Source organism: Dendropsophus ebraccatus, chromosome 7, assembly GCF_027789765.1.
Source record: "Dendropsophus ebraccatus isolate aDenEbr1 chromosome 7, aDenEbr1.pat, whole genome shotgun sequence".
In the NCBI taxonomy this organism is placed as follows: Eukaryota; Metazoa; Chordata; class Amphibia; order Anura; family Hylidae; genus Dendropsophus; species Dendropsophus ebraccatus.
The window spans coordinates 17,543,340-17,615,428 of NC_091460.1; the positions used below are offsets into that span (position 1 = coordinate 17,543,340).

The 72,089-nt window shown below is 45.3% G+C and overlaps 1 protein-coding gene across 1 annotated transcript; it reads right to left on the bottom strand.

Moving 5' to 3' along the window:
• Window positions 1–5,707: 5,707 nt before the first annotated feature.
• On the bottom strand, window positions 5,708–33,253 carry LOC138796469 (vomeronasal type-2 receptor 26-like). Its single transcript, XM_069976074.1, has 10 exons — window positions 33,169–33,253; window positions 31,848–31,989; window positions 30,419–30,719; window positions 26,445–26,723; window positions 25,134–25,204; window positions 24,511–24,523; window positions 24,214–24,441; window positions 22,102–22,225; window positions 18,450–19,259; window positions 5,708–5,844 (listed from the first exon to the last, which is right to left on the bottom strand). Exons 1-10 carry the CDS (start codon window positions 33,251–33,253, stop codon window positions 5,708–5,710), a joined length of 2,190 nt encoding a protein of 729 aa, XP_069832175.1.
• Window positions 33,254–72,089: the final 38,836 nt, after the last annotated feature.

Genomic DNA, 72,089 nt, shown 5'->3' on the forward strand with positions numbered 1-72,089 from the left:
TCTGGTGCTGGCTTCTTCCACAATAAACAAAAAAGTCAAGATGTAAAAACCGACCTTCTTTTCTAGTGGCATCATTGGTTGATGACGAATTAGAAGACAAAATACACCTTACATGGTTTTTTGTACTCATACCCAACAAAAGGTTAGCATTGAGTGTATGGGCACTTTAACAATTGCGGCACTAAACAATCATTCACTAAATAACACACATTACAAAGTTATACAACTCGACATGCATCAGGTGAGTGTAGAGCACTACACTTCCGGGGGTGGGGTGGGTGGGGGGAACACGGGGAAGGGGGCCATTCACTAACATAACATACATTACAAAGTTGTATAACTTTGTAATGTGTGTTATTTAGTGAATAATTGTTTAGTGCCGCACTACCCCTTTAAATTACAACATTGAGTTACAACATTAAGTTACAACATTACTTAATTGTGCAGTGTCCCGGAGCCCATGTACCACTGCTACATGTGCTCCGGGATTTAAATTCCCTCTAAAAGTTTTTTTTTATCTTCAAGGGGTTCCCCCAGGATCACCACCAAAGGACTTTTTTCCACCTGTTCACCAATCCCTTGTTCGATCCTGGCGAACACCCTATCCCAGTAATTCTATAGCTCTCCATCTCCCACACCACACCTTGGACATACCTCAGTTCTCCTTTTTATTTTATAAAGGACCCTAGGGGGATGGTATAACCTATGTTAAATGTTAAACAATGTTAAATTGAATCATTTGGTGGTTACCTGCCACTAATGCCCTTCTTATATGTTGGAAAATTTTTCCCTAATCCATCACACCTCCTAGTTCTTCCTCTCACTTCACTTGACACTTAAATACAACAGTGTCGATGGACTGTAAATATAAAAAGGAAATATTAAGAACCCATAACAATTTTTTGACCTGGTATGGGAACCCTGGAAAAAAATTCAAGAAACCTATACCCCCCCCCCCCATGACATAATCCACTCCCTAAAGCTTTCTGAACCCCCCTCCCCTTTACAACTTCTCTCTCTATTTTACCCCCAACTGCTCGAGAAGTGTTAATATGAGGTTTTATGACCTTAAGGTCATGATGAATCGGTTGATATGGGGTTGGAAAAAAGTCAGGATTAAGTATGAGGTGCTGTCGCAGGAGGTTGGTAAAGGGGGTCTCACCTTGCCTGACTTTCGGCATTATTCTATTTCTGGTGGAGCCCAGGGTCTGGTGAAGTGGAAGACCTCCTTGATAGTGTACAAGGAGTACATCTTAGCTAAAACAGGGAATTCTGGTAAAAGCTTTTATGAAGTACTTGAAGCTGGACATTGTGTGAGAGGTCCCCTAGACAAGTTTTCGTTTAGTACACTTTATGATAGAGTGTGGATGGTTGTGAAAAAATTATGTGGAATTAAGGGTTCTTTGGAGTGTACACCATTATGGGAGAACTGGAATTTAAAGGAATTTTTGAGCCAGGATCTGGCAGGATTTTGGAAGAGCAGGGGGGTGAAATTCGTGTTTAATTTATTTGAAAATGGAGAGTTGATCACATTTGTAATGGCACAAAGTAGATATAGGTTGTTAGATACCCACAGATTTCAGTATGCCCAAGCATGCAGTATGTTGCTCACAAGGGTTAGCTTGGAGACACGTGGAATCACATGAATTAATTGATTTATTATGTAACTGGGAAGGGGTGGGTAAGTGCTTACCGAAAATATATAGAATGTTAGAGAAAAAAGAGTGCCACACTAGAGAAGATAAGGTCTAAATGGGAAGGGGCGTTTGGTGTGATACATAACACAGTGTGGGACATAATAGTTAAGAATCTAGGAGTAGCATCATGCAGTCCGGCACATAGGTTAATACACTTTAAAATTCTGTTTTGGCTCTATAGAACCCCTGAGTCACTATCTCGCTTTAGTAGACAAATTGTGAGCTGTAATAAATGTCACACTGAGAGAGCCGACATGATACATATGATATGGGCCTGTCCAACGATTTGTACCTATTGGGAGGATATAAGGAACCATATTGAGAGAGAAATGGGACTGTCTCTGCAATTGTCATATTCTATACCAGAGCTGTTATTGGGTGGTTTGGTGGAAGACGGGGAAAATAATTCACTACTGAACAGGATAATGGGATGTGCAAAGGTTCTGATAGCGAGAAGATGGATGAACTGTTCACCCCCTGGGTTGGAAGAATGGAAGGGGTTGGTTAGTAAGGTGAAGAAATATGAGGAGATAATGGCAAGGAGTTCTATTAAAGCAACCTTAAGGTTTCAGAAGCTCTGGAAACGTTGGAAAGATTGATTTGTTTATTTAATATATTGTGAATTGTGATACTTTGTTTTTACTATGGAAACAATAAAAAAAACATTTGAAAAAAAAAAAAAGGTTTTATACCATCTTAATATCTACCTGGATTGTATATAGTTCCTTTTCCTTCAAGAACCTTTTAGGTGTTTGTTGTACATGTGTCAATTACTGTATATGTGGACATTATATATGATAGACATTGCAGAAAATTAATCCATGAATCAAATTATTGTAGGGCCTGCGTGCCTAACCAATCATTGATACTGTTCCTATCCTCCTATACTGATACTGTTCCTATCCTCCTATACTGATACTGTTCCTATCCTCCTATACTTATACTGTTCCTATCCTCCTATACTGATACTGTTCCTATCCTCCTATACTGATACTGTTCCTATCCTCCTATACTGATACTGTTCCTATCCTCCTATACTGATACTGTTCCTATCCTCCTATACTGATACTCTTCCTATCCTCCTATACTGATACTGTTCCTATCCTCATATCGTTAAAATGGTTAAAAAAAAATATATAAAATTAATAATAATTTAATACCTTTAAGGCTGGATTCACACAGAACGAGACACCAGCCATTCTGTGACCTGGCAGTGTCACAGAACGGCCAGTGTCAGTAAAGATCATCCTGGCTGGTACTGCAATAATGGCCAGATGAACTTAATTTCTGTTAAATTGGCATGTGGGAGCATTTGGGTGCGCCCGCATCCCAATTCACCTAAGCACACAATGCAAAGTGTGGCCAGAGCCATTGTGTGAGGTTACAGTTCTGTGCGGCAGCTATTCAATGAATAGCAGCCGCACAAAACTGACATGTCAGTTTCTCGTGTGGCCGCTAGGAATCCCGGCCGGAGCGTATATCATGTGCATACACCCCAGCCGGGATTCTTCTGACTTCAATGCAATGTATCCTTTCTATTAATCACAGCCGTTGTTGCAATTTTCAACAACGGCCGTGATTAATAGAAAAGATATGTTGTGTGAACATAGCTTCCCCTGCCCTCACTCCTCACCTGGATACATTATTACACAGGACGGAAAATGAATGAAAGTGATAGTAACAATTATCCAGATGACAGTGGTGTAGAATTCCCCTCCATCCTTCTTATACAGAATCATAATTACAGGGGAGGATCCCTATTGTTGCCATAATAATGCGTCTGAAGAACAGGGAACAAATTCTTATCATTTACAACGGAGAAACCTTCTGCTCCTTGGAAATCGTACGCTGAATTTCCTCTAAACATCTGTTACGTGAAACTACTGAATGCCGACTTGTAGTAAACTAAAGAATAAGAGGTGACAATACTAATAATTGGGGAAATATACACGTAACCCATTGATGTCCACAAGTTTAATCGCTGTTAATTTAATTTACATTTTCTAAGGTCAAATATTTCTCCAATAAATTATCGGCCACACTCAGTTCCAGAACAGAATAAGTATATATGTGTCTTATAATCTAAACCAGGGATGGGGAACCTTCGGCCCTCCAGCTGTTGCAAAACTACAATTCCCATCATGGCTGTCCAGGCATGATGGGAATTGTAGTTTTGCAACAACTGGAGGGCCGACGGTTCCCTATCCCTGATCTAAATCATTTGAAATGCATAAAAATGATTTAATTCTGTATTCGGGAGTGTTCTACTATACCTCTGCCATACATAAAATAATTCCGTCTCCCTGACAGGAACTTTACGTTACCAATATAACAATCCCAAATGTATTATCACTTGTCCAGTCTTTTCTCCACATGTATTACCAGCACTGGCTCGGTTTTTAGTCATGAAGGCATCCTGCTGCCCATTTGCCCACAGTAGTTGCTGATTGCCCTGAAGATTCTGCACTTTTATAGAATGCTAAAGATGGCGTCCCGGTTTAGTGATTGGACAGACAGGGAAGTGCTGCAATCTGGCCGAGACATCCCTTAGGAACTTATGCTGTGTATGTGACCTCCTGAAGGAAGACATAAGAAACACTACATGTGGCCACTGGATGTAGCGCTGAGCCCTTAGGGGGAAATTTATCAAACATGGTGTAAAGTGAAACTGGCTCAGTTGCCCCTAGCAACCAATCAGATTCCACCTTTAATTCCTTAGACTCTATCGAAAAATGAAAGGTGGAATCTGATTGGTTGCTAGGGGCAACTGAGCCAGTTTCACTTCACACCATGTTTGATAAATCCCCCCTTAGTGTTCCTTGTATCACTACTGGGGTGATCGACCGTCATATACAATGGCTCTCTACATCATCCCACCACCAGGTGGGGTAGAATATTACTTCACAGATAAGACAGGATTGAGATTTTTACCACAAAGCCTTCTTACCCAAACTAGACCATCAATGTATTCAGAGATTACGTTTTTATTGATGATCGAACAGTAAAATGTTCGAGTCGAACCTCGAACAGTAGTGAAGTTCGGTTCGAAGTTCAACTAGAACCCCATTAAAGTCAATGAGAGATATTTGGGTTAATTTTGACAACTATATGTAGTAGGAGAAACTGTTATTATCATCCAGAAGAGTAAACTGGAAACATGCAACAACTTATAGCCTGAAATTTGGCTTTAAGAATGAGAGATGGGCAAATAGTGAAATATTCGATAAATCGAACAGAATAGCTCCCGATGTTCGTATAAATATCGAATCCCATTATATTCTATGGGAGAAAAATACTTTGGAACTCCTCTGTACGAAACATCGATACATCTAACAGATGAAGAGATTATTTTTTTTTTAAAATTGTTCTGCAATGCAGGCTGTCAAATATGGGCTCTGTACCCACTCAGGACAAATTTGACCACCAACTCCTCTGTATCAAAGATTCATTCATCTAACAGATGTTGAGATTGATTTTTCAAATAATTATTCAGCAATATAAACTGACCAAAATGGTCTTTTTAGCCACTCATGAAAATCTTGACCAACTCCTCTGTATCAAAGACTGATTAATCTAACAGATGTTCAGATTAATTAAAAAATATATATATATATATATATATTTTGCAACACAGAATGAGAAAATGGGCTTTTTGCCCACTCAGAAAAAATTTAACCACCAACTCTGTACCAAAGATTGATTAATCTAACAGATGTTCAGATTAATTTTAAAAAAAGATTCTTTTACAATGCAGACTGAGACTGAGTATTTCACATTTCCAAGAAGACATGCTACAGTTTACTAGCCAGTGACATCGGCAACTGGGGCAACAAAATAGTTAGAAATCCACGCTTTATTCATTTTTATAAATGTCAAACGATCCACATTGTCAGTGGAGAGACGGATAGCTTTCTCAGTTATCACCTCGCCAGCTTGCTGAATGTGCGTTCCGAGGTAACACTGGCTGCTGGGCAAGATAACACTTCTATGGCGTGTCAAGCAAGCTCAGGCTATTCATCCAGCTTGGACACCCAGAAGTTGAATGGGTCAAGACCAAGTCCAAAAACATCAATGTTAAGGCGCAGATAGTCATGGACCATGGTCTTAAGGCGGCCTAAGTGTGTCATAATGGTGCCCTGCCTTGACGCTGTTGAGGTGAGGTGGTAAAAAGTGATTGCCAAACATCACCCAGTAAGGTTCTGCCACACTGCCTGCTGCTCCTGCGGCAGCTACTTGTGATTCTACTGCTGTCACGTTGCTGGTGCTGTTCTGCCGTGACATCAGAATGTGAAGACCCAAAAGATGTCTCAAGTTGGTCAATGAGTACTGTCAATGAGCACTGTTGCCACCAGTAATCGCTGTTCATTTTTATTGCCTTAAAGCGTGGATCATGTTGGAAGTAATGTAGCATCCAAGCACTCATGTGTGAGATGCTACTGGGATCTCCCAAGCCTCAGGGGCACTATCATCTTCCTCCTCCTCCTCCTCCTCCCCCTGTAATCTGTGCCAACCTCGTACCAGTGAAGGGGAATCAGTGCCGGTGGTGTCCACCCCTGCCTCCTCATCCTCCTCCACTCATTCCTCCTGACCGTCACCAGAGGCCTGGCTAGCCTCATGCGCTCTACCGTGGGAGCTTAACTGCCGGCCTGCACCCACCCTCGACCTAGACCCAGTGCCTTAAGGAGACCTATAAAACTGTGTAGCATACTTCTTTAATACTCACTGTAATTTGGATGACCTTTGTAAAGTCATTTAAGAAACCAATTAATGTTTTGTAAAACTTTTCAAAACCTAAAAATAAAGAATTGATAAAAAAAATATATATATATTAAATAGCATTAGCAACATGTCTACTTTATGTTGGCGGCATTTATTAAACTATATTTCATTTTTTTTAGACAATAGAAAGCGGAAAACATTAGCAGCAAATTTCCAAATTTTCAGTAAAATTTCAAAATCAGATATTTTTAGGGACCTGTTCAGGTTTATGAAAGTGTATTTGAGGGGAATGTATGTTAGAAAGCCCCACAAAGCACCCCATTTCAGAAACTGCACCCCCAAACTCTGCAAAAGCACATCCAGAAAGTTTTTTAACCCTTTAGGGGAGTCACAGAAATAAAGGCTAAGTGTGTAAGAAATTTGAAAATTTTAATTTTCTGTGCAGAGATTTTATTGTAATCCAATATTTTTCATAATTATAAACATATTACCAGAGAAATGAACCACAATATTTATTGCCCCGTTTCTGCAGTTTATAGAAATACCCCATATGTGGCCCTATTGCGCTATTTGACGCAACCACAAGCCTCAGATACAAAGGAGTGCCTAGTGAATTTCAATGCCTCCGTTATATTTGGTCATTTCTGACTGTACCACTTCAGGTTGGCAGAGGCTCTGGGGTGCCAAAACCTAAAAAACACCCCAAAAGGGACACCATTTAGAAAACTACACCCCTCAAGGAATGTAACAAGGGGTGCGGTGAGCATCTGGACCCCACAGGTGCTTCACAGATTTTCCGAACAATATGGCGTGAAAAAAGACAGAAGTATTTTTTTACACTAAAACGTTCTAGCGTTCAATTTTTCATTTTCACAAAGGGATAAAAGGAAAAAAAAAACACAGAACATGTAGCGCAGTTTCTCCCGAGTACAGAAATACCCCACATGTGGACATAAAGTGCCAAGCGGGCGCAGGACGAGCCTCCGAAGGGAAGGAGCGCCAATTGGCTTTTGGAAGCTGGATTTCACTGTAATGGATTTCAAGGGCCACGTCGCATTTACAGAGCCCTCGTGCTGCCAAAACACTGGAAACCCCCCACAAGTGACCCCATTCTTGAAACTACACCCCTTATGGAATCTAACAAGGGGTGCAGTAAGCATATGGACCCCACTGGTGATGGGCACAAATGTGAAACAATGTGATGTGAAAGTGAAAATTTTCATTTTTTTCACTTTCACGGCACAAATGTGCCTGTCATCAAGGGGTCCATATCCTCATTGCACCCCTTGTTAGATTCCTTGAGGGGTGTAGTTTCCAGAATGGGGTCACTTGTGGGGGGTTTCAACTGTCTTGGCCGCACGAGGGCTCTGTAAATGCGACATGGCGTTCATCATCCATTCTAGCCAAATCCAACCTCCAAAATCCAAATGGCGCTCCTTACCTTAGGAGGCTTGCCCTGCGCCCACATGGCGCTTTATGTCCACATGTGGGGTATTTACAGACTCGGGGGAAATTGCTCTACACATTTTGTGTTTTTTTTTTCTCTTTTAACCCCTTTTGAAAATGATAAATTCAAGGCTAGACCAACATTATAGTGTAAAAAATGTAATATTTCATTTTCACGCCACATTGTTCCACATTTGTGCCTGTCACCAGTGGGGTCCATATGCTCACTACACCCCTTGTTACATTCCTTGAGGGGTGTAGTTTCCATAATGGGGTCACTTGTGGGGGGTTTCAACTGTCTTTGCAACACAGGGGCCTTTTAAATGCAACATGGCCCCTCGAAATCCATTCCAGCCAAATCCAGCTTCAAAAAGCCAAATGGCGCTCCTTCCCTTTGGAGGCTTACCCTGCACCGGCATGGCGCTTTATGTCCACATGTGGGGTATTTCCGTACTCAGGGGAAGTTGCTCTACAAATTTTGTGTTTTTTTTTTTTTATCTTTTAGCCCCTTGTGAAAATGAAAAAATCATGACAAGATCAATGATTTAGAGTAAAAATTTTTAAAAAATTACACTAAATGTTGGTCTAGCCTTGATTTTTTTCCATTTCCACAAGGGGTTAAAAAAAGAAAATAAACGCCAAACGTGTAGGGTAATTTCCCCTGAGTACAAAAATACCCCACATGTGGACATAATGTGCCATATGGGCACAGGGCAAGTCACCAAAAGGACAGAGCGCCATTTAGAGGCTGGAATGTGGGATGGAGGCCATGTCTCGATTACAAAGCTCCTGTGCTGCCAGAACAGTAGAAACCCCCAACAAGTGACCCAATTCTGGAAACTACACCCCATAATGAATCTAACAAGGGGTGCAGTGAGCATATGGACCCCACTAGTGATGGGCACATGAGTAGAACATGTGCCGTGAAAATAAAAAATACCATTTTTTTCATTTTCACGTCCCAAATGTGGCCGTCACCAGGGGGCCATATACCCGCTGCCCCACTTGTTAGATTCCTTATGGGGTGTAGTTTCCAGAATGGGGTCACTTGTGGGGGGTTTCTACTGTCCTGGCCGCACAGAGGCTTTGTAATTGCATCATGGCATCCTCTAATGGGAATGGCGGCCATACCTACTTAGCTGGGGAAAAGGGACAATTCTAATTTATTTGGGGGTATTAGGCCAATTATTAGTTTATAAGGTTGAAAATGACAGGTGTCCATCAAACTCAACCTGTGTTGATCTAGAGGAAGGCAAAAACCCCTCGTGAGGCAGACGACAGTAGCCTCATCACTGGGGAAAAATTCCTTCCCGACTCCATATTGGCGATCAGAATAATCCCTGGATCAACATGACCCCTGAAATAGGAATAAGGGACAGAATTTAGATAATGTAGAACCCCAATGACGTGTGGTGCACCTTGGAGCGATCCAGTATGCAGAGGCCGGGGTGATCAGGACAGACGTCACACTGGAAAATGGCGTCCTTCCTGATCCCCCTGTTACGCCACACTCTGCACTTCTTCTGGGGTCTTCTGTTCTCCAGTGTGGGGGACGTCACCTGGAAAATGTTGTCCTGGTGCGATCCGGGGTCCTTCATATCCAGAAGCGCTGGGTCCGCTCCATGGCTGCTAAATATTAGGGCTCTATTACTACTTCTGATATGTTCGGATCGTGCCGCAAGCTACAGTAGCTCGGGCAGCGAGGGACCGGAAGAGGGGGTGCTGGTATAAAAGTTATCCCCGTACAGGTGGTAACCTTTATCCAGCAGTGGGAAGATCAGTTCCCCAACGATCTCCCCACTAACTCCGAGGATGGGGGGAGGCATCTGGGGGCTGGATTCGGGTGTCCCTTCTTTCATACACTCTAAGGGTACGTGCACACTGCGGAATCGCGAAGGATAACCCTTTGTGCATTCCGCAGCTGGCACCCGCCGGCGGACTGATGCAGGTGCACGTCTCCGTCCGTGTCGTAGACTCCATTCTATGCACGGGCGGATTCCGCTCTGCGTCCAACGTGTTGATGGAATGACGGATGATGGAATCCGCCCATGCATAGGATAGAGTCTATGACACGGGCGGAGACGCGCCCCTGCATCAGTCCGCCGGCGGGTGCCAGCTGCGGAATGCACGAAGGGTTATCCTTCGCCATTCCGCAGTGTGCACGTACCCTAAATCTGTAAGTGTACCCTGAGGTACTCTCACAGAGTTTGTAGAATTTCACGCCATACTGTCATCTCTTATTGGGACGGTACTGGCAGAAAAGACGTGTCTGGGGGGCAGCGTACGCTACGCTACTCCCAGACACGTCACTGGATGATGAGGAGGATGAGGATGAATGGAGGAACAAAGGACCCTTCATTCATCCTCACTGGCTGTTACGGTGTCGGAGGCAATAATAATGTATGCGTCCGATACCGAAAACACCCTGGGGGCCATCTTTATATGGGGATTGGTATATGGGGTATGTAGTGGTGTAGTGTAAAACTTTATTCAATGTAGTGTGGTGTAATGTAGTGTTTTTTACGTGTTTTTTACAGTAAGTATACAAAAAAAACCTACGCCAAAAATGGTGTTGCTGATAAATGCCGCACTTATGTTCGGCACTTATCAGCAGACCGTGGCAGTAGGATATAAAAAAAAACACCCTACGCCAAAAAGGAGGAGTTGCTGATTAGCAGCGCACTTTTGTGCGATGCTGATCAACACTCAGCGGCGATAGGGTGCGGAAAATAGAAAAAAAAAAAATTGGGAAAAAAAAATTTTTTTTTACTACATTCTGAACATCCCTGTAGTGGCTGATACGTGTATTACACTTATCAGCCGCTAGGGGGCAGCAGAGCGCAAGATCCGAAAATAGACGACGCTGGAGCCGGAAAAATACGAAAAAAGACGACGCTGGAGCCGGAAAAAGCCGATCGGGACTCACGGAAGAAGCCGAAGATGAAGAGGACGCCGGGAACCCGGAAGACGCCGATCAGGACCCCGGGACAGGTGAGTAATGTACAAATACCTGCTCCGGACCCCTCAGCTACCTAGCTGAGGGGTCCGGAGCAGGTATTTATTACTTGTGGGGACTTTGATCGCCGTGAACGGCCGGCCGGCTGGCCGGCCGTTCACGGCGATCGGGACGGTGGTACCGTGACCACCATTACTTTTTACAGTAATGGCGGTCGGTGCCGTCCTCGGACAGCACCGACCGCCATTTTTTTTCCGGGTCATCGGGCCACTGATGGCCCGGAAAGGTTCCGATCGCCGCTATGGGCTTATCAGCCAATAGCGGCGATCGTCGGCATGGGGGGGGGTTAACAACCCTCCATGCCGACAGGGAGAGATGGCCTGCTATGTATTATAGCAGGCTATCTCCCCCGATCGGGACCCGGCCGGCCGCAGCGCCCGTTTAAAGGGATGACGTAGCGGTACGTCATGGGTCCTTAAGTGACAGTGATCCATGACGTGTCGGTACGTCATGGGTCCTTAAGAGGTTAAAGGAGAAGTTTGGCGATTTTTTTTTTATTAAAGTATTGTTTTGCCCCCCAAAAGTTATACAAATCACCAATATACACTTATTACGGGAAATGCTTATAAAGTGCTTTTTTCCCTGCACTCTCTACTGCATCAAGGCTTCACTTCCTGGATAAAATGGTGATGTCACGACCCGACTCCCAGAGCTGTGTGGGCTGTGGCTGTTGGAGAGGATGATGGCAGAGGGACACTGAGGGACACAGGGCACTGAAGGGAGTGAGCATCCCCCTGTCATCATCCTCTCCAGCAGCCACAGCCCACACAGCTCTGGGAGTCGGGTTGTGACATCACCATGTTATCCAGGAAGTGAAGCCTTGATGCAGTAGTAAGTGCAGGGGAAAAAAGTACTTTATAAGCATTTCCTGTAATAAGTGTATATTGGTGATTTGTGTAACTTTTGGGGGGCAATACAATAATTCAATAACATTTTTTGCTCTCACTTCTCCTTTAACCCATAGGCGTCCTTAGACGCACCTGCACGTCCAGGGCCGCCTACGTGTTTTCAGAGCAGGGCCATGCGACGGTCACGCTCTGAACGGCCTCAATCTTAGGTGCCGCATGTAGCCCGGGACCGCGGCTATTACCAGGGACGGTCCGATCGCCCGCAAATAAAGTAATTGGATGCAGCTGTCAAAGTTGACAGCTGCATCCGATTACTTGAATGCAGCCATCCCTGGTGTCTAGTGCGGTGGATTGCTCCTCCGGGACAACGTTCCAGAGGAGCAATCCACACATCCTCCTTCATCCGGGCTCAGCGCCGTAACGGCACTGATCCCGGCTTGGCACACGATTGCTTCCGGCTGCAGCAGCCGGAAGCAATCAAAGTGCCTATCTCATCGATCTATCCTGTATTAGTATACAGGATAGATCTCAACGAGAGATCAGAGTGCTTATACTAGAAGTCCCCAGGGGGGCTTCTAGTATAAGTGTAAAAGTTAAAAAAAAAAGTGTTATTAATAAAAAGTCCCCTCCCATAATAAAAGTTTGAATCACCCCTCTTTTCTCATGTTATAAATAATAATAAATAAATAAACATGTTTGTTATCGCCGCATGCGTAATCACCCGAACTATTAATTTATCACATTCCTGATTTCGCACAGTAAATGGCGTAAGCGTAAAAAAATCCCAAAGTGCAAAATTGCGCAGTTTTGGTCGCATCAAATCCAGAAAAATTGTAATAAAAAGCGATCAAAAAGTCACATATGCGCATTCAAGGTATTGATAGAAAGAACACATCATGAAGCAAAAAATGCCACCTGACACAGCCCCATAGACCAAAGGATAAAAGCGCTATAAGCCTGGGAATGGAGCGGTTTTAAGGAACATATATTTGGTAACAATGGTTTGAATTTTTTACAGGCCATCAGGTACAACAAAAGTTATACATGTTACATATCGATGTAATCGTAACGACTTGACGAACATATATAACAAGTCAGTTTTTCCCCCGGGCGAGCGGCGTAAAAAAAAATAAAAAAAAATAAAAGAAATGCGTTTTGTTTTTGTTTTTTTGTTTTTTCAATTTCACCACACATTGAATTTTTTTCTGGTTTTGCACTGTCCATTATGAAAAAATTCAGCCTGTCATTGCAAAGTACAATTGTTGGCGCAAAAAAAGGGCTCATGTGGGTTTCTAAGTGAAAAATGCAAGTGCTATGGCCTTTTAAGCACAAGGAGGTTCACAAAGAGGACATTTCCCTTCTTGTTAACCATAGCCATGGGGTTCCATCCCTAGCACTTGTGCCAAGGATTATTACAATTTGTGTCCCATTTTCCTGGACACGCACGGTGACTGGCCAATAATTGTTCTTGGGGTTTTTACTATATCCCGAGGGTACTTAGAGCTCGCAAAATAGTTTCTGATAAGGTAATTGTTGTGTGATGTTTTAGTGGCTTTTGTATGATGAGTATGATGTCCTCCAACTGTGATATAAGATGCTTCTAAAGCTACTACCAGCAGCAATATTGCTGAATGGCTAGTTAACTTGCCTTATTTATTGTGTATTTGTCCACGAATATACAGCTTTTTCATTTATGCTGCCTAAAACCCACAGTGGATATGCAGTTTTTTTTCACCATCCATCAGAACTATGGGGTAAGCGGATAATGCAAAGTTCAGTGTAGAACTATAGATGGGTTGCACCTTGCACTTTGTTAGCACATTAGACTGGGGTTCATATGTATGCACGTCTTGAAAAAAGCCAAAGGCTCAAATTTTAAATATTTTTTAAAGAAGTTCCAGTACAGTCCAATAAGTTGTTGTAAAATTTGCCACTCTTTTATTTAATACAATCAGTATAAAGCCTTCTTAAATCTAAGCTTTTTCTATTTCATTCTATATCACAGCTGCTGCTGCTGCTGCCACCTTCAGGTCAATGTGCTGGGCCCCTCAGGGTCAAAAAGAGTCTGAGTGCTGCCACTGTCAAATCCAGTTCTATGTGCTAGGCCCCTTGGAGTCAAAGACAGTTCCACTTCTGCCGTTGTCACCTTTAGGTCTGTGTACTAGGCCCGTCATGGTCATAGAGAGTCAGAGTGCTACTGTACCCGCGCCACCTCCAGGTCTATGTGCTAGGCTCCTCGGGGTCGAAGAGAGTCAGAGTGCTGCTGCTGCCACCTCCAGGGCTATGTGCTGGGCTCTTCAGGGTCAAAGAGAGTCTGATCCATACTGCTGTAACCACCAGGTTAATGTGCTGGGTCCCATAGGGTTGAAGAGAGTCTGAGTCCTGCCACTGCCACCTCCAGGTCTATGTGCTAGACTCATCAGAGTCGAAGAGAATACGAGTGCTGCTGCTGCAGCCTCCTCCAGGTGTATGTTCTAGGTCTATAAAAGTGACACCAGTGCCACTGCCGGTGCTGCCACTTCCAGGTTTCTGTTGTAGGGCCTTCTAGGTCCAAGAGTTTGCCCCTAGTGGTGCTGTAACTTTAGAAAGCATAATTTTATGCTGCTCATCCCCCAACGTCCACTGCTGTCCAAGGAGAATAGGCAAGTACACACCTCTGATCCACCAACGTACACTGCTGTCCTGGGAAAAAAATGGTTTTATGCTGTTGATCCACCAACATCCATTGCTGTCCAATTTTTGTCACTGCCACAGCAACTTTTATTGTACAAAACATTACTCGGTAATAGTCCCACTATTGGAGCTACAATGGTTTGGCTATACTTTTGCAATTTTATAGTATTCGATTCACACAAAAAAATTTTTGACTGATTCACTCATCTCCAATCCTTACCTTTCCACACTCCCCTGGTGTCCTTTTGCAGTCTTCCGCACTCCCTCTGTGTTCTCCTCTGGTGTTGCTGGTGTCTCCCACTGACTGCAGAGCCTCCATTTCTGAGACAAACTTGTCCCTCGTGAGTGACAGCCGCTTAGCCAATCCCTGACTGAGGTGGGAAAGCCCCACGACCAGTGATTGTCTGAGTTTGTCTCAGAAATGGAAGCTCTGCAGTCAGTGGGAGGTAAGCATAACATGCTTATTGTTTCATATGCACCAGCAGCAATATATGTATTTAAAAAAAAACTTAAAAAAAAAATATGAATTTCAGGAACAAGATTCTTATTTGTTGCAGTCTGAACCCCTTGGTAATCAATCCACCACAATTGTTGCCCGATTCATAGAAATGTCTACAGCATTAAGAGATACTTCTTTCTTTCTTTCTTTATAAGCAGAGGACAAGGCTTATCACAATCTCACGTGTATTTTACTCCCAGAAAATATCCTCCAGGTCGTAGTTGCTGAAATATTTGGTCTTAACTGGTTATCGTTTCAAACACTTTTGTGATGTCTACCATCTCTTTATTTACCAAAATGACCCCTAATGACAGGAAAAAGTCCTAAATTGTTGGTTACTAGGTGTTTTCTCTGCAATATTCTGTTAATTGTCAGTTCTTAGGGTAATTCTATCTCTAGAGAGAGAGATCAAAAGGGAATGCAGGAACGGGGGCAGGACGCAGTCCGGGAGACAGCCTGAATGGTATGCATGCATCCTAAGCTGATTCCTCCTGAGGATTCTCTCTTATCTCTTTTCACCCTCAAAATTAAAGGCATCTGTCCCTTTTGTAAAAAAAAAAAAAAAAGCATTTATAGACAGTAGTGCCCTCTTAAAGTAATGCACTTGTATGTCTTTAAACAAAAACATGGCCACTTTCCCCCTACTGTTGTCTCCAGTTTGGGTGGGGTTTTGAAACCCAGTTTCATTGAAGTAAATGGAGCTTAATTGCAAACTGCACCTGAACTGGAGACAACAGTAGGGGGAAAAGTGGCCATGTTTTTGTAGCGCTGGATAATCCCCTTTAAAGGCTACCTGTCATGATGTTTTTTCCCCTGATCATGCAGTCGCTTCTGCTACCGGAGATTCTGGTAACTATGGATTCTGTTGTGCACAGGACCAACTTGGCATGGTCATATGCATGTTAACAGTATGATTATTGGAGGAGAAAAATCATGACAGGTACCCTCTAAAGCATTGGGGATTGGGTTAAAGTCCAATTTGTACTAACATAAGGAGACCTATGGTTGTATCCATGTTTTTGAGGTAGCAGAATACAATGGAAAAGTTATCAGGTTCTGGTTTGGCCAAACTGTGTATATCATACACTTCCAACATAAAGCCACAATGTTATTTCAACCTAACCTAACCTAACTGAAGCCTGACTCCAATCTAGGAGTATTCAGGTATCTGCAGCCACCCTTATATTCTTTGGTTTGACAGAACTTTTTTTATTATAAATTGCACGTAGACATGAGAAATCCAGAAATCTTAGTATTGCACGTTGAAACCTATGATACTCTACAATTAAGATATTTTCTTACAGGAACTATTTACAGCGAGATGTAGAATCAGTCAGTAAGAGTTTACATTATGCTGGGAAATTCCGTATCAGGTTTCTACAAAATGATGAACACAGAACAATTAACCAGTCAATGAGTCTAAGCAGAAAAACCTCCGGTTGGCTGCAGCGAGCAGGAATAGACAGGGTTATGGGATTGTGACACTGACAGCTCCGCACCTCCTCAGCCTCTATGGAATACACAAATAACAACTAAACTACATTTATATTCTCTGATTCAGATCTACAGCTGAAGACAATGCTAAGACACGTGGCTACAAATGCAGAACACATACAGTAGGTGTAACCAGAACATGTAGGGGTAGAATATTGGCTAAAGTACAGTGCCTTCAACAAGCCTTCATATACCATGAACTTTTCCACATTCTTTCATGTTAAACTCACAAATATATGGATTTTATGTGATAGACTAATGCTGCTTTTACACGGAGCGATAATTCGTCCGATTGTACAAGTAACGATTCCGTAGTAACGATTTTTTTTCTAACAATCAGCGTTTAGACGGAACGATATAGCGTACGGAAAAATCGTTTTGCGATCGTTTTGCGATTGCTTGAGCCTATCTCGCACATAGGTTAAATCGGTGAACGACTGTTTACACGGAACGATCTGCGAATTTTTTGCGAACGACCAGCGACGATTTGAGAACATGTTCAAAGAGCAAAATGAACGATTTCTCGCTCATCGCTTGATCGTTTGCTGCGTTTACAAATACGATTATCGTTCGCATTCGATCGTTATCATGCAAATTCGCACGATAATCGTTCCGTGTAAACGCAGCATGACAAAAAGTACAGATAAAAAGAACAAGATACATGATTTTCAAAATCTGGTGGAATGTATTTGTATTCTGCCCCCACTTATAGTACAACAGCACAGAGATAGTATCATCAGGTAATAGGTGGGTGCATGTCTCACCAAACCAGCCCAAAGTTGATAGACAATCCAATGGAAATGAAGAGACAGCACATACAAAGTGATTTACTATCACACCAAGCCTTTCTCACTGTTTGAGAAAGACTTGTTAATGACGAAATGTCGCAAACTGGTGTGATATTAAAACGTCACTTCACTTTGGATGCGCTGTCTCTTCATTTCTATTGTATTCTGTCCCCCTGTGCCTTGATCCCCCTAAATAAAATCCAGTGTGACCAATCACCTTCAGTGGTCACCACATTAGTAACTAGAGCCACCTGTGTGTCCCATCTTCTCAGTATACCTGCAGATGTTCTGTAAGGCATCAGAGGTTTGTTAGAGAACATTAGTGATCAAACAAAAAAACACACTGAACAGGTCAGGAACAAACCAGTAACGTCAGGAACACACCAGACAGGTCAAGAACAAATAAATATCCCAAGATCTGAACACCTCACGTAGCACTGTTCAATCCATCATGTGAAAATAGGCGAAGCATGGCACAACTGTAAACCTATGAAACATGGTGGGGGCAGCAGCATGCTTTTCTTCAGCAGGGACAGGGAAGCTGGTCAGAGTTGATGGGAAGATGGATAGAGCTAAATATAGGGCAATCCTGGAGGAAAACTTGTTAGAGGCAGCAAAAGACTTAAAGGGGTTATCCAGTGCTACAAAAACATGGCCACTTTCCCCCTACTGTTGTCTCCAGTTTGGGTGGAGTTTTGAAACTCAGTTCCATTGAAGTAAATGGAGCTTAATTGCAAACTGCACCTGGACTGGAGACAACAGTAGGGGGAAAAGTGGCCATGTTTTTGTAGCGCTGGATAACCCCTTTAAGATGGGGCAGAGGCTGATCTTCCAGCAGGAGAATGACCCTAAACATTCAGCCAGAGCTACAATGGAATGGTTTATACCACATCATCTTCATGTGTTAGAATGACCCAGTCACAGTCCAGACCAAAATGCTGTTGAGACTCTGCGGCAAGACTTGACCATCAAATGTATACAAAAAATGTAATAATCCTCCGCACTGTCCACATCAAAAAGTCAAACACTTTGGGGAGTAAAAAATAAGGAAAAGTTCAAGTAGTATAAAGACTTTTATAAGGCACTTTGGATTACTTTAACAACCATCATTTTGTTACACTTTCATCTAAATAAACCGTTTAGTTATAGAATTAGATAATCATAAAATGTGTCACATCTTGTTTTTATCAAGAATTATTCTTCTTGCTCTCAATTCAGGTTTTAAAAGCAGAATATATAGTTTAGGGAAATATATACAACCAAGAATACCGGCACATGAGGTCAGTATGGCGAATATCTCCACAGCCACCATGTATTTCCCTCTGGTGCTCAGATAGGCCGGGATCATGGCGATCCAGACACTGCAGAACACCAGCATGCTGAAGGTGATGTACTTGGCCTCATTATAACTGTCCGGTAATGTCCTCACCATGAAAGCCAGAACAAAGCTCACCGCTGCCAGGAACCCCATATAACCCAACATGGAGTAGAACCAGATATCTGACCCTTCATTACACTGAATGAGGATCTTCCCAGGATATGTGTCATGATCAAACTCTACATAAGGAGGAGAAACCAAGCACCATGTAAGACAGATTAGAACTTGTACAAAAGAACAAATGAAGACACCATAATATGACACATTAAATGCGAGCCACTTCCTCCAGATACTTCCCGGTTTGGAGGCCTTGAAGGCAACGCAGACTAGGAGAGTTTTCGCTAGAAGAGAGGAAACCGCAATGGAAAAAAAGATTCCAAATGATATTTGTCTCAGTAAGCAGGTTATATCCACTGGACGACCAAGGAAGAAGAAGACACTGAGGAAGCCAAGCAAGATGGAGACCAGGAGGATGAAGCTCACAGTCCGGTTATTGGCTTTCACAATTGGAGTGTCCCAGTGATAGATGAAGATTCCCAATATAAACAATGTCACAGCGGAAAGAAATAAAACCATTGCTACAAAAACTGAAACTAAAATGTCCTTCTCATAAGATAGAAACTGGTAGGACTTGGGGACACAGGTCACTTTCTTCTCGTCAGGCCATTCTTCTTCAGGACATTTATAGCAGATGTCACTGTCTACATTAAGAAACCATAAAAAGCTTATTAGACCTACAGGTATTCTTGTGTATGAGCATTGGCGCAGCTAATGTCTCATGGGTGCTGGTGCAAGAGGTCAACTTGCCCCCCCCCCCACACACACACACACACACTCCAACCATGCAACGCTACTCTATAACTGATCAGCTGTTCTGCAGGGCTGCACTGTGACCAGGACCAGAAGCAAATGGCTTCCTTCACTATGTAGATGCTATGCAGAGTTTCTGCAGCTCAATTTCTGATACAATGTAACTCAGCATAACCCCTACATAGTGAAGGAAGCCATTTGCTTCTTACCCTATTTACAGTACAGATTTATCTCCGGCAGCCCTGCAGAACAGTTGATCGGTTTGGCATCCTGATCACACATTGATATATATATATATCAATATCAATATGTGGAATAGGAACTATTATAGGGAATGGGGGCATTTTAATAAGTTATTTATGTATATGTAACAGTATATAGTATATGAATTATTTCCATTTTTAATACTTACTGTGGCACTGCTCTGTTGCCCTCTGTTCTCTGCTCTATGTTCTGTTGCCCTCTGCTCTGTTGCTCATGCTCATGTTGCCCTCTTCTGTGCTGCCCTATGCTCTGTTGCTCATGCTTATGTTGCCCTCTGCTGTGCTGCCCTATGCTCTGTTGCTCATGCTCATGTTGCCCTCTGCTGTGCTGCCCTATGCTCTGTTGCTCATGCTCATGTTGCCCTCTGCTGTGCTGCCCTATGCTCTGTTGCTCATGCTCATGTTGCCCTCTGCTGTGCTGCCCTATGCTCTGTTGCTCATGCTCATGTTGCCCTCTGCTGTGCTGCCCTATGCTCTGTTGCTCATGCTCATGTTGCAGCTGCTCAGGTACCTGCCACTCAGGCGTCTCTCTGGTGTTGGAGACTTGCTCTGGTCCTCTTTACACACTGTCTTCTGTATGCTGTCCGCAAGGATCTGATGACATCATCAGGAAGGTTATTTCAGGTCCTTGCAGATAACGAGAGGTTACAGCCCTCTATGGACTCTGAGCAGCTTCATTAGTCCTGGCATATAACTCACATTACTGCAATCTGCTGAATTTGTGCAAATAGCTGCAGAATTCAATAACATGAGTGATGCATTATGTGCCAGGGCTATTCTGTGAGTTCCCACCCCATCAGGGACCAGAAAATCCTCATGGCAGAAGCAACATTGCTAGCAGCTCCACAGGATTGAGGGGATCACTCAGAGAGAGGGGAGGCCATATTGGATAAATAGATAAATGTCCGGTCACAGGGGTAATGGCCTCTTCCTTGCGGAGGTAAATACTGCCACAGAGGTTACAGAGAGGAACTGCACCCGGGTGTTTGGTGATGATGGTACTTGTAATTGAGTTTATTAGGCAAATATGCCATTATCTGCATTTAAAAACCCTTTTCCCAGCCCCCCCCCCCCCTGCTTTCTGTCATCCACTGCTCAGACTCAGGAAATCTCAATCAGACATATCCTGTCTGTGCTATGGAGAGGGGAGGGGGGAGGAGAGACAGAGGAGAAATGTCAGCAGCAGAGAACAGACAACATAGGATTACTCAGCGGGGGAGCTATACAGAGTGTTATTCAGAGGTCAGATAGCTCAGTGGTAACATCAGAGGAGAGAGGACAGAGGGTAATGTAGCTTTTAATTAACTCTTTGCTGCACTGTTTTGGTGTCTCATTTCCCTCTCTCCATAGGAGAACAATGAAGACAAGGGGAGAGCTTCAAACAGCTTTTTTATGATAAAAATTCATTTTTCAGCTAGTAAAGCCCAATTACAAAGTTTCTTAAAATCTACTATTGATTTCTGCAACAAAAATTTTACGACAATGACTCTTTAAGGATAAGGTTAAAACAAGAACAGTTCTCTGTACTACAACTCCTCTTCTATAATGGCCGTCGGAAAGAGATGGGTCACTGTTGTCTTAGTGAAGTGTTAGTGGTCTACCTTTATTGGTAGAGTAGTCAGTGAATCGCATCCCAGTACCATGGAGGGTTTTTAGGGGTATCTGGGTCGGGCCTTAAGCCACAACTTTCGGTTCCCAGAAATCACTAAGGGCACTTTAAGCAAATATCCCGAGAAGGGAATCCATTTTGATCCTTCCTTGGTCTGACATAAATAAATAATTAAGCTCCATGGCTTTTATCCCTTCATGGGTTAGCACTGTACTACTCTTGGTGTAGGCCGCCCTCATAAGCTGGGTTCCCCTTAGATGATGTTACTTCTTTCTCAGTCGTGCTCAACTAACCAACCAATTCCTATGCACACTGCCTCTTGAGGGGAGCTCATAATAATAGCTCTGCACCCTTCTGGACCTATCCTTTAACTAGTGTAATAGACTAAGGAGCTATCTTCAGCAGACCTGCCGTCTCTGACATCATAAAAATAAACAATTTATTAAACAATTCTTATAACTTTAGGATAGGGTCCATTCTCTGCCCAACCTTAGGGAGACCTCCAACTCCAGTATACTGCACTAGTCCTATTGCGTAACTGTACAGCGTTCTCATCTGGCCTGGAGGAGGTGTCTCAGCCCTAAATACCAGGTTTCTGTAAAGAAGCTGAATATTTTGTCAGGAAACAGATAAGTAAAGAAATCACAAGCAGAGTGGTCAGGTGACTGAACCTGAGAACAGAAGAGGAGCTAGAAATAAATAATGAAAGTGTATATAGAACATATAACACCCATATAAGTCAATGCAATGCCAGTTTATTGGAAAGTCCTAGACAACCTCTTTAATGCTGCATAGGTAAAAATAAAAGAAAGGAATTTTTCTTCATCACACTGGTTCATTTAAGATCTTCCATACTTTTACCTGTCATGTTGGACATTTCACCCGCAGAACATGGGACACAGTTATAGCAGCAGACGTGATATCCTCCATTAGGAGCTTTTCTGTATCCTGGAGAACATCGATCATTACACCGAGACTGCGGCATCTGGAATGTGCAAAGAAATGTAACTATATAAAATATTTGAGATGATCTATAATATTCAGTAATATATATATATATATATATATATATATATATATATATATATATTGCAGCTACTAGAGTTGGACTATTGGGGCTCTTTCTTCAGCAAAAAACACATTTATTTTTGCAGCAAGAAAAATTAGCTTTTTAATGTCACAATGCTTTCTATAGGTGGAGCAGCTGTTTCAAGTATTTCTGTTTGCCCTTTTGCAGCTTAACCCTTCCCAGAAAGCCACATCTAAATCCCTGTGTTTCCGACCCTGCATGAAAGTGGAATCACATTAGAGAAAAGTACTGTATGGCGGAAGGTTGGTAGCGTGGTAAAAGTGGTTGTGAACAAGGTGCTTACACGGAGTCCGGTCATCCACGAGTGCTAATGGGGTGGCTTGAGGAGGATGAGGAGCCAAAGCATCCACAAGTGCTTATTGGGTGTCCTAAGGAGGAGGAAGATATGATGTCATGGCAAGCTGCTCCTTTGTCACCATCGCCCAGCTTCTCGGGGGCTATTGAGTCCAGCTGAGATGAGGAGCCAGTTCCACGCAGTCCACCACCATCATACTGAAAAGATGTATTGGGCCTGAGTGATCAAAAAAAATAACTGGAGTGTAGAGGTCCCAGTAAGGCCATCAAGCCATATTGAGCATACAGCTGTCCCAGAGAGGCTGTCAAACATGCCTGAGCATGCAGCAGTCCGTAAAGCCATACTAAGGCTATGTTCACACTACGTAAAAGTACAGCCGTTGTTGCCATCGTACTTTTCACGTTGTGGAACACTGCCTCTGCTTCTATGGGATCCCGGCCGGAGCGTATACACATCATATACGCTCCGTCCGGGATCCCGTGTGGCGCCGCAAATATCCGACATGTCAGTTTTCTGCGGCCGTAGGAAACCCTGTCAGTTCACACAATGAAGCGAGTGGCCGGGATGATCTGGGCAGAAAGCGCACGTTCCGTGACCCGGCCGGGGTCACGGAACGGCCGGTCTCTCACAGCGTGTGAACATAGCCTAAGTGGGCAAAAGTCCCAAGCTTGCCTCAGCTCCCTTCAAGTGGCAGAAGTTCATTTCAGGTCCAATTGCTGAACCAGACAAGAAGTTCTCAATGGAGGGATTCTTAGGGCCAGAACATTGTCATATTGGACACCCACTCCTGTGCCTGAACCTACTTGATCCGGTCCACCTCAGAAGTATAGAAGCTGGTCCAGGTAAAATAAAGAGAAGAAGCAGGTAGTGCAAAGATATCTGGAACGACCGAACCCAGGAGAACAGTATCCTGAACAGGGAAAAGCAATGGTCCTATGTCTTTGTTAAGGGGCATTCACCACTCTGTCAAGAGGGACTACCTCTCGGACTGCATGCACAACCTTAAACTCGATAAGGAGATGGAGTACACCCCTATGCAGGGGCCACACTGATGGTGCTGCCATCATTCAGACGGTTGTGTTGCCATGGGAACCTCTCTAGTGTCCATAATTTGACTATTAAAGTTAACTGGCCATCGTATTAGGCATAAAAAGTAACCTCTAAATATCCCTGATAACTAATCAGCCTTCTATAAACCTCTCTAACCCTGTTAAGAGAGTTGATATACAGTGTATGTCTGCCCTTTTGGATAGGGTTTGTACAAACTCAAAGTCAATTTTTTGCAGAGTTTGGAACGAATCTTGGTTCGGTTCATCACTATATGACTATAATTGAGGTCTAGATGAATGATTTTTATATATTACATCATGGTGGGAGTATACAGCAAAGGTTCGTCACATGACTTTACTTGCTCAGTTATTTAGCCCACCGAGGTGCCGCTGAGGAGTTATCAGAGTCTACTCTACTCCTTATTCTTTACTACAATAGTCCATAAATTTCCCCTGTTACATAATTAAGAATATTTCTGTCTAAATTCAGTAAATGGAGACTCACAGTATTCTAAGTTACATGCTTTATTTCTTCTTACTCTGTTGTTTTTCCATTTGATCTTTTCTGGATGTATATTTTCCACCAAGTTCTCTTGTGTTCCATTAAAGATGGCTATCATCTGTTCAGCTAAGTTAGTTTTGTTCTCGGAACCATATTCAACCCAGTTTACCAATGTCCATGGGAAAGGCACTTCACCCCTGTCATTAAAGAAAATATCCATCCCATTGGGGTCCGTGTAATGAACGTTTCCTACGTACCTATGTAACTGGTAAGAACCAGTAAAATTAAGCAGCGTTCAGTTATATTCTTATACTGGACGTTACCAATATTTCACCATTATCTGCAGCCTAATACATAAGGAGAACACATCACAAGCAGCATTTAAGTAGGAAATAGAAACTAGTACCTACTACTTATACTACTTATAACTAGCAAGATGGCCTGGTGTCATGTAGCGTTAAAAGAAAATGGTATTATTATGGAAAAGTTGTTACCAGTCAATGCTAAGTCACTTGTCCAATAATATTAAAATACAACCTGAAAGATACTATGTTAATTCAGTGTTCAAGGAGTAAAACAAAGGTATCCTATACATAAGGTAAACTACTAATGTTTGGGGTCTAGCACTTCAGTTCTCAGCTAAGTGACAAGGTTAAGGGGTCACAACCCTTTATAGTTTGCACAATATGGATCCTAGAAACCATTGGAAAAAATCAATTGAACAGACAAACTGACACCTTATACCTGGGCAGAGTCACTTATATTTTTCACTGTTTATAACTAGTGAGGAGCGATCATCCCGATACAAAAAAATAAAAATAAAAAATTATTGTGGTCGGTTCGTGTTTGCTAAACATTTACAAACAAATAACGAATATACAGTAAAAGTGTGCGTTTCGGTCTACTCACATGTGTACAGATTAACAGATGCAATGCATAAATTACGCAGATACGTACATTCGCAAGTTCGAATATGTTAAAAAATGATGTTCATAGCCATTCTGATCATCAAACAAATTGTTCATGATCTGGAAACACAAACAATTAGCGTCATGTTCGTATGAACATACACGAACATGTTCGCTCATCAGTATTTATAACCCTGACAAAATCAACTAAGACCAAATGTACATAGTAGAGCTTTTAATGTAGTACACAGTGGCCATAAGGCTCCCTAGTACAAGGCTGAGTTACTTTCTACTATACAATATGGTTCTTTTGAAATTATACAGAAAAAAGTACCGTATTTTCCGGCGTATAAGGCGACTTTTTAACCCCGAAAAATCTTCTTAGAAGTAGTAGCTTCTATATATAGTGCGCCCCTGCTGGACACTCCATTGTAATTACACCCCCGGTTCGTGACGTCATGGTTTTTTAGAGAATCTGAAGTCTCCCTGATCTACTAAATTAAGGAATATAGCCCTATATGTGCATTTCCCATAATTAATGTACATTAGAAATTTGTCTAACTTTCCATTAGTAATAACATATTAAAAAATAGTTTTGGCCGGAGTTGTCCTTTAAGGTTCGGCAAACCTGCCAAACCAAACTTTTGAACATTTCCCTCATCTCTACTTATAAACCCTGAAACTTTGCACAAAAAATTATTTGAATTATTATTGATTGAGAAATTAAATAAACAGTGTATAACTGCCGGGGTATATAGAGCTATTAGCGATTTCTCAGGGCAAGGATTCGACTCCTGAGCACCCTTTGAACAACCCAGTAAACAAAACATTATACTGGTGCAGCGTGGGTAATTCTTCTAGTTGTACATAGATAGGTTACCTTTTTCTGCAGTCCTGGTGTATTTTTAAAAACATTCATGTTATGTAAGGCATAAGCCAGAATATAGACTGATACATATGTAAAATATAAGGCTGAATCCTTCCATTTATACAAGGATTTTGGAATATAATAGGTCTTGGTGCAGTTGACTCCACATAAATGATAAAAAGACTGCAAATAATCATTCATTTCTTTATTATTAGTCAAACATAGAAAGATATGAAACCAGATTTCTTGCAGCAGGCGGTCATCTGGGCGGGTTGAGGGGTTAACATTGCGAATAATTTTTTGGACTTTAGGTAATCTTGGACTGTACATTTTGAAGGTTAAACTGTGATTGATAAATTCTGGAAAAAAATGGATAGCATCAACCCAGGACTCATGAAGGATGAGCGTCATATTGTTCAATAGAACATCAGAATTTTGTAATGTATACATATATAGAAATGAGACAACCCCACAGACCATTACAACTCTTACACCTGATTTTTGCACCTCAGTTATCTCTCTACGAATGTCTTTCTCTGTAACGCGACCTATAAAGGCAATGCAGATCTCGTTCTCGGCCATCACCTTATAAAGTTCTTTTATGTCTGCTTCATCCTGCTGCTCATTTCTAATAATTCCAATCCAATTCCATCCAAAGTATTTCAGACACTTAACCATAGATTCATACAGAGTTCGATCAATAGGAGCAAACTTATACAAGGATTGGTAGAAGACTCTACTTAGGTGAGGGTCCGCAGCTTCATAAATGATCTGTAGGAGGAAGACATTGAGACTTTAAAGACTTAAAAAAAAAAAAAAAAACTTTTGACATGTCGTGAGTATATCTAGGGCTGTCCTACCTGGTGGGAAGGGATTTAAAGAAGAAGATGGCCCATTTTCAAAAAATGGCAGCCGGCAGGGGCGGAAGACTGTAATAAGGAGTCTTAACTTACCTCTTCCCGTGCCTGTGTTGAGTGGTGAGACCCCTGCCGGAGTTGTGATGACGTTATGACTCTGGGGAAAATGCCAGCTGTTGGAGAGCCTGCTCAGCCAATCAGTGACTGGAGTGTCGTCCCACCCCAGCCACTGACTGGCTGAGGGGGCTGTCCATCAGCCAAGTCTTGACAGGTGCAGTGCCGGAAATTCTAGAGCTCGGCAGGGGTCCTGAAGCAGCAATCCGAAGCTGAAGAGGCATGGGGACAGGTAAGTTAATACTATTCGTTATTTTCCCCAGTGCCCCTGGCACCTTCCCAACCCCCCCCCCCCCCCCCCCCCCGTAGGTGACAGCTGCAACAAGCAGTGTATGGCCTTCATGTCTCTGATGTAAATATACAGATAAGTGATTCGAAGGGTTGAAAGAGAACTCTGGCCAGGCGCCATTTTTTCAGAATGCCCAGGGAGGGAGTGGGTGAAAAAAATAACTTCCCCTTACCTCCCCAGCTCCATCGTTGTCGCCCACATTTAATCACTGCTATGGGATATGGCAGGCCCGCTAAGCGATTTAGTGGCTGTAACAGTGTCCTGCCTGTGCCTTCTTCTACCAGGGTTGGTCGTAGACACAGTGCTCTCAGAATTAGAAGAGCATCAGATCAGATTGTATATAGGGAGTGCATTCACATACTGTGTAGGGAGTGCACCACTAATCCTTTTTATTGCCCACATAAAGCTCTTTAAGGAGACACTCCATGTCTCCCCACACAATATAATGCCCACTTTAGTGCTCCACACATAGAATCATGCCCTCAAAGTTCCCCCACACAGTATCAAGGTCCTCAATACACACATAGTTATCTTATAACATTGTTGCCAAAAAATATTACCACTATTAGGTACTGTAATTACATATTGCCTCCATACTGCTACTGAAAAACCCCCCAGAAAAGATAGTATCAATGATAACACTACATAATACCTTAATAGTACTGCAAGACCATGACCACTATCTTTACCACTGCAGACCCTACAAGAGAGTTACATCCAGTGACTCCCAGGGGGTGTCTTCTCTGATAGAGTCATTCACTTTTCCTTATTCTTTACATACAGCCTGGGCCATCTTGAAGTCTTCTCCTGGCCATGAATCCTCTCTTCAGAATCTGCCAGAGAAACATTTTAGGTTGCTTTCTCATTAGTTATGTCTCCTGTGCACTACGTATAAAGCGCCAGGCCCCTCTGTGCAGTCCCCATATAGTCTCAGTCCTCTCAGTGCACCCGTCTATAGTATGAGACCCCTCTGTGCAGCTCTCAAATAGTATATACCCCTTTCCCCCCTCGGCAGCCTTCATATAGTATCAGGCTCCCCCCGTGCGTCCCTTATATGCTATTAGCCCCCATATAGTTTTTAGGCCCTCGTTGTGCAAAGAAAAACCGAAACTCTTACTCATCTAACATTTGCTGGCTCCAGGCTCCCCTGATATCCTGTCTTCTCAGCTCTGTGCCTCCTTCCTTTGCACAATGACGTCAGTCACAGTGGGCTGGATAATAGAGGTATAGGGGGTCCTCTTGTGACCACAAGCGAAATTGACAGGGCAAGGAGCCAGTGGCTTCTTGTTCTGTGAATCAGGATATCCTATTCAACTATAAGCATGACATGAGACAGTGGCCCTCGGAGTTGCCACCCCCTTTTGATTGATGAGGTGATGTGTGCCCCTATGATGTGATGTGCCCTACGCACTTAGGATATGCTGTGTCAGTTTGTCACAAAAAAATCTGTCATCATGTAACACATTTTCCTGCTGAGCAATGGAGCATTTTGTCACAGATTACAACATTTCATCTGCCAACCAACCACAAACAAATGGCCAGTGGGAATATCACAATCCAACACTTAAAGAACCTTTAAGTAAGCTTGTCAATGACCAAGGAAACAACTGGAATGAGTTCATCCTTGGTGTTCTGCTTGGCAGTCATACATCTGTGTCTGCCTCAATCAATCGATAGAAGGCCAATCTTCTTATAGACCTCAATCCCTTTAGAAAATGACACTGTAGATCCCATGCCTATTTCAGATTAGGCTAACCCTGATGTGTTAAATACACTGTCAATCATTCTAAAAGGGGGACTATAAGCAGTTTAGATTAATCTAAACCGCTGATAGCTTTCCAGTGTCCACAGGGTGCTAAGGATGAAGGGACGTCTCTTACCTTCTTCCTTGGAACCATTCCCATGCTGTTAGTTGAGAAATCCTCTGCCCGGTAAGGCTGTTAGGAGCACCCCTAATGTGCCAATCCACCCGCAGTGCTCTCAATGGCCTGTGCCCCAACACCAAAAGTGTGCCTTTCATCATGGACACAGCAACAAAAAAAATCACTGCTGATACCATAATTTATATATTAAGAATCAAAGCCATATTCATCGTATCGAGTCCAAAGATGGAACTCCGCAGGATTAGACTCTTAGTTGTATAATCTGGTATCGGGATCTATACAACATTCTATTACAGTACATCACTGGTATCAGCTGTCAATGGCAAGGAAGAGGGCAACGAGGCAGAGATTGCGTCAGGGCACTCTGCCAGCCCTCCCCTCACTTCTTGTAAGGGAGCCAAGACATTTCTCCCCTCTCTCCTTGTGGCCTCCGTAAGCAGCCAGGACACCCTTTCTCTCTCTCCCCGCCCTTCCCTCTCTCCCTGTCAGCCTTGCCTCTCTCCATGTCGGTCACCTCTCTCTCTGTCCTCCTCTCTCTCCCTGTTGTCCTCCGTAGGCAGCCAGGACACCAGAGACCTGAGGCCTCCAGGGTCCATGGCTACCATCGGGACTCTGGTATCACATTGCAGAGCCCTGTTGGTGAATAGAGGGAGAATTTTCCCTTTGTACATGGAAAATTCTCTCTCTGTGGTCCTACAGAGGCTGCAGTCGTGTTGACCACAGCATTTATCGAATTAACTGTCAGTACCGGAGCGTAATGACAGTTGTGGTGGGCCCTGGCTATCACTGATAGCTGAGACACACCACGGATGATTCAGGCACAGCTTCCCTGTGCCCCTGTCATCCAGAGGACACTAAATGCCAGGGAAGGAGAGGGGTCAGTCTAGGGGTTCCAGGTGGCTGCTGGAGCTGCTCCCCACACCGTTCCACAAGGCCCCGGGGGTGCTGTTCCTGGACCCTATAACACTCCCTCCTTCTCCTCCCAGTTCAGCCATACCTTCTCTTTCCGCCCTCCTTCCTCTCCTGTCCTGCTTGTGTGCTCCCTCTTCTTTCATCATGGCCCTCTCAGCGCTGTCGGATAGCAATTTTAACATATAAGTCCTGCTTCTGGTCTTTTTATGGGGGTCTTCAGCTACAAAATCTGCACAAAAAAGTGATTTTGGATCAAGGGGTGGTCTTTTAAAAGAGATGCATTGTCCATAGGAAATAATGGTTAAAATCGGTAGCAAAAAAAAAAAATCAGTCTGGAAGGGAAATGGTCTTCTCAAAGAAGTGGTCTGCTCGGGTTTTACTGTATATACATATGCTGAATACTTTACTTACTTGGGTGTACTTATACAGACTAAGTAATTCAGCTACTCCCTGCCCAAAACCAGAGGTAGAATCATCCAGAAAACCAGCAACTTCCCCATGAGCCATACAGGAATAATTTGGAACCGCATTGTTCTCCTTGTCTCTTCCTGATAGGATTTGGAATACGGCTTGGATAGATCTTATTGGATCTCCACATGTATCAACAATATGATATCCCAGAGTAATATTGGGCAGAAGATCGGGATTGTTATTAATCTCATCAACAGCCAAGATGAACGATAAGATGCTTCTATACCTGTCCACTTGAGTTCTGAAATATATTTTCAGTAAAATAAATTTAATAAACCAGTGACCCAGTATACATCTATTGAAACAAGAGCCACTGTCTTACATGTTCACCCGGATGAACATCATTTGATTTTAATTGGAATGTGGGCACATTCAGGTGTGCCCGCCATCCAATTGCCTATCAACCGCAGCGTAAAGTACATCTGGAAGCTGCACTTTACACTGTGAGCTCAGACTATTTTCTATGGCCTCTGTTCACTGAACTACGGCCGTAGAAAATAGACATGTCAATATCTATGTCATGCGAATGAATTAAGCAGTGTTAGTAAACAACGGCCTTTGGTACAACCTCCAACAACTGCTGTTGTTTTACTTAAAAATATGGGGGGACATTTATGAAGTCCAGCGTTACAAATGTCCCCGCAGCTCAGGGGATTTATGTAGAGGCGCATTGCCTCTACATAATGTGCGCGACCACATCTGGAATACTTCCAGCAGATGCAGTTGGTAAATTTACAGTAAATGAACGTAAACCTGTCTGGGTATATATTACATAGTTACATAGTTTATATGGTTAAAAAAAATTCAATCAAGGAGAAGATGGATGCAGGGAAGGGGGATATACAAGGAGATATAGAAGGAGATATACAAGGAGAAACATCCATCCTAAGACAATAATAAAGTACTAGATGGACCAGGGGATCTTTTTCTGCCGACAAGCTTCTATTTTTCTATTAGTACCATAGATATGTCATACCATAAGAACAATACAAGGGCTGAACGGCACTGTGTTGACTTCAAGTCAGAATAGCTTCCAACTGGTGGGTGCACGTCCAGATGGTAGTCGACCCCAGACTCCACTAGGTACCAAAATATGGACAGGAAGATGGCACTCCAATAGTGTTAAATAAGTGATGATTTATTCACCCATACACATACAGCTGTACATTTATGGGTGAATAAATCATCACTTATTCAACACTATTGGATTTCCGTCTTCCTGTCCATATTTATGTCATACCATAGATATTATGATCTAATTTTTCTTTTTCTTTATTGAACAAAATTGCACCCAAAACATACATAAGTACTATAACCTGCAATATGTATTAACACACAGAAAATGACATGATAGGAAATGCAAACTTACTCCACGCAGTGAAATGGTTGAGAGAAGGCATATTGTATAGTCTTCCCATGAGCAGAAATCAGTCCTGCCATAATGAAATCTCCCTCCTTATAAAAATTATATTCCACTAGAGTCCTCTTGGCTTCCAGATTGCGCTGAGCTCCTGCACTCACATAACATATAACAGGCAGCAATATAATAAGCAAATGTAACATAGTAAAAAGGAGATAAGATCTTGTTATTCTGTGCTCATAGCAGCTCCTCAGCACATGGGGGGGAGAGCACGGCCGGCAGCTGCTTATATACATTATATGAGGATGAAGATACCTTTAATAATAACCTCAGATGTCTCTTCTATCTGTTCTTTATTCTCATCTTTGAAGATAATAATTATTAAAAGAAAAACAAAAGTAGGGAAAATAGAAAAAGTAGAGAAAAAAAATATATACTTAAGTCTACTTTATTCATTCGAGAGATATAAAGAATTCAGAAATCTAAAGAAATGATGAATAGATTGAAAAAACATTCGAAGAAACAAACTTCAAGCTGGGAAAACCACTCCTCAGAGTTCATTGGCTGTTGCTTCGGCCAACAAGGGAAATACACGAAACAAAGCTGGGACAATACAAAACAATGAAACTGAATGGTCAACAGAGAAGAAATCATATAGACGTTGGTACAATAACATCAAATTGAGAAAATGAAGTGATTGGCCGGCTGCATCAGGTGACCTGGGTGTATATAGACCCAAGTCACCTGGTGCATGATTCACTTGTTTCCTGTTAGCTGACAGGGTGAGCAGCTGGGGCAGGGACAGAACAGGTGTAGGGGTTAGATTGGCTTGTAAAATAGGTGATTAGCTTCTAAACAGTAATTTTATAGACTAGTAGTCATAAGTAGTAAGCGTGACTTAAGGAGCTAATTACATACAATATAGCAGTATTGTTCTAAATACTATGCTGATATATAGCTAATGATAGTTATAACATTAACTATCCCAAGGTCCTTTTTAGGACTAGGTAGTCTAAAGAAAAGTCTCTCCTGATAAGTTTTTTGCCTGGCACCCTCCACCATTTCGGTAGCCAGTCTTTGGATCTGTTACATTTTAGGTAACATTCTAGGTCTCTAAAACTGGACATTGAGAAACACTTGGTGTCTCTGTAGTGTTTTGGTTGATCTCCCTGAGGTCAAACAGCATTCTTTTGCATGCACTAGACTTTGCTCCCACTGTCCAGAATCCTACTCCACACTGATGAAGGGCAAATACCCCAAAACAGCTGTCTGTGGATGGATACCTTGCTTGGGTGGTTTCCTTGACTGGGGACCCTCCTGACTAGCTCACTTGAGATGGTGTCTTTACAGTGTTTTGGCATATTTGATTTTCCAGGGGGCAACTTTCCTAGATTCACTGATGTTGAGAAACACATGATGGTCTCTCTGCGGTGTTTTGGTTTATCTCCCTGAGATCAACCAGCATCCTTTTGTTGTATAACCACAGGCTTTTTATTGATACTTAAACTCCTAAGGACCCATGCTCTACTGGTACGGCATGGATCCTTTAAACAATTGCGGGAGGATGGCTACTGTTTTCTGCAGCAGGCCATCATCCCCTTACACGGAGGGGACCTATCCCCTCTCCTTTTACCCTCTCCTGCCGCCATCTCCCCTCCGTCCTGCGCTCCTTCCCTTTGGAGGTTTTCCGTGCGCCGGCTTTGAACTTTGTGTCCACATGTGGGGTACTCCTGTAATTGGGGGAAATTGCTTGACATTATTAGTGGTTCATTTTTTTGTTTAACCCCTTGTGATTTAAAAAAATTCAAAGTTACACCAACGTTTTAGTACAAAAAATTAAATTTTTCATTTCCACAGCATATTGTACCTGTCACCAGTGGGGCCCATATGCTCACTGTACCCCTTGTTACATTCCTTGAGGGGTGTAGTTTCCATAATGGGGTCACTTGTGTGGGGGGGGATTACAATGTTTTGGCAACAAGGGGGCTCTGTGAACCAGACCTGGCCTTCGTCCTCCATTCTGGCCAAATCCAGCTTCCAAAATCCAAATTGCGCTCCTTCCCTTTAGAGGCTTTCCGTGGGCCGGCTTTGCACTTTGTGTCCACATGTGGGGTATTCCTGTAATTGGGGGAAATTGCACTACATGATTAGTGTCTAATTTTTTCTTTCATCCCCTTATGAATATGAGTTACACCAACGTTTTAGTGTAAAAAATTAAATTTTTCATTTTCACTGCACATTGTTCCACATTTGTGTATGTCACCAGTGGAGTCCATATGCTCACTATACTCCTTGTTACTTTCTTTGAGGGGTGTAGTTTCCATAATGGGGTCACTTGTGGGGGGTTTACATTGTTTTGGCAGCACGGAGGCTTTGTAAACCCGCAATGGCCTCTGTCCTCCTTTCTGGCCAAATCCAGCTTCAAAAAGCCAAAAGGTGCTCCTATAATATCTCTACAAGTTTTATTTTTTATTTTTATTTTAACTCCTTGTCAACCTGAAAAATTTAAGGCTAGTCCAAGTTTTAGTCTAAAAAAATTAAATTTTTCAATTTCACGGCACATTGTGTCTGTCACCAGTGGGGTCTATGTGCTCACTATACCCCTTGTTACATTCCTTGAGGGGTGTTGTTTCCTAAATGGTGTCCCTTTAGGGGTGTTTTTTAGGTTTTGGCACCCCAGAGCCTCTGCGAACCAGAAGTGGTACTTTGAAAATTGGCCATTTTTATGGAGGCTTCAAAATTCACTAGGCGCTCCATTGTATCTGAGGCTTGTGGTTGCGTTAAATAGTGCAATAGGGCCACATATCATATAATTCTATAAACTGAAGTAATAGGGCAATAAAATTTTTGGTGCATTTCTCTGGAAATAGGTTTTCTATTATGAGAGATATTTGATCACAATATAATTTGTGCAAAGAAAATTGAAATTTTCAATTTTCTCACACACTTAGCTTTTATTTTTGTGACTCACCTAAAGAGTTAAAAAAAAACTTTCTGGAATTGATTTTGAACAGTTTCGGGGGTGCAGTTTCTTAAATGGGGTGCTTTGTTTGGCTTCATAAAATACAGCCCCCTCAAATACACTTCAAACGTGAACTGGTCCCTTGAAAAATCAGATTTTGAAATTCTTGTGAAAATTTGGAAAAATGCTGCTAAACTTTGAAGATTTCTATTGTCTTAAACAATTGAACGCAAGTTTAATAAATGCCGCGAACATAAAGTAGACATATTGCTAATGCTATTTAATATCTAATTTATTTGGCATAACCATTTCACAAAATTTAAAAGTTAGAAAAATGCAATTTTCCACGTTATTTTGGGGTTATAGGTCATAAGTATCGACTGAATTTTTCCAGAAATATAAAGTATAACATTAACAGTCTCAGAATCAGCAGGATAGGTAAAAGCATCCCGAAGTTATTAATGGATAAAGTGCCATATGTCATATTTCTGAAATTTGGTCCGGTCCTTAAGGCTATTTTGGGCTCCGTCCTTAAGAGGTTAAAGGGGTACTTCACTTAAGAAAGATTTAACCCTGTTCAATCCCCACCCATATTCGAAGTGTGTTTGGTATAGTTTTCTAATATATTAATTTGTCAATTTGTCTGCAGCACATCCTGACTTACACCCTGAAGCTTGCAAAAAATCCTCACTGCCTGCTCCATTATGTCTTCACTCCTCTGTCCTCCTGCTCCCTTCAGAGACCAAAGTCACATGATCTCTGTCTCTTCTGTTGCCAGACAAGCTGTAACACCTCATTTGTAACTCCGCCCACCACTGATATCACACCAATCAGTAAACACCTGACCAAGGGGCTGGAAAACAACAAAACAGTGACAGCCTCTTGAGCAGTATAGAGGAAAGTAAACACAGTTGTTTCATCTCTCTCTCTCTCTCTCTCTCTCTCTCTCTCTCGCTAATCTAGATAGACAGATAGATAGATAGATAGATAGATAGATAGATAGATAGATAGTTCAAAAAATGACTGCAGCACTCCAGGATTCAAGTGAAGAAAATGGTGAACAATTTATTCCATAAAGAGGCACACAAGGAAAAATAGCGATGTTTCGCTCCCCGTATAGGAGCTTTTTCAAGCCAGTGAGTACACACATAAACACAAGTGTTATATATCATTCATAATTAATTAATTAGTGATGTGCAAACGTGTAGGTGTGGCAAACATACGTGTATCTGAGAAACATATCCCAGAATCATATGATTAAAGGAATAAGGAAATACTATTCCAAAGATGTGAATTGCAATAAGATTCCATAGTGTAATAAAAAATAGTTATAATACATATTGGGGCAGATGCGGTACATCCACAGACAGTAACAAATTCGGCATCATCCTCCATTGTGGCACAATTGGATCGCACGCTTGCTTGGAACGCAATGTTCTAATTAACTAATGTAACTAATTTCTCATTGTTGATAATGTTGAAACTTCTTTTTGTGAACCTTTTTAAATTTTGTGATACTGGATTTTTATTGCTTTTGCTGTGTTTTATTATTATTGGCTTCCTTGTTTTATAAGCCTTAGCTTTGTGATACATTTTTAGACTGGCCGTTCCGTTACCCGGCTGGGTCAGAGAACGGCTGGTCTCTAAAAAGATCATTCCGGCCGATACTGCAGTACCAGCCGGATGATCTTTCGGGCCGCAGAATTCTTATGCAGGCGCATCCATGCGTGCCCGCATCAGAACTCCCCACAGCACACTCGCTTGCTCCTCAGTGTGCACTGACAGGGTTTTCTATGGTCGCTATTCAATGAATAGCGGACACAGAAAACTGACATGTCAGTTGTTTGCGGCACCACTAGGGATCCCGGCCGGAGCATATAGTCTGTGTATACGCTCTGGCCAGGATCCCATAGGCAGCAATGGCACGTATATTTTCATATAAATCACGGCCATTGTATAACGGCCGCGGTTTTACGAAAATATAAGTCGTGTAAACATAGCCTTACAGTGTATCATTTGGCTCTAATTCTTTAGTGTCAACTATCCTGTACTTAAAGTGATACAAACCGTAAGCAAACAATCTACAATATAAATTTTTCATTAGTGTTATAAATGATAAAAGAAATGCATATCTTCAGAATATTAGATGTGATTTATATGGTATGTTCACCGATAGATTCTCACATTCATTCACATAACACGCTTCTCTAACAAGTGTCTTTTTCTGTTAAGGTCAGACTTTATCAGTATATTATAACATTTAGGTAAAAACATACAGCCCAATATTCCTCCCCCTGAGGCCAATATGGCAAATATCTCTACAGTGACCATGTGTTTCCCTGTACTGCTCAGATAGGCCGGGATGGCACAGATCCAGACACTGCAGAACACCAGCATGCTGAAGGTGATGTACTTGGCTTCATTGTAGATATCAGGTAATGTCCTCACCAGGAAAGCCAGAACAAAGCTCACCGCTGCCAGAAACCCCATATAACCCAACATGAGGTAAAAGGCCAAGACTGACCCTTCATTACACTGAATGATGATCTTCCCAGGATAATCCAGGTTATACTCCTGATATGGAGGAGACAGTGACAACCAGATAACTGCATTCACGATCTGAATAGATGAACAGACCAACACTACAGTATAAGGAAGCTTAACCCCCACACACTTTCTCCAGGGACTGTCAGGTCTGGTGGCCTTGAATGCTATGCAGACTATGATGGTCTTGGCCAGGACAGAAGACACGGCTACTGTGAAGAAGACCCCATAGAAGACTTGTCTCAGCATGCAGGTTATATCCACTGGGCGACCGATGAAGAGAAACACACAGAGTAAGCTGAACATGAGAGAGATCAGGAGAATGAAGCTGAGGTTCCGGTTATTGGCTCTGACAATGGGAATGTTCCGGAATAAAGTGAATATTCCAATTATACATAAAGTTATAAGAGAGAGTAATATGGAGATGATGGAAAAGACTAAAGCAACAACATCAGTCTCATAGGACAAAAACTCAGAATCCCTTAGAGCACATTGGTTTTTAGCCTCATTGGGCCATTCATGGTCAGGACATCTTTCACAATTCTTACTATCTGTAAAAGTGGAAAAGGTAATTAACAATTTATTTTTATGCATTTAAACAACCTATGTACTATATAATACATAGCATAACTTATTTTCCTTATTTATGTGCAATAATTTGAGCTTTTGTGTTTTGTCAAATCCAGAGATCCATACTTATTTACATTTAATGGAGTCTGTGTGGAGGGGTGGGTGGGGGAGGGGGTTGGTTTCTTCTCTTTGTATAATTAGAATATTAAGTATTAGGGATGAGTGAGTATCAAAATACTTAAAGGGAACCTGTCACCCCCCATTCCAGAGTGACAGGCTCCCGACCCCCCGCTGGAGCACCCTATACTCACCTGATCCTGCCGGGTCCCGCTTCTGGAGGTGGTCGGGTGACTGAGATATGAGCGCCCGAAGCCCGGCGCGTGCTCCTTAGATGAGTCCGACGCTCATAGAGAATGACGGAGCGTCGGACTCGCCTGTCATTCTCTATGAGTGTTGGACTCATCTGAGGAGCGCGCGCGCCGGGCTTCGGGCGCTCATATCTTAGTCACCCGACCACCTCCAGAAGCGGGATCAGGTGAGTATAGGGTGCTCCAGTGGGGGGTGGGGAGCCCGTCACCCCGGCACAAGGGGTGACAGGTCTTCTTTAAATATTTTTCAATATTTATGTGCTCATTTCAAATTATAAGCCCCTTTGAAATAAATGGGAGACTTGAGAATTTAACCAGATGCCACTCGCTCAGAAAAGCAGTGGGGTAACTGGTTAATCTGAAAGTGGTGGTGACACATCATACGACAGATTATACTTGCAATCATGGGTTCAACTCGCGTCTTCTCTCTTCAGCATACGGTTCAGTAGCATCCACTCAGCCAATCAGTGGCTGCAGAGGTGTCCTGCCAATACTGGAGATGACACTGAAGAGAGAAGATGTAAGCCAGACCCATGAACGTAAGTATATTCCCACCAACCTTAACAGAGAACAGTCTAGCCACCAGTAGTAAACCCCCTTGTGATGGGACTGTGTCCAAATTGCTGTGATGAGTGCACTGTTCCCACCCCAGCAAGGAAGCATATAGCATATCCACTTAACTTCCTGGGGGTCAGATTGTAAGATGCTATCTGTACAGATGCTGCATACTGCAAGGAGCAGAACACCTGTCTAAATAATGGGTACTCTGCTCCTGCCTTTTTTGTGTGTTTATCTCTCTCCTTTTTGTGGTCATTTTTTATTTCTATATTTACAAGCTTGGTAGTAAAAGCCGTCTTATAGATGGCATCCATTACTAAGCCAGGGCTTAGTGTTAACTGGTAAAATAGCTAACAATTGCCTTTCCCATTATTACCTCAGTACCCATCCAAGCTCTTCCCACCCAAACAGGGGTACTGGGAAGGGCTAGGTGCAAGTGAACTAGACGTTGAAAGGCTGGTGTTATTAGGCTTGGGTGGCCAAAATAAATGGACCTTCCGACCCTGGTAGTACTAGGCTGCTGCTGTTTGTTTTTTGACCTGCCTATGGGAAAAAGGAGAAACCCTACAACTTTTTTTTATTTTTTAAAAGCGAGCCTGGTAAAACCCCCAAATAGTAGCAGCCTAGCAATACCACTGGGTGACATGACATGCAAAAAGTAAACTTATAATACCCAGACAAAATTTTACATTTTAAAAATCTCTGCAGCCACACAACAAATTTGCACTTTTGTAGCTGGGATATGGGTACCAGAACATTTTATATTTGCTATATGGTCCAGTAGTTGTCATGAGCGTTGCATAAAATCTTTACCTGTAATATTGGTAAATTCTCCCTCCGGGCACTGGATGCAGTTATAGCAGCAGATGTGATATCCCTCCCTGATAACCTTTCTGTTTCCTGTCTGACAGGGTTCATTACATCGACCTTTCGGCATCTGGAGGTATAAATGATTAATGGTATAATTCTTGCTTAAAAGGTACCAAAATAATGTAAAATTAATCATATAAGTCATTATCGGATACAGTGCCAGGCTAACTATTTAAATGCTGCTGTCAGTTTTGAAACACTGTAAGTTTTATAGTATGCAGAAGTTTATTTAGCACATAATTATTATTACTACTGCTACCCAAATGCATAATCTTACAGTTATACACAATAACCTTAATTTGCCATATCTCTGCCCAAGCCTCCAGCTTCTCCAAATCCTTCTGTAATATTATATTATCCTCCTATGTGGTGATTACTTCACCCAGTTTAGTATCTTATGCAAAAATGGAGATTCTACTCTGTAGCCCTTTTACAACACACATGTCAAAATCAGGCCCTCTAGCTGTTACCAAACTACAATTCCCATCATGTCTGGACAGCCAAAGCTAAAGCTTTGGCTGCCCAGGCATGATGGTAATTGTAGTTTTGCAACAGCTGGAGGGCCTGAGTTTGACACCCCTACTCTACAAGGTCATTTATAAAAAAAATATTAAAATGAAGTGGACTCAATACTGACCCCTGCAGTACCCAACTAGTTACTGTGGGCCTATCTGAGTACGTTCCATCAATGACCTACGTCTGTTTCCTATCACTCAACCAGTTATTTACCTGTTTACATATGTTCTCTCCTAGTCCCAGAATCCTCATTTTATAGACCAACCTTTCATGCTGCACAGCATCAAATGCCTTTGAAAAGTCCAGATACACACCATCCACAACCTTCCCCCAGGTCTAGTCTATAACTGACCTCCGCATAGAAGCCGATCAGACTAGTCTGGCAGGACCAATCCCTCATAAACCCATACTGGGGTTGTGTTATTAGATTATTTTTATTAAGATACTCCAGTATAGCATCTCTTACAAAACCCTCAAATACTTTATCCACTATAGATGTTAGACTTACGGGCCTATAGTTTCCAGGATCCCTTTTTAACCCCTTCTTTAACATTGGTACCACATTAGCTATGAGCCATTCCTACAACAATCCTTGTCATTATAGAATTGTTAAAAATTAGGAATAAGGGTCTGTCTAAAGGCCTTATTACATACACAGATTTATCTGACAGATCATTGAAGCCAAAACTAGGAATGGATTTAAAAGGATAGATCTCAGTCTTTCCTTTATGACCTGTTCACTGTCAATAGTCTGTTTCTGGCTTTAGCTTTATGGATCTGTCAGATATCGATCTGTTCATAGTCTGTTCCTGGCTTTAGCTTTATGGATCTGTCAGATATCTCTCTGTTCATAGTCTGTTTCTGGCTTTAGCTTTATTGATCTGTCAGATATCTGTTCACAGTCTGTTTCTGGCTTTAGCTTCAATGATTTGTCAGATATGCGGCAGATAATCTGTGTGTATAATAGGGCCTTAACACAGTACTTAAAGTGGTTTCCCAGGAAAAATATCTTTCCCCATATAAAGTACACAGGATAGGGGACCGAGATCACCCCCCCCCCCCCCCGCCGCCTGTCTCCATATCGCCCCCCTTCCCTGCCCCATGACCCGCAGCTTTATTCATTCCTATATGCCCGCTATACAGTGTATATAAGCAAATATAAAATTTAATTTATATTTATTAATTTGATCATTAAAGATTTTAATAGGTCTTTCTAGCAAAAACAAGTTATCACCTAAGTAATGGATAGGTGATGACTGCTGGGTTATGGGGTCCCAATACTGGGAATTCCACTTATCACTTGAAGTGACTCTGTAGCCACAATTTGACCCCCCAAACCATTTGTACCTTCGGATAGCTGCTTTTAATCCAAGATCTGTCTTGGGGTCCGTTCGGCAGGTCATGCAGTTAATGTCATAAAAAAACAACTTTTAAACTGGCAGCCCCTTGCCCTTTGTCCGTGGCTTAGATTGTGTATGCATTAGGCTGGCACAACCTCTCTGTCCCTCCTCCCCACCCCCTTCATCATTAGGAATGCTCCAGGCAAATTTCTTCCTATTAGTCATCTGTGTCAGCCTGGCACATGGGCTCGATCGTAAAGGCACCTGTGTAGTTTTGACTGCAGAGGAATAGGAAAAATGGTGAAGAGGAGGGATGGAGAGGTTGTGCTAGCCTAATGCATACACAAACTAAGCCACGGCCAAAGGGCATGGGGCTACCAGTTTAAAAGTTGTTTTTTAGGACAATAACTGCATCACGTGCCGAATGGACCCCAGGACAGATCTTGGATTAAAAGCAGCTGTCTGAAGGTACAAGGGGTTTGGGTGGTCAGATTGTGGGTACAGAGTCACTTCAAAGTGTCATTTTAACAAACATTTCACATGTTATAGTTTCATTTCAGAAGTTTGTATAGATACAGAATTATATTGAGGCCTATGAGATTTCCGGCAATCGTGTCTACTGGAACTTCCATAGACTTCATGATAATTTCTTTAACTGCGACTGTAGCATTGAAAGTGGAGATGTAGGGGCAGAGCACACGCTGCTAAGCACCTTCATTCTAGCAATCACCAAGGGTCACAGCACCTGGACCCCATACCGATACAAAACTTCTGACATGTGGCTATAACATGTCAGAAGTTTGTTGAAATGCGTTGTTGCGCTGTTCAAACAATTGTGATTTCAACCTGGACAACCCTTACAATCTATGTAACATACCCTGTCCTGTTTCCATCTTGCATCTGTTAATGTAAGGTTGAACTCATCTGGATGTAATGGATCAAATTCTCCAAGAGTTGTGACGATAGAAATTGTACTTGATGTGGATTTATTGGCCACCCAATTTATAATAGACAGCGGCTCTAACACTTCTCCTTCTTCATTGATACACCAACCCAGAGCCCTTTGGTAAAAGGCAAGTCTTATGTACTCTGTTAGCTTCCGAGGGAAATAAAAAGATCATTGTAAGATACAAATTACATTTAGGGTACCTTCCCTTGTAACGCATTCACAGCGGATTTCACGATGCAAGTTTGCAGCGAAATTCACTGCGAATCCTGGTGGTGTGAAGTTCTATTGGCTTACATATCTGCAGCGGAATTTTTATTCTGCTGCGGATATGTAACCCGGCCCCTTTAACCCCCGCAGCCCCGGCCTGGAGCCTACCTTACCTGCTTGGCGCTTCGGCTGTGTGTGAGGCTCCCGGCTCTCCTCGATCCAATTCAGCCAATCAGTGCACGGCAGGACTGATTGGCTGATGGGGACCAACGGGAGTTGGAAGCCTCACACACAGCCGCAGGTAGTCCCAGAGCAGGTAATGTAGGCTCCGGGACAGGGGCTGCGGGGGGTTAAAGGGGCCGGGTTACATATCCGCAGCAGAATGAAAATTCCGCTGCAGATATGTAATCCAATAGAATGTCACACTACCAGTATTAACAGTGTATTTCGCTGTGAAATCCGCTGCGACTCGGTATGTGTGACACAGGGGGTAACAAAACATATCAGATAAAATCTTTTCTCAATTGTAACAGCTTCAATGTAGTATATGTTATTCAATGCACAAGTTGTAACATCTCATATGTAGGTTGCACAACTCGTAAGCTAAAAACTCGTGCTTGCGAACACCAACATGATATCGAACACCCAGGCAACAGAACCCTATCAGGCGCTTCCAGACACTTTTTGGACACACATAATGGATCCACGAAATTTTTCTGTATCTTTGCTATTGAAAAAGTGCACACTACCATTAGGGGAGGTGACATCCAAAAATTATTAAAGGACAAGGAAGCTTTCTGGATGTTCTGTCTAAATACATGCTATCCTCATGGCATGAATTTAAAGAGAGAACTCCTTATATACTACTAATAAATACTAATATCATAAACATTCTATGTGATGAGCTTATATATCTATGACCAGCTCACTTTGCTAGTATGGGAATTATATTCCCTTTGCTGATCCCTGATAACTCCAATGTGAACTCATCCCTAATCCTTAGCACTGCAACATAAGTGATTTTTCTCCTTTTGGTTAATCCATGATAGCTTCGAGTGTGAACCCCCACCCGATGTCTAGTGCTATGATGGCTATTCTTCATATTATAAATAAATATTGTATTTAGGGGTGAGATTTATACATAGATATGTAAACCAATGTGCAATGTGTTTTATAATGTATTCTGTTATTATGACTTTTATGACTTCACGGGTTGATTACATCTATTAGCTTGCAGCTGTGCGGCGGCGCAGACGCAGTGAGAGTGGTGGGTGGACTGTTGTGACGCCATACCGCCAGCTAGCAGCTATTTAGTGTGGCTTGGCCTGGTGAAGGATAGCCATGATTAAGGCTGTGGTCTAGCAGCTGAAACGTGTAGGCTTTCTGTTGGGGGCATGCCGCATGTGTGTACGGTGACGGAGACACAATAAACAACGCACTTGATCCCACCTTGCCGGGAGCTGGACTCGTTCATTTGTTGCATCTACTGAGGACACCTGTTGGAGTGTGAGCCCGTGCTGTGAAGCTCGGTGGAGGGGGTAAGCTGGCTTCTGTTTTCATATGAATGTGTGAAGGTACCCTTAAGGGAAAACTAACAACAGACTCATCCATATGAACCTACTGGAGTGTACTTGGAAGTGTTTTTATGCTGTTTCCAAATCATCAAATTATATCAATATTGTATAATTAAAAGAAATAAAAAAATGTAAATTCGGTCTTTTGGTGCCCTAGTGGCATTTACTTGACTGTCATCCTCTTCTGCGCTGCCTTCTAATATACTATATATAGGGATGAGCGAACCGAACCGTTACGAACCAGATTCGTTTTGAACTTTGCAAAAAGTTCGGTTCGGTACCGAACCGAACTTTCAAGAAGTTTGTGACGAAGTTCGTTAAAATCGCAACGGCGTCGCAAAACTGTACTTTAATCAGAGAACAGGCTACAAGGGATTATTACTCCTATAATCCTTTGTATCCCGTTATTATGTGAATATCAAGGTGTGTGACGTCACTCCAGGAACAGGAAGTGCCTGAGCGTCCATGCTCTTTCTCATTGTGTGTCTAGACTGCAGAGAGAGAGGAGGTGTACGTTAGGCAGAGAGGGAAAACACATAGATAACATATCCAAACAACTGGATAAGTACAGGGAGAGATAGAGAAGGAGTATATATTGTTTGTGAGAGAAGCTGGAGAGAGTAAGATAAAAAAAAAAAAATCGCAAGATACAGGAAAAGCTTGATAAGCTCATACATAGTGAAAGAGGCTGAGAAATCAAGAGTTAGAGAGAGGGAGAGATAGCCATCTAACTCAAAAATCGTGATATCTAGGGAGAGATAGGGAGATAAAAAAAAGAAATAGGGAGAGAAAAGTGAGAAGAGTCACTCAGGAGTCAGGACACGTAGCATTGAACCAGCTACTGTTCCGTGACAGAGAGGAGACGCTAGACGTTTGTGATCAGCTGTTGTAGGTGACGCTAAGTCAGCGCCTCACAAAAGCTGTCTGTTTGTGCTCTGCTGGTTGCCGTTAACCCCGGCTAGCTGCCCGCAACCAAAAAAGTTTAAAAAAAATAAATAATTGGTTTGTTTGTTAGCTGTTCTAGGTGACGCTAAGTCAGCGCCTCACAAAAGCTGTCCGTTTGTGCTCTGCTGGTTGCCGTCAAACCCCTCTAGCCACCCGCAACCAAAAAAGTAAAAAAAAAAACTTAAAAAAAAAAAAAAAAAAGTTGGTTTGTTTGTTTGTTTGTTTGTGATCAGCTGTTCTATTTGAGGCGAAGTCAGCGCCCGACAAAAGCTGTCCTTTTGTGCTCTGATGGTTGCTGTCAAACCCCTCTTGCCACCCGCAACCAAAAAAGTAAAAAAAAAAAAACCTTAAAAAAAAATACAAAAAAGTTGGTTTGTTTGTTTGTGATCAGCTGTTCTATTTGAGGCGAAGTCAGCGCCCCACAAAAGCTGTCCGTTTGTGCTCTGCTGGTTGCCGTTAAACCCCTCTAGCCACCCGCAACCAAAAAAGTAAAAAAAAAAACCTTAAAAAAAAAAATAAAAAAAAGTTGGTTTGTTTGTTTGTGATCAGCTGTTCTATTTGAGGCGAAGTCAACGCCCTACAAAAGCTCTCCGTTTGTGCTCTGCTGGTTGCGGTCAAACCCCTCTAGCCACCCGCAACCAAAAAAGTAAAAAAAATAAATTAAAAAAAAATGTTTTTTTGGGATAACCTGTAAATTTCTGCTTTGCTGGGTGCCTCCAACCCACAAAGCAATAGTCACTGAAAATTTGTGCCTTCTGCCCAATAGATTATTTCTTTTTCAAAATTTACACCAACCAAAGAACTATGTCCAAGCGTCCTACTTCCAGCACTTCCCAGGCAAGGACTGCAACGGCAGGCGGTGACGGTAGGAGAAGTGGCAGCACCAGGCCCGGCGGCAGTCGGGGCAACAGGCGTGGCAGCAGGGTGCAGCTACCCCAGACACCCAGTGGTTCTGTAAGAACCACACAGCCAGCGGTTCTAAATTGGCTTACCCAATCCTCCACTTCCACCGCCCAAAGCTCCCAAACGAGGTCGGCTGGATCATCCGACACCACCCTTACATGGGAGAGTCAGCGACAGTCCTCTGCCCCGTCCCCTGTTATTATTTTGCCACCCACCTCTGGGGCACCTTCTGCCAGGGAACTGTTGGCAAATCTTGATCTGCCTTTGGATTCTCTACCACTTTTTAGTGATGATGAGGAGGAGGATGAGGTAGTCCACCAAAGGCAGCAGGTGGAACGTGCAGAGACTGCAGAGGAGGTGGTGGCTGTAAGCCAGGGAGGGGCATCCAGTGCCACACCTGAGATCCTGTCCCAGCCACTGGAGGACAGTAGCAGTGGTGGTGATGATGATGTTGCCGATCGGATGTGGCGCCCCCAAGCACCATTATCCTCAGTGTCATCAGAGGAGGAAAGTGAGGTGCTACCGAAGCAGCAACATCCCACTGCTGCAAGGAAGCGAGGCACAAGAGGGAGGGGTAGAAGACAACCTACCAGGCAGAGTCACTTACCTCCAAGCCTTGGTCCTGAGAGGGGAATTGATCAACTGCTGCCTCCTCCAGCTACTCAAGTAGTCTTTTTTTTAATTATACTGGGCTGGAATAGATCAACTGCTGCCTCCTCGTCCTCAATTAGCCTCTCCTCCATAATCCTGGCCTGGAATAGATAAACTGCTGCTGCCTGCTCCTCAAGTAGCCTCTCCTCGATAATACTGGCCTGGAATCAATCAACCGCTGCCTCCTCCTTCTGCTCAAGTAGTCTCTTTTTAATTATACTGGCCTGTAATCGATCAACTGCTGCCTCATCCTCCTCAAGTAGCCTCTCCTCGATTATACTGGCCTGTAATCAATCAACTGCTGCCTCATCCTCCTCAAGTAGCCTCTCCTCAATAATACTGGCCTGTAATCGATAAACTTCTGCCTCATTCTCCTCAAGTAGCCTCTCCTCAATAATACTGGCCTGTAATCAATCAACTGCTGCCTCATCCTCCTCAAGTAGCCTCTCCTCGATTATACTGGCCTGGAATCAATCAACTGCTACCTGCTCTTCTAGTAGTCTCTTTTTAATTATACTGGCCTATAATCGATCAACTGCTGCCTCAGCCTCCTCATGTAGCCTCTCCTCAATAATACTGGCCTGGAATCGATCAACTGCTGCCTCCTCCTCATATAGCCTCTCCTTGATAATACTGGCCTGGAATCAATCAACTGCTGCCTCCTCCTCCTTAATTAGCCTCTCCTCCATAATACTGGCCTGGAATCAATCAATGGCTGCCTCCTCCTGCTCTTCTAGTAGTCTCTTTTTAATTATACTGGCCTGTAATCGATCAACTGCTGCTTCATCCTCCTCAAGTAGCCTCTCATCAATAATACTGGCCTGGAATCGGTCAACTGCTGCCTGCTCCTCATCAAGTAGCCTCTCCTTGATAATCCTGGCCTGGAATCGATCAACTGCTGCCTCCTGCTCCTGAAGTAGTCTGGTTTAAATAATACTGGCCTGGAATCGATCAACTGCTGCCTCCTCCTCATATAGCCTCTCCTCGATAATACTGGCCTGGAATCAATCAACTGCTGCCTCCTCCTCCTTAATTAGCCTCTCCTCCATAATACTGGCCTGGAATCAATCAACTGCTGCCTCATCTTCCTCAAGTAGCCTCTCCTCCATAATAATGGCCTGGAATCGATCAACTGCTGCCTCATCCTCCTCAAGTAGCCTCTCCTCAATAATACTGGCCTGGAATCGATCAACTGCTGCCTCATCCTCCTCAAGTAGCCTCTCCTCCATAATACTGGCCTGGAATCGATCAACTGCTGCCTCTGTCACTTCATAATTCCCCTATGTCCCCCATCTCCTCATAATCCCCCTGTGTTCCCATGTCCTCATATTCCTCCTGTGTCCCCATCTCCTCATATTCCCCCCTGTTTCCTCCATCTCCTCATATTCCCCCCTGTGTCCCCATCTCCTCATATTCCCCCCTGTGTCCTCCATCTCCTCATATTCCCCTGTGTCCCCATCTACTCATATTCCCCCCTGTGTCCTCAATCTCATATTCTCCCTTGTGTCCCCATCTCATATTCCTCCTGTATCCTCCATCTCCTCATATTCCCCCCTGTGTCCTCAATCTCATATTCTCCCCTGTGTCCCCATCTCATATTCCTCCAGTATCCTCCATCTCATCATATTCCCCCCTGTGTCCCCATCACCTCATATTTCCCCTGTCCCCCCCATCTCCTCATATTCCTTCTGTTTCCCCATCTCCTCATATTCGTCCTGTGTCCCCCATCACCTCATATTCCCCCTGTGTCCCCATCTCCTCATACCCCCCCCCTGTGTCCCCCATCTCCTCATATTCCCTCCTGTGTCCCCCATCACCTCATATTCCCCCTGTGTCCCCATCTCCTCATATACCCCCTATGTCCCCCATCTCCTCATATTCCATCCTGTGTCCCCCATCTCCTCATATTCCTCCTGTGTCCCCCATCTCCTCATACCCCCCCCCTGTGTCCCCCATCTCCTCATATTCCCTTCTGTGTCCCCCATCACCTCATATTCCCCCTGTGTCCCCATCTCCTCATACCCCCCCCTGTGTCCCCCATCTCCTCATATTCCCTCCTGTGTCCCCCATCACCTCATATTCCCCCTGTGTCCCCATCTCCTCATATTCCATCCTGTGTCCCCCATCTCCTCATATTCCGTCCTGTGTCCCCCATCTCCTCATATTCCTCCTGTGTCCCCCATCTCCTCATATTCCCTCCTGTGTTCCCCATCCCCTCATATTCCTTCTGTCCCCCATATCCTCATATTCCCCCTGTGTCCCCATCTCCTCATATTCCCTCCTGTGTCCCTATCTGCTCATATTCCCCCTGTGTCCCCATCACCTCATATACCCCCTGTGTCCCCCACCTCCTCGTATTGCTCCTGTGTCCCCATCACCTCATATACCCCTCCCGTGTCCCCCATCTCCTCATATTCCCCCCTGTGTCCCCCATCTCCTCATATTCCTTCTGTTTCCCCATCTCCTCATATTCCTCCTGTGTCCCCCATCACCTCATATTCCCCCTGTGTCCCCATCTCCTCATATTCCCCCTGTGTCCCCAATCTCCTCATTTTCCCCCTGTGTCCCCATCTCCTCATATTCCCTCCTGTGTCCCCCATCTCATTTTCCTCCTGTGTCCTCCATCTCCTCATATTCCTCCTGTGTCCTCCATCTCCTCATATTCCTTCTGTTTCCCCATCTCCTCATATTCCCCCCTGTGTCCCCATCTCCTCATATTCCTCCTGTGTCCCCCATCTCCTCATATTCCCCCCTGTGTCCTCCATCTCCTCATATTCCCCCCTGTGTCCCCATCTCCTCATATTCCCCCCTGTGTCCCCATCTCCTCATATTCCCTCCTGTGTCCCCATCTCCTCATATTCCCTCCTGTATCCCCCATCTCCTCATATTCCCTCCTGTGTCCCCATCTCCTCATATTCCCTCCTGTATCCCCCATCTCCTCATATTCCCTCTTGTGTCCCCATCTCCTTATATTCCTTCTGTTTCCCCATCACCTCATATACCCCTTCTGTGTCCCCCATCTTTTCATATTCCCCCCTGTGTCTCCCATCTCCTCATATTCCCTCCTGTGTCCCCATCTCCTCATATTCCTTCTGTTTCCCCATCTCCTCATATTCCCTGTGTCCCCATCTCCTCATATTCCCTCATGTGCCCCTCATCCCCTCATATTCCCCCTGTGTCCCCCATCTCCTCATATTCCGCCCTGTGTCCTCCATCTCCTCATATCCCCCCTGTGTCCTCCATCTCCTCATATTCCCCCTGTGTCCCCATCACCTCATATTCCCCCTGTGTCCCCCATCTCCTCATATTCCCCCTGTGACCCCCATCTCCTCATTCCCTCCTGTGTCCCCCATCTCCTAATATCCCCCCCTGTGTCCCCACCTCCTAATATTCCTCCCTGTGTCCTCCATCTCCTCATATTCCCCCTGTGTCCCCATCTACTCATATTCCCCCTGTGTCCCCATCTACTCATATTCCCCCTGTGTCCCCCATCTCCTAATATTCCTCCTGCGTCCCCATCTCCTCATATTCCTTCTGTTTCCTCCATCTCCTCATATTCCCCCCTGTGTCCCACATCTCCTCATATTCCCCCTGTGTCCTCCATCTCCTCATATTCCCCTGTGTCCCCATCTCCTCATATTCCCCTGTGTCCCCATCTCCTCATAATCCTTCTGTTTCCCCATCTCCTTCTATTCCTTCTGTTTCCCCATCTCCTCATAATCCTCCTGTGTCCCCCATCTCCTCATATTCCTCCTGTGTCCCCATCTCCTCATATTCCTCCTGTGTACCCCATCCCCTCATATTCCTCCTGTGTCCCCCATCTCCTCATATTCCCCCTGTGTCCCCCATCTCCTAATATTCCCCCTGTGTCCCCCATCTCCTCATATTCCCCCTGTGTCCCCCATCTCCTCATATTCCCCCTATGTCCCCCATCTCCTCATATTCCTCCTGTGTCCCCATCTCCTCATATTCCTCTTGTTTCCCCATCTCCTCATATTCCCTCCTGTGTCCCCCATCTCCTCATATTCCCCCCTGTGTCCCCCATCTCCTCATATTCCCCCTGTGTCCCCCATCTGCTCATATTCCTCCTGTGTCCCCCATCTCCTCATATTCCTTCTGTTTCCCCATCTCCTCATATTCCCTCTTGTGTCCCCATCTCCTCATATTCCCTCCTGTGACCCCCATCTCCTCATATTCCTTCTGTTTCCCCATCTCCTCATATTCCCCCCTGTGTCCCCCATCTCCTCATATTCCCCCTGTGTCCCCATCACCTCATATTCCCCCTGTGTCCCCATCACCTCATATTCCCCTGTGTCCACATCTCCTCATATTCCCCCCTGTGTCCACATCTCCTCATATTCCCCCTGTGTCCCCCATCTCCTCATATTCCTTCTGTGTCCCAAATCACCTCATATTCCCTCCTGTGTCCCCCATCTCCTCATATTCCTTCTGTTTCCCCATCTCCTCATATTCTTCCTGTGTCCTCCATCTCCTCATATTCCCTCCTGTGTGTCCATCACCTCATATTCCCTCCTGTGTCCCCATCTCCTCATATTCCCCCTGTGTCCCCCATCTCCTCATATTCCTCCTGTGTCCCCATCTCCTCATATTCCTCACGGAAATGCAGGCCCCATCCCCCCAAAGAAAGAGGACACCAATGTTGTGTTAAAAATGGCCGTGGCACTTTAATAAGGGTATACTTTAATCAAACTGTTAGGTACCATAAATATATAATAAATAAATAAATAAATAATTAAACTAAATATTAAAACCATCAAACCCTGTAACATCCTAACAGCAAAGTCCATGCCCGCCCCGCAATTAGCAGGGCGACAATGTCCCCACTACCAAAGTGCCACGACAAGAGGACCGTCTATAACAAGGGAGGGCTGGGCGGGTGCTGCTTCTCTCACTAGTTCTCTCACAGAATGAGCAGCACTGAAGAAGCAACACTTAAATAATCTTCCTTCTTTCCCGCTCTCAAGTGCTGACCAATCAGAAGCTGCTTTCCCGATCTAAATTTAGCCTTGCAACTCTTCCTTTCAGCCAATCATCATCAGCAGCCCGAGTTCTACCAGGATACTGGAAACATCTGGAAAGGTAAGACCAGCTCCAACCTGCTTAGAAAAGAGGGGGGGGGGGGGGGGGGGGAGAGAGCACAGGAACATACCAAACTACAAACTATATATATTAATACTAAAAAGGAGGGGGGGGGGCCGCAATTCCGTGTGTCCCCCTTCTATTTAAGGGGGGCCCTTACACGGAAATGCAGGCCCCATCCCCCCAAAGAAAGAGGACACCAATGTTGTGTTAAAAATGGCCGTGGCACTTTAATAAGGGTATACTTTAATCAAACTGTTAGGTACCATAAATATATAATAAATAAATAAATAAATAAATAATTAAACTAAATATTAAAACCATCAAACCCTGTAACATCCTAACAGCAAAGTCCATGCCCGCCCCGCAATTAGCAGGGCGACAATGTCCCAACCGCCTGGACATTAATGTCCAGGCCCCACCGCCCACCGTGCCACAGCACCCTGTTCGATGATACTCTGAAAGTCGTTATTTAAAATATCATAACCAATTGGGGACAAATGCACTAAATCTTCTCTATACAAGCCCGGCACAAAGCCCTCTAATTGCACATGTCTGAATGAAAACCCACCAATACTCGGAATAAACTTACTAATGGTGTGGTTTACCCTTTTACGTATTTTGTCTAAATACGATACACCTTTGTCAATCCATTCCAATCGTGGGACAATGTCCGAGAACACTATCACACAATCCTGAAATAAACACTTAAACAAGGCCAGATCCCGCTTCATGTCCCAGAGTAATTCTAATGTATTAATCTTTCCTAAATCATTGCCTCCTGCATGCACAATCAGCACATCAGGAGGAGGCAATGATGCCGCAAGCCTGCGCAATATGCGATATAATTCCCTCCAACGCAGTCCACTGTATCCAAACCACTGGACTTCAAACTTAGCAGTATCCAGACCCAAGTTTTCCCCATATGAGCGCTCCCTAGCTCTCTTATAGGCCCAACGCACAAAGGAATGTCCAATGATCCATATATTCATCTTAGGACCTGCAAAAGAAAGAATATTAACTGAGAACTAGACCTGGACGGATATATAACTTGAAACGATTAGAATCCCACCTCCCTAATCTTTTGATAAGCTGCTCATTCATACCTAAAGAGGCCGCTTCAGTAGCGGCCTTAATCCGGAATGAATGGCTAGTGAAGCGGTATCCAGCCAGACCTAATTTTACCATACAAAGTTACAGAATTCTATTGAACTGAAATCGTGTAACAAATGACAAATCAGCATGCACAAATAAAATACCCGGAATAGCAGGGCGAAGGGCCAAATATTCAGACATCAACAAAACCGGACAGACCACTGAGTCCCTAAAAGCATTAATGCGCACCCAAGCACCCCTACCTAATTGATCCGTTTTAGACTTCCTGGCTAAAATAGACAAAGAATCCGCCGACAACTTTATATCAGAATGCAATAAACCAGCTGGCACTATTTTACTCTTAGCCACCAACTCGCCTAACCTAAAAGCACCAAAAAACGCTAATGTGTACAAAGCATGGAATAAAATCACTTCGTAATTAGAAAAACAAACTGACGGTAAAATATTATGAATCCTAACTAAAATATCCACTGTCAACGGACGTCTAACATCTGCTTGCACCACACCCCTCTTGTAACCCTTTAATAACTGTTTAACCACAAAAAACTCGCTAACACTGCGAAAACCAAACAATTTTAAAAAGAAAGATACTCCTGACAATGTTTTACAAATGGCAGAATAAGACATTTTTTCCGAGATTAGTAAATTAACAAATGACAGTGTTAACCAAGCGTCCCATTGCAAATATTGCACTCCCAGACTTTCACAGAAAACCATCCAACAAAACCATGCGGCTGTATACGCAGCCCATGTAGACTGGGCTAAAGAACCTTTAATGAGCTGTGCAGTCAATCCCAGATCAGGGACCACAGATGTTCCGGGCATGGCTGTCCCTCCCTGTCTGCTCCTGGCACCAGTCTCCGGAATTCTGTGAACTGACCACGAGACAGAGTGTCAGCTACATTATTGTTAATACCTTTTACATGCAGAGCCTTCAACCATATATTACAGGACATACAATGTAACACAATATGTCTTAACAACTTCACTACTAAGTCTGACTTCGATGAAAGACAATTAATAGCGTATATGACTCCTTTATTATCTGATCTAAGCAGAATTCTCTTGTTACTAAATTCCTTTCCCCATACAACAATTGCAACAAGTACAGGAAATAATTCCAATAAGACTATGTTTTTGCAAACACCCGACTGAACCCAACTCTCAGGCCATGCCTCCGCTGACCATTGGCCGTCATAGAATGCTCCATAGCCATAGGCACCTGCTGCATCCGTAAACAAGGATAAAGCGCTCGCTTCCACAAATTCAGGTTGAAATAAAGAATGTCCATTAAATGAGTTAATGAATTCTAACCACATGCTCAGGTCCTCTTTAAGAGGTTTAGTAAGACGTATGTGAGCATGGGGTGATTTCAAACCTCTAGTTGCTGCATACAGACGTTTAGAAAAGATACGGCCCATCGGAATCACTCTAACCGTAAATGCCAACAACCACAGAACCACTTGCAACTCTCTCAATGTAACTTTAAACTTCTTAAGTAACTTCTCCAATGCTACTCGTAATCTAGACAACTTTTCTGCAGGTAAACGGAATTCCATATTCAATGCGTCTAATGTAATGCCTAAAAACTCAAGACAATGACAAGGCATGACAGTCTTTTCTTCAGCTAATGGGATACCAAACTCGGCCTCAATAAATTGAAAGCGTGCCAAGAGGTCCGCACAAGCTGACGAATGCGCCCTACCGATAAATAAAAAATCATCTAAATAATGCACTATGGCACCTTCAGGTGCACCGTCCAGCACAACCCAGTGAAGAAAAGTGGCAAACGACTCAAAATAATAACATGATAACGTAAAGCCCATGGGCAAACAACAGTCAAAGTAAAATTGATCATCAAAGCAAAAACCTAACGAGTTGAAACCTTGAGGATGCACTGGCAACAATCTAAAAGCAGACTTAATATCTGATTTAGCTAACAATGCACCAACACCAAAAGCACGAAGCACTTTTACTGCATCTTCTAATGTAGCATAGGACACAGATGCCAGTGACTTATCTGCTTCATCATTTAAAGACAGTTTTGCAGGGTAAGAAAATTATGTATTAGTCTGAAGCACTTAGGTTCCTTTTTTGGGATCAACCCTAGTGGAGAAATTCGGAAATTCTCGAAGGGGGGGGGGGGGCAGGAAAAGGTCCCGCCACCCTACCCTCCTGAACCTCTTTCACAATCTTTTCCCTCACAACGTCCTTATTCAGCAATACAGATTTTAAATTCTCAACAATTATGCAACCGGACCCAGTAAACTGAGGTACCCGAAAGCCTTCAACAAAACCGTCAGTAATTAACTCAGCTTTCAGTCGATCTGGATACCGGTCTAGATACGGTCGCATTTTTGTTAAGTTCACCGGCGTCCAGGCTTTTTGCAATAAGTTCCTTTGTAGTGAGCTGTCCATGACCTGACTGCGCTGCCTTTTTGAAGCAACGGGCCATTCCATGCTGCCCACCGCAAAAGAAACATTCGTGTTTGTATCTACAGTTTGCTGCAAATTTACATGATCCTTCATTAAAGGCAAAACATGTCCCTTTGCGAAAAGCGCCCTGAGATGTTGATGCAGGTTTTGCTGAAAAATTGCGCTGTGGTAGCATTAAGCTGAGCCATAGGCCCACATCCTTGTTTCCCCACTTTAAAGTGGGGTGCACAGCCAACTTTTGCCTGAACATTTCAGCGCTGACAGGAGCTCTTCCATCTTGTAGAAGTCGGCAGACTCACGGCACTCCTGCACAGTGACGCTGGACACCGAGACTGCTAACCCGGTAAACTGAAGCACCGACCCTCGTTAACACAGGAAACACCTCACGCTTCACTTTTCTGGATCCACCACACAGTGCTGCTTCTCTCACTAGCTCTTTCACAGAATGAGCAGCACTGAAGAGGCAACACTTAAATAATCTTCCTTCTTTCCCGCTCTCAGGTGCTGACCAATCAGAAGCTGCTCTCCCGATCTAAATTTAGCCTTGAAACTCCCGCTCAACTCCTTTCAGCCAATCCCGAGTTCTACCTGGATACTGGAATCGTCTGGAAAGGTAAGACCATCTCCAACCTGCTTGGAAAAGAGGGGGGGGGGAGGGAGAGAGCACAGGAACATAACAAACTACAAACTATATATATTAATACTAAAAAGGAGGGGGGGGCCGCAATTCCGTGTGTCCCCCTTCTATTTAAGGGGGGCCCTTACAGGCTGCTCATAGATCTCATAAGGCAGCCTGACCAGAAAGACATTACTGGCTGCTCCAGCCTGTGATCTAGAAGTGAATGGCACAGAGCAAAGGGCTGATGTCTCCCGGCTCTGAGTCTCCTGTCAGCTGTGTGTTCGCCCTCATAAAGACACAGACACAGCTGACAGCAGAGGCCTCCTATACTGCAGAAGCAAGGAGTCCCTGCATGGCAGATGCGGCCCTGCATGGAGTGGCCTGCACTTTTTTACAAACTTGAATCCTATAGAAAACTTATGAGCAGAGTCACCATGTAGAGACTCATAACTTTCTATCCCAGAACCTCAATCACCCCAGGGCTGTCCTTAACCCTAAAATGGCTTAAATGACCGCAGCAATTTTAAATTTTGCGTTTTCGTCTTTTCCATAACTCTTTTACTTTTCCATCTACAGGGCCATGTGTGGGTTTGTTTTTTTTCAGGAACAGGTGTACTTTGTAATGGTGCCTTTCAATCTACCATAAAATAAATAACAGAACCCCCAAAGCATTATTTATGGGGGGAAATTGGGAAAAGATGGAATTCTGCACATTTTGGGGGGTTTCCGTGTTTACGTAATGAACTTTTCATGACATGGGAAAAATGATCCCGCCGTGGCCTCCCCCTCCATTTATACTCTGCCCATATGAAATAAAACACTGACCCCAGTTTTGGATAAATTTGGCCACAGCAGCCAACTTTATTAACATAAAGACAAACATAATATAACAGTAAACAATATCAATAGCAATAAATATGCTTCCTAACCTTATTCCAACTTCTCTAACACGGGAGGGGGTCCTTGAAGCTAAAAACATAAACCGGCCACCCACAGCAATGCACTCCCCATTAGTGCTATACTTATAACATTATAGATACTGCCCCCAGCCGGTTACCCCAGGCTCAGGAGCCCAATTGCAATTAACCTGGCCGATTATGTATAACACCACCTACTCCCCGGGACACCACCCTGCCAGGAGCCCACCATCCTCCAATTAACCCGATGATCCATTAACTTACAGAGGGTGCACGACTCCTCGTGTACCACTTTCCATCCATTTTAGCCAACCCCAAGGACCCCCTACCCCGCCACGCTGCCGTGACAAGTGTATAAAAAAACACACCACCGCCCTCTTCCTCAAACCACACAACCCAAAACCTCCAACCAACATAAAGGGAGGGTGGGTGGGACTCTTCCACTGCTCCCTCACGTGTGGTAACCCTGCTCAGTAGGAGCCTATAACACCTCCCCTCCCAACCAACTCCACCCCTAGCAACTCCCGCCCTAGCCGAACCTTCCATTTTAACCCACTATGTGCCATTTTCCCTGTCATGCCGGCCTCCCTTAAACTACGTTACGTCCGGCCTCTACTTGACATGGGAAAAATGATCCCGCCGTGGCCTCCCCCTCCATTTATACTCTGCCCATATGAAATAAAACACTGACCCCAGTTTTGGATAAATTTGGCCACAGCAGCCAACTTTATTAACATAAAGACAAACATAATATAACAGTAAACAATATCAATAGCAATAAATATGCTTCCTAACCTTATTCCAACTTCTCTAACACGGGAGGGGGTCCTTGAAGCTAAAAACATAAACCGGCCACCCACAGCAATGCACTCCCCATTAGTGCTATACTTATAACATTATAGATACTGCCCCCAGCCGGTTACCCCAGGCTCAGGAGCCCAATTGCAATTAACCTGGCCGATTATGTATAACACCACCTACTCCCCGGGACACCACCCTGCCAGGAGCCCACCATCCTCCAATTAACCCGATGATCCATTAACTTACAGAGGGTGCACGACTCCTCGTGTACCACTTTCCATCCATTTTAGCCAACCCCAAGGACCCCCTACCCCGCCACAACGAGCACCTTTTGACCACCTCAAATGTGCGAGCTCCTCCACAAACACAGGGCCCTCTCAATACCCTCCTGCAGAGCCAACATCCACAAATCGATCCCCACCGCATTTAAGTGGACGCCATCCCCCAGCCAATAATTTTCGGCGCAATCCTCCAGATCCCGATGCCGCACAGACACTCCCCCATTCCGAGAAACAAAGGAACTGACCGCCCGGTTGACCTTCACCCGCGCTTTATTCAAACGCTCCACCGACCTAGCCACCTTCCATGTCCGCCTTGGCACCACGTCGGACCAAACAACCAACACCCCCGGGAAAGTCCTCCAGAGTCGCAACATGTCATATCGAATGTCTCTAATTAACTCGCGAAATGGACGGACCCCCAGATCATTGCCGCCCACGTGTAGCACCAGTATATCCGGGGGCCTGTCCAGCCGCGCAAAGCTAGTAAATTCAGACAATACTCGATTCCACCCCATTCCGCTCCTCCCCAGCCACCGCACGACTGCCGTCCTCCTGGAAAAACCGAGCTGCCGCCCATCAGGGCGCATGGCCGCCCTCTGCGCACCCCTGCAGACATAAGAATGCCCCATGATCCACACAAGAGCGGAGCCGATCCCTGCAACAACAAAAGAAAACAGGACAAGAAAATAAAAAGAGGGGGGGATGACAACACACTGGAAAAGACACAGCAACCACCCCACCAGCCTGAAATTACACACACCCCCTTTCAAACCGTCAATAACTGGGGCCTAACATATGACCTGTACCGCCCAGACTCCCACCGTCCAATACGACGCACCACCTCCGCACTCAACCCCCAGCCCGCCGCTTCAGTCGCTGCCCCTATTCTGAAGGAATGAGGAGCGAAATCCAACCCATCCAGCCCCAGAACCCCCAAACACTGCCGGAAAACCGCCGAAAATTGATACCGGGACAGATAGGAACCATCATCATGCCTCAGCAAGGGACCAGCCCCCATTCCGGCAAACAAAGGAAACGCCGCCAAGCAACGCACCGGACACATCTCCGACTCACCTACGGCATGCAACACGACTTCCCGCCCTCTCCCCCTCTGATCCGTCTTTGAACGACGAATCCGGAAGACCACCTTATTCTCCCCCAGCCAAACATCCTCCCGCAACAGCCCCCCAGCCCTCTTCGCCGACGGGGACACCAACTCCCCCACCCTCAAAGCCCCAAAAAACGCCCACGAAAAAGCCAACCTAAACAAGTAAACCTCCCCCACCGATGAACACACAGACCCCAAACAAGCCCCCAGCCGTTCCAGCAAAACAAAAGACACAGGCCTCCTCTTATCCGCCTGCACTCTACCTCTCCGAAAACCTTTAAGGGCCTGGCCCACCATGAAGTCCTTCGTAACGTCACGCAGCCCCCGCAACTTCAAACCAAAAGCAAGCGCCGCCACAAAGCGATTCACCCGAGCCACAGAACAGCCCACCACCGCTGCATTGCCCAACCAACCCAACAACGCCAACACTCGCTCCTGATCAGATCGCACATCACCCCAACCAGTCTCCCAGGCCCGCCACTCCTCCCATGCTGACGAATATGCTTTCCAGGTACTTTCCGCCAGGGAACACCGCACAAGCTCTCCCGCCCTCAGCAGACAAGCCTCCACAGATGCTCCGGGCAAGCGACCCCGTCCGTATCCGCCTCCGGGACCAACGACCGGAATCGATCCCACTGCTGGCGAGAAAGAGAATCCGCAACTGAGTTACTAACCCCAGGGACATGAACCGCCACCACCCAAGAATTAAGGGCCAGACAACTCAGGACCAAATGACGCAGCAAACGAATCACCGGAGGGGAAGAAGCCGAACCTGAGTTGATGGCCGACACCACCGCCTGGTTATCGCAGTGGAAACGCACCTTTCTGTCCCGGAACTTGTCCCCCCAAACGGACACCGCAACCACAATGGGAAAAAGTTCCAGGAGAGCCAGGTTCCGCACCAGGCCCGCTTCCACCCACGCCGTGGGCCACAACCCAGCGCACCACTGACCCCTGCAGTAGGCCCCAAAACCCACACCTCCAGCCGCATCCGTGAAAAGCTCCCAATCAAAGCTATCCACCACAGGGGCCATAACCAATGACCTCCCATTATAGGTGTCCAAAAAGGAAGACCACACCCCCAAATCCTCCCGCAATTCCCGCGTCAGACGGACAAAATGATGTGCCGCCGACACCCCCGCAGTCGCCCCCGCCAGACGTCGGGAAAAAATCCTCCCCATGGGCAGAATGCGACAGGCAAAATTCAATTTGCCCAGGAGTGACTGAAGCTCCTGTAACCGGATCTTCTTTAAGACCTGAGCTCGCCGCACTTCGACTTTCAGAGCCTCAAGCTTGTCATCAGGCAACCGGCACTCCATCCGATCTGAATCAATAGTGATTCCCAAGAATTGGAGCACCGTCGCCGGACCCTCCGTCTTTTCCCTGGCCAGAGGCACACCGAACCGACCCGCAACCCACTCCATAGTCCCGAGCAGAGTACCACAAATGGGCGACCCCGTAGGCCCGACAAACAAGAAGTCATCCAAATAATGGATAACCGACTTCACCGCCGCCAGATCCCGAATCACCCACTCAAGAAATGAACTGAACGCCTCAAAATAAGCGCACGAAAGGGAGCAGCCCATGGGAAGACACCTATCAACAAAGAAGGCGCCCTCCCAGTAGCAGCCCAGCAAACGCACGCTAACCGGATGAACAGGCAGAAGACGAAAAGCAGACTCAATATCCACCTTCGCCATCAACGCCCCTTGACCATACTCCCGCACCCACGCCACTGCCGCATCAAACGAGGTGTAAACCACGGAGCACAGCTCCGGATCTATACCAGCGTTAACCGACCTGCCATGCGGGTGAGAAAGATGGTGAATCAACCGGAACTTATTCGCTTCCTTTTTGGGGACCACCCCAAGAGGGGACACAACCAGGTCCCCCCAAGGGGGGTCAGAAAAGGGGCCCGCCATCCTACCCAAGGACACCTCTTTTGCCAATTTCTCAGAAACCACCGAAGGATACAAATAGGCCGACCGCAAGTTCCGCAACGAGAAGGGAACCGCATACGGAGGGGCCGGGATAACAAAACCGTCCGAAAAACCCCTAACGAGCAGCTCCGCCTTGACCCTGTCCGGATACCTGTCTAGAAAGGGGCGCATCGCGCCCACCTTCACCGGCGTCACCCCCTTGTCTAGCACCACGTCCCTTACCTGACCGAAAACAACGGGCAGAACCGTGGGAGGTCCCTCCACACGTCCCGCATGCATGCCTAAATTTGCAGGCCGTCCCGTACTTGCACTGGCCGTCATTAAACTGCCAGCACATGCCGGCTCGCCCCCCCCCTCCCGACTGGGAAGACTGCCCCTGCGACGCTGACAGGCCGGCCACGCCGGCCCCTCCCTGAAAGGGCTGCACCTGCCGCGAAGGCCCCATAACCCGCAACCAAAGACCAATATCCTTCTGGTCCCACTTTATACTCGGCCGCACCGCCTTCCGCTGCCTGAACTGTTCATCATACCGAAGCCACGCCTGACCGCCGTATACCCGGTATGCCTCCCCAATAGAGTCCAGATAACAAAAAAGGCCCGAGCAATTAGCCGGAGCCTTTTCGCCAATCACGCTTGCCAAAATAGCAAACGCCTGGAGCCAGTTGGCGAACGACTGAGGTATCAGCCGCCACCGGCGCTTCTCTTCCTCCTCCTTTTTCGACTCAAAACGCTTACCCTTATCCAAATTGAACTTCTCCAGCGGGAGCAGGGAGAAAATCTCCACATATTCGTCCCGCCAGATTTTGTCCTTAACGTCCTGTTTCAAATGGGCCCCTAACGGCCCCTCAAAACAGACGTACACCTCACCCCTTGCCCTATCGTCAAGCCGCACCCAATCAACCTCCTTATCACGATCGGTCTGAACCGACACCGGTACCCCTGCCGGCTCACCCACAGCGGCTCCCCCCACTACAGCCGGTGATGAAGACACCGCCGGAACCCCCAACCATGCAGCCACCGGCGCCTGCGCAACAACTGACCCCGCCACACCTGAGGGACCCACCGCCCCTTGACCCGCTACAGCCAGCGCAGGTGACCCCCCTTGCCCCCCAACACCCCCCGCAACAATCGCCCTAAGGCCCGACAGGAGTTCCAGCCAGCCTGGTCCCATACCCGCCCCAGGGCCTAACCCCCCCTGACCCACTCCAGTCGCAAGCGCCCCCTGACTCAAACCTCCCCCCCCCCAGACACTAGCAGGCAAAGACACAGACAACATAGACTCACCAGGCTGCCCAGGTGCTGTGGGCCCGACAGCCGGAGACTCCGGATCCATACGCTGAGGCTGCATCCGACCACTGGGACCAGGCACCGGACGATCCCTCACCACCTCAGGACTGCAGGCCAGAGAAGAGGAAGCAGAGGCAGGAGAGACCCACTCCCCCCCGGCAAGCTGGCCGCTAGAAGGCAGGTGCACAGCGGACCGCATGGGAGCGCGAGGACGTCCGCCGCTGATGACGTCATCACTAGAGCGCCCGGCCACCGACTGCGGCCGGCGCGGCAGAACCTGGGACATCAGAAGGCCGGGGGCAGGACTGGCAGACGGCCCGGCCAGGTCATCACCGGGGGCGCCTGCCGCACTCAGCTGGCCACGACGTCCGGGCAGGGGGAGGAGGCCCGAGGATGGGGGCGGAGACCTCCCCCGGCCCGCAGCACCCGGCCGCGCTCTCGGATTCCTCACAGGGCGGGCGGCCCGACCCCGGGTGGTGGGGAGGGAAGCCCGCCCTGGGGGGTCCCCGCGGGGGCTCCTGCGCCGGCGCCGGGAGCTAGGGGGAGAAGAAGGGCTCAGGCGGGCTGGAGGCCTGGAGCGCCGCGAGCTCCTCTGCCGGGCAGGAAGGGGGGGGCTCACCTCCACCTCCGGAGAGCAGTCCATGGAGGGCCCACGATCAAGAGACCCGCCCGCCGAGAGATCCCCAGCAGACCGAGCAGGGGAGCCAGCCGCCGATGAAGGAGCAGGGGTGGCCAGGATAGCCTGCACTTGTGTATCCAGCCAGGCTCGATCAGGGAACGCCACCGCCGCCTCTCTCAGGTGCTGCAGCAGCTCAGGAACCGACAGCGCCATCAGGGTAAGGAGTTCTCTGTCTTCTCACAGGGTCACACGTCCACACTCTTCCACTGCTCCCTCACGTGTGGTAACCCTGCTCAGTAGGAGCCTATAACACCTCCCCTCCCAACCAACTCCACCCCTAGCAACTCCCGCCCTAGCCGAACCTTCCATTTTAACCCACTATGTGCCATTTTCCCTGTCATGCCGGCCTCCCTTAAACTACGTTACGTCCGGCCTCTACTGTAAAACTGACATTTTATCGTTATTCTATAGGTCAGTCTGAATACAGCCATATACAGTTTACATAACTTTTCTAGTGTTTTACTATGATTATTAACAGTAAAACATTTTTCTTTGCAAAAAGATATGTTTAAGGGTATAAACACACACGGCTTATACGCTGCGTATTTACTGCTGCGATACGCAGCAGATACGCAGCAGATTAGATCTAAATAACTGAACACAGTATCAAATCTGCTGCGTATCTGCTGCGTATCTGCTGCGTATCTGCTGTGTGTGTTTGTACCCTAAATGTCCTTATTGTGACTCTTATAACGCTTTATTTTTTCACCTACAGAGCTGTATGGAATATCATTTTTTGCGGTACGATCTCAAGTTTTTTTTAGTACCATATTTGCGTAAATCGGACGTATTGATTGATTTTTATAATTTTTTTTAAATATAAAATGTAGTGTCTTATATAGTAGCCCCCTCCCAATAGTGTCTTACATAGTAGCCAGCCCTCCCAATAGTGTCTTATGTAGTAGGCAGCCATTCCAATAGGTCCCAATATAGTAGCCAGCCCTCCCAATAGTGTCGTATATAGTAGCCAGCACAGCAATGGAAAAGCGTGGTGGGCCAAAACTAATGGCACCATGGGCCAGATTTGGCCCATGGGCCAGAGTTTGACATGACTGCCCTAGGGGAATATAACCTACATACATAAGATCAGTAACACTGATCATTGCTATGGCATAGCATTGATCAGTGTTGTCTGTGATCATTGCACTGAGCCTTCCCGTGGTAGACTCAATGCAGTGATAATCGATCTGACTGCCGGGAAAGAGGTAAGACACCTCCAGTAGCCATTTAGACTGATCAGGACCCTTGCATTACCGATCGGACAGTAACTGTCACTGACATTTAAATGCCGCGATTGCGGCATTGAAAGGGTTAATGGAGGGCGCCCGCGGGATCGTGGCGGTCCGTCATTAACAGTGAGGACTGTGAGGGCTATGAGCTATCTTTGAAGCGAGCTCAGCTCCTGAGGCTGCTTTAATTTGGCCCTGCAGACCATGATGTAAATGTATGCCCTGTGTCATCTGGGCCATGACTTTCATGGCATACATTTACGTCCATTGTCGTTAAGGGGTTAACAGAGAGTGGGATGCCATGCCTCAGCAGACCAGTCAACTTGTGAAGAGCATGAGACGTAGTTGTCATGCTGTAATTGATGCTTAAAGGAGAAGTCTGGAGAAAATTATTATGTGCCAGCAGACAGGGGCAGGGAAGAATACAAAAAGAAAGTGCTACTTGGGGCGTGGCCTGGACAGCGAGGAGAGCAGACGCATGTGAGAGCTGCTCCGTGAGGACCCCGCTATTTCTATTATCCTGAACTGATCCTGAGCACACAAGTTACCGGAATTGTTGGTGAGAGACCGGCGGCATCACTTACCTGTGAAATGAGCCCTACTAGAGCACAGGCGGCAGCAGCGGAGAGGCTGGCGGAGTTTGTCCGGCCTGAGGCCCAAGATGGCGCCGGTTCCTCTCAGGCGCAGAGCCCGGCGTGCAGCGAGGCAGATCCCTTCACCTCCGACAGTGAGGAGCAGCCGGAACCCACTCTGAAAGAGATATCTGCACAGCTCACCTTAGTATTGGCAGCTATTGCAGCGAGCACTACCTCCCTTACAGGGAAAATAGAGGAGGTGAAGATAGACGTGGGGCTTTTGCGGCAGGACATGCAGGTGATAAGGGAGCGGGTCGGTCATGTGGAAGACCGCGTATCCGGGCTGGAAGACAGGTTGGAGCCCATCCCTGCGGCTGTAACCACTTTAGAACACCAGGCAGAGGGTTGGCGCCAAAAGGCTGACGACCTGGAGAATCGCCTCAGGCGAAATAACCTGAGGATACTTGGCCTGCCAGAGAAAGCGGAAGGGCAGGACCCGGTTGCTTTTACCACTCAGTGGCTGACCTACCTCTTGCCTGAGGTAACATTCTCACCTGCTTTTGCCATAGAACGGGCACATAGAGTTCCGGCTCGGCCACCGCAGCCGGGGGCTCCCCCAAGGCCTTTCTTAGCCCGTCTTCTAAACAGCACAGACCGTGATTTGGTCCTGCGCCATGCTAGACGCCTGCCGGAGATTAAATATAATGGCGCCCCTGTCTCCATCTTTCCAGATTTCTCGGCGGAGCTACAGAAGAAACGTGCAACATATATGGCGGTGAAGCGCAAGTTGCGTGAGAAAAATATTCCTTATTCTATGGCTTACCCGGCACGACTCCGGGTGGTAGATGACGATAGAGCGGTGTTTTTTGGGACTCCACAAGAGGCGGAGGAATGGCTCTATCGCCAGCATGGATGCTCTCCTAACCCCCCTTAACTGGCTATGTATTTGGCTGGGCCTTATATGTATATGTGGGTGCTTGCCTACTATGACCTATGCTCTGTGTCTGGTCCACTAGTGCCTGATCACTGGATACACTTTGACTCCCATCTGTACTGGACGAGTTGGGGACGCCCTCCCCTCCCCCATCCCCCCCCCCTTTTGTGCACCTTAGGGGACATGGACATACCCTATCTTGAATAATGTTCCTCGAAATGCTAAGAGTTACCTGTGGTAGCTGTCTGTCCTTAGTGACAGCTACACATATCTATGTTTGATGTTCTGTAGATACTTCCCCTTTCCTATGGTAGCTGCTTTGTCTCTCCCTCACCTGTTTGTTGTGTTTGATAACCCCCATGTCTGTCTCTCCTATTGTGGTAGTATGTCTTCCATGCGATAGTGTTTCCTGTGTATGACCACTGGAGGGCGTTCTAGACTTGTCTTATCTACATGGCACAAGTTATACCGCCACCTGCAGAATACTGTGATACCATTTTACTCTTGAGATCTTATATGTTTCTGTTTTAAGCCGACATGTTAGTATGTGGGTTCCTGGGCAGTGGTGGCACTTATGTTCCAGATCTGGAATATGGGTGTCACGGATTTTTCTCTGGTGTTACGGTCTTTCCTATCCTCTTTTTCTTCTATGTTCCTCTCATACTGTGTTGCTAGATACATCATATTATATAGTGGGATTCTTCCCCCGTACTGTGATTTTTCACATATATTAGTGCGATAGAGATGTTCTTATCTCTGTTTCTTTTGTTATTAGTTGGTATTAAGTTTGGTTTATCACCACGGTTTGGTGATCTAGTTACTATGCAGCGGGGCAGTATACCTTTATCTTTACTCTTTCTATTTCACATACCATATAGTAAGGTTCAAGAGATCCTTGGGAGTGGATGTCTCCTAGAATGTATGATTCCTAATGTTTATTATTTTTATTATGGTGAGTTATGGCGTCTATAACAGTGATGTCGTGAAATGTCAGAGGAAGAGAGTTATGGTTTTCTCACATATTAGACGGTTTAACCCCCATATTTTGTGCCTTCAGGAGACACACCTAACGCCTGCTACATCTCATAGGCTGAGGAGACAATGGGTCCAATGGTCTGAACATGCCTGTCATACTCGAGGGGGATGTCACTGTTAATCCATAAGTCCTTGAAGTGGGATCCCATTACTGTTAAGAGGGACAAAGAAGGGAGGTTTATATTTGTATTTGCATATATTGATAGTCATCCCTATGTGCTTCTGGGAATTTATAGCCCCCCGCATGCTGCCCTGAGCGTGTTACATCAGGCTGCGTTTTTTGCGGCTACATACCCGCAGGCTAGAGTCCTCTGCATAGGGGACCTTAACTTGTTGGTTAACCCTTTTATGGACAAACATAGTGTGGGTCCCTCACCAAGCCCTGTGGGATCTTTACTGGATGAAATTGGCTGGGTAGACATTTATAGACATCATCATCCCAATGGGAGGGATTATTCTTGTCATGCAGTGGGTCGACACTCCTTGTCCAGGATAGACCATGCAATAGGTACGCCTTCCATGGCCTCGGCTGTGTCTAGGGTGTTCTACTCTCAGAGAGGCATATCAGATCACTCCTCGCTACTCTTACATATCAATACTACGGGTACACCCAGGGTACGGAATCATAGACTACATCCCTTTTGGCTGTCTCTAATAGGTTCCCATGACAGAATTCCTGACCAGTTATCCCAGTTTCTAGCTGCTAATGACCCTCATGAGAACAAAAATATCCTGTGGGACACATTTAAGGCATATCTATGAGGTTGTGTGCAGTCCACCATTTCATATCTGAAGCGTGAATCTACCCGGGAGGAGATGGAGCTGGCAGTGCGCTGTCAGCAATTGGAATCACAATTTGTGCAGGACCCTACTGAGAGCCATAAACAGGCGTGGATGGTTGCAGGCTATTGCTATTTGCTTCATGTTAAGGAAAAAGCTAGTAGGAAGTTATTCTTCACTAAACAGATGTATTTTGAACTAGGTAGCCAATCCAGTAAAATGCTTGCGCATCTTTTTTTTTTTTTTTTTTAATTCTTTATTTTCAACCAAGCATAGAACAAGGCACAACAGTATCCAGCCACATATGCCGGAGAAGAAAAACATCAACAGCAAATAAACGTCATCATGAGTTTGCATGGAGCTACAATTCGGCTCCTTGACACATTTAACCGTACAGTAAACCAAGAAAAAATCCCAACCATATGCGGGAGGACACCCCGCCTGTCCAGCTCGAACTTTTCACTTTACCAAACATAAACCACCACAATAACACAAGACGAACACAGGACTACATTATGACATCAGATACGCGGGGGAACGAGTGAACATAAAAGACCATGTAACAAGAAAAGGAGGGAGGGGGGGAAGGGGGGAGAAGAAGAGATGGGGGCCAGTGTGCACCAGTGGGTGTATGAATACTCGGCATCATCGTATCTCAGGCGTGGGTCCCGTCCGGGAGGCATCAGCAGTACGCAGGAGGTCCCTGTAGGCACCAGTCTCCTGGAAAGTAGTCCAATGTGGAGTGGAATTTCTTATTAGTGGAATGTATTTCTGCAGTGAGGTCTTCCATCCACATTACGTCATTTACTTTGGTGACCCAGAGCGAAGGACAGGGGGGGAGCGCTGTTTCCAACAGAGCGGAATACATGCCCTGGCCGCCATTACCAGATAACTCAGCAAAGAATGTTTGTATGCCTTTTGAGAGATCTCGCTGTGATGGAGTAAAAACGGGGCCGGGCCCAAACGCATGGACAGGCCGGTCACCTTCCTGATGGTTTCAATTACGGCTGACCAGAAGCCAAACAATCGTGGGCAGTCCCAAAACACATGCAGGGATGTCCCCTCAGCCTCCTCGCACCTGCAACAGATAGGGTCAACCTGGGGGATAAGGGAGTGTAGTTTGGACGGTACCCTGTACCAACGCGAGAGGAGTTTGTAGCTTCCTGAAATTTGGAGCTGATGGAGGACTTGTGCGTCAAGAAAATTTTTGATCTTTGGGCCTCTGTAAGGGTAAGTCCCAGATCGGCTTCCCATTTAAGGAGGTAGGGTGGTGGGGTCTCCTCCGGGGTAGCCTGGAGTAACTGGTATACAATAGAAAGAGTGTGCCTGAGCGGCTCTTGGGTGTTGCAAAGCTCCTCAAAGTCCGTGAACGCTCGAGTAAATTGGGTTGCCGGGGGCAGAGATGACAAATAATGTCGCAGTTGCATTACCCTCCACTGTCCCAGGGCACACGGTTCCGTCAACGCTAGAAGGGCTTCCGCAGAGAGCCAATCTCTATTCTGTATATAGAATTTGGCTCTATGGTTTCCGGCCGCTATCCAGTCTCGGAATACCTTGTCAGTCAGGCAGGGGGTGAAGTCGGGATTCAGCAAAATGGGGGTCATGCTGGAAATGAGTGGTATGAAAGCTTGCCTAATCACCTTGTCTGAACATGTCGCTAATGTAGGGCCAATGGTAGGGTGATATTTGAGATCATTAAGGCGTTCTACCGGCAGCCACGCTATGCCACTCAGCGGTAAGCCCGTGTACGATTGTTCTATTGCCACCCACGGTTTTCTACTGCTGTTCCTGCACCAGTCTACAATGTGTGAGAGCTGAGTGGCCAGATAGTACTTTTTAACGTCTGGTAGTCCAATCCCTCCACGATCCTTTGGACATTTCCGGATACGCGCTGGTTTGCCACCCCAAATAAATTTAGTTTGAATGGAGGACATGGAACGGAAAAAGGCTGTCGGGATGCGGATGGGAAGGCACTGGAACAGGAACAAGATTCTGGGTAGGATATTCATTTTATATATGGCGCAGCGCCCAAACCACGTGTGGAGTCCTTTCACCCAGCGGGTGCAGTCAGCTTTGACGGTATTCAATAACGGCAGGTAGTTACGCTGATAAAGGGTACTGAGATCGGGGGCTAGATAAATACCTAGGTATTTAATAGCTTCTGCAGACCAGGAAAAACTGAAAGAGGAGCGGAGTCGATTGACCATCTCCGTAGGCAAGGAGATGTTCAAGGCCTCTGATTTAGTTAGGTTTATTTTAAAATTAGAAGGTCTGGCATAGGTGGCGAATTCACTCATTAAATTTGACAATGCAATGAGGGGGTTGGTAATGAAGAACAACAAATCATCAGCATAGGCTGCTATTTTATACTGCGTTTTCCGTATCGTCGTCCCAGTGATGTTCGGGTTTGCCCTGACATGACACAAGAATGGCTCCAAGGTTAAAATAAAAATCAGAGGAGACAGAGGGCACCCCTGGCGAGTGCCGTTCCGAATCGGAAAGCTATCCGAGAGGATGCCATTCGCTTTGACTTGTGCGCTTGGTGAGGCGTATAAGGACATGACCTAAGCCAGGAAAGAGGGGCCCAGACCAATAAATTTCAATGTTTCCACCATGAAGGACCAATTAACCCTATCAAAAGCCTTCTCTGCGTCTGTCGAGAGCAGCATAAGCGGAGAGTTAGACAGATTGGATTTATGAATCAGGTTAATGGCCTTCATGGTGTTGTCGCGTGCCTCTCTACCAGGCATAAAGCCCGCTTGGTCTGGGTGAATGATACGTTCTAGGAGGGCCACCAGTCGTGAGGCTAGTATCTTGGCAAACAGTTTAAGGTCTACATTAAGTAAAGATATTGGTCTATAATTAGAGCAAAGGGCACTATCCCTCCCTGGCTTGGGTATGACCGCTACATGGGCGCGTGTGGAGTCACTCGGCAGGGAGGCCCCCCGTGAGATGGAATTGTAAGCGGCCAGGAAATGTGGAGACAGATCTTCTTGGAACGTCTTATAGTATGCCAGGCCAAACCCGTCCGGACCCGGGGATTTACCGGTTTGTGTAGATTTGATTGCCAGTGCCAGCTCTCCGGCTGAAATTGGTGCTTCCAGTGCCTCCACATCCTCAGCCGACAGCGCGGGCATACCCGATTGTGCAATGTATCGACGGATTTTGTCACAGAACGTCGCATCTAGCGTCGCGGGATTGTCTTTGTCCACAGCGTATAGGGTTGCATAAAACTGTTTAAAAGCCGCTGCGATTGCCCCTGGTGTGTTAGCTCGTGAAGTCGGGCCCATTTGGACGAACGGAATGTAGGACTGTTGTTGCTGTGTCCGGAGCGCCCTAGCTAGTGAGCGTCCGCATTTATTACCATGTTCATAAAAGTGGCGCCTACACTTAGCCAGTTTAGACCGTGCATTCTTAGTAAGGTGTGCTCTCAGAAGGTCGCGGGTTTGCAATAAGGTCACCCTTGTATCCTCCGTAGGAATGCATTTATGCAAAGTTTCCAGCTCCTTCACCCTTCCCAAGAGCTGCAAGGTCTTAGTGGCATGGTCCTTTTTGAGTCTAGAGCCATGTTTGATCAAAATGCCTCTGGCTACGCATTTATGAGCCTCCCACAAAATCCCTGGAGAGATGTCGTCCGAAGCGTTCATCGTAAAATATTCGGTTAGGGACTTCTTAAGATCCTCCTGGGCCACGACGTCAGAGAGGAGCGAGGCATTCAGCCTCCATTGCCATTGACGTGGGACGGGTTGGGGGAGGGAAAGTCTTACAGTGGCCATCGCATGGTCAGAAAAGGTGATTGACCCTACTCTCGCTTCTGTAAGGAGGTGCAGGTCCCTATGATGGAGAAAGCTGTAGTCCAGCCGGGAGTACATGTCCCTGACCGGGGAATAAAAGGTGAAGTCTTTGTCACGGGGGTGTAGTATTCTCCATGTGTCTATGTACTGATGGTCACGTAACGACGCATTGACCCTCTTCACCACCGCCGCAGGCAGGTGAGAGTGACCCGTGGAAGTGTCTGTCTTCGGATCTAAAGCTACATTAAAGTCTCCTCCCATGACAGTCACCCCCTCTGAGAAGTCCTCCACCAGCTCCAGGAAGCGCTTTAAGACTGCATCCTGACCGGTATTGGGCAAGTATATTGACACTAAAGTGTATATGGACGAGGCAATTTTACCTTTCACCATCAGGAGCCTGCCCTCTCCATCACAGCGAGAATCAAGGAACTCCCAGGGGAGGGAGTGGGACACCAGAATGCTCACGCCCCGTGCTTTGGAATCATCAGTGTGACTTTGGTAGGCATACGGGAACCACCTGTTAGAGAGATTGAATAAAGAATTAGCCTTAATGTGCGTTTCCTGAAGTATGGCGACCTGTACATGCTGTGCCTTCAGGAAGCTGAGCAAAATGGACCGTTTACCTGGGTCATTAAGACCTTTCACATTCAAGGTCCCTACCAC

Coding starts and splice junctions, on each gene's coding strand:
- LOC138796469 (XM_069976074.1), bottom strand. CDS start 33,253: ATGTGTTTCTCAACATCAGTGAATCTAGGAAAGTTGCCCCCTGGAAAA. Junction 25,205..26,444: donor CTGAGGTGCAAAAATCAGGT/GTAAGAGTTGTA, acceptor TTGTGTTTCCAG/ATCATGAACAATTTGTTTGA. Junction 5,845..18,449: donor CATACTGACCTCATGTGCCG/GTATTCTTGGTT, acceptor TCACCTCAACAG/CGTCAAGGCAGGGCACCATT.